The sequence below is a fragment of the Arachis ipaensis genome, chromosome B6 (genome assembly GCF_059453495.1).
Source record: "Arachis ipaensis isolate K30076 ecotype BB chromosome B6, ASM5945349v1, whole genome shotgun sequence".
NCBI lineage: Eukaryota > Viridiplantae > Streptophyta > Magnoliopsida > Fabales > Fabaceae > Arachis > Arachis ipaensis.
Genome location: NC_142441.1, coordinates 112,198,762 through 112,270,850, shown reverse-complemented (window position 1 = coordinate 112,270,850; position 72,089 = coordinate 112,198,762). Strand labels below are relative to the sequence as shown.

The following is a 72,089-nucleotide window of genomic DNA, read 5'->3' as shown; positions in this document are numbered from 1 at the left end:
CAGGGAAATCAGAGGTGGAATAACAACAACAACAGGCAGCAAAACCAGTACCAGCCTTACAGAGCACCTCACCTGAGGCAATCCCAAGGACCACAGAATACCCAATAGCAAACCTCTCAAATTACTTATCCTGCTTCTTCTGATAATGATAACTTACTACAATCTATTGATCGGAGACAGTAGACCATAGAAAATAACATTAATGCCACTCTGAATGGTCTGAACGCTACTTTGCAAGCTCTTGTCTCCCAGATTGGATCAATGAATAACTCCAATAACCAACCTTTGAGCTCCATTGGAATTCCCTCTCAACCATTACCCAATCCCAAGGGCGATATTAATGCCATCACCCTAAGGTCTAGAACCACATTGCAGGAGAGGAACCAGGAAGAGCCAAGCCCACCAGAACACGCCTCAGCTGAAGAGGTAGTGGAAATAGAAGATGTTGAAGAGGAAGAAGACATACAGGACATAACTGAAAAAGAAGAAGTTCAACCAGAGGAGGAAGCATCAAAAGGCGCAGACACTGCAGAAGACACCACTCCTATTCCATTTTCACAACTTGCAAGGAAGCCCAGGAAGCAGCTGAAACCTGATCCAAAAATGGTAGAGATATTCAAAAAGGTTGAGGTAACTGTTCCTCTATTTGATGTTATTCAACAGGTACCTAAGCATGCAAAGTTTCTAAAAGATTTATGTATACATAAGGACAAAATTAATGAATTAGAAACTATTCCTTTAGGAAGTTCCATATCTGCTTTAATGGGTGGTTTACCTGAAAAGTGTAGTGACCTAGGTCCTTGTATGGTTAATTGTACTATTGATGGTGTAGTATTTTCTGATTGCATGTGTGATTTAGGAGCATGTGTGAGTATAATGCCTTTGTCTATATATGATATTTTGAGGCTTCCCCCCTTAAAAAGGTCGGCAGCTCGTTTTGTGTTAGCAGATAAAAGTATTATTACAGTGGCTGGAGTTGCTGAAGATGTATTAGTGGGCATTAAGGGACTCACGTTCCCCACTGATTTTTATATCCTGGAAATGCCCCAAAATGACTCAGAGAAGCCATCATCAATCCTATTCAGAAGGCCATTCCTAAAGACCTCAGTTTAAATTAGATGCTTTTTTAGGAACATACTCTTTTGAAATAGATGGCAAAGTAGTAATCTTCAATCTGAATGGAGTTATGAAGCATCCTCCAGAGGATCACTCTATCCTCCAGTGTGACATTATAGATGAGACTGTGGCTGAAGTTCACCAGGAGGAATTTGAAGAGAAGTACATAGGACAAGGTCCAAGTGTGGGGATATTCTCAGATGACAATGACAGTGCTTAGCCATTGTTACCAGCTCCAGACAACCCAGAGCCTGACCATGATCAGAAGTTAGAGCTAAAACCCCTTCCTCCACACCTCAAATATGCTTATCTTGAAGACAAGCAGAAGTTTCCAGTTATCATTGCAAGGGAGCTCACTTCTCAACAAGAAGAGTAGTTACTTGGTGTGCTGAGGAGGCACAAAAAGGCAATTGGTTGGAGTTTGGCAGACATAGTAGGCATCAACCCTCAAGTCTGTGAGCATAGAATATTTTTAAAAGAGGGAGCAAGACCTGTCCGTCAACCCCAGAGAAGACTGAACCCCACTATCCTCGAGGTTGTCAAAAAGGAAGTGACCAGACTACTGGAGGCAGACATCATCTACCCTATCTCAGACAGTGAATAGGTGAGCCCAGTACAAGTAGTGCCAAAGAAGTCCAGAGTCACTACAGTGAAGAATGAGCATGGAGAGCTCATGGCAACCAGAGTTCAGAACGCCTGGAGGGTCTGCATTGACTACAGACGCCTCAACCAAGCAACCTGTAAGGATCACTATCCTCTTCCATTCATTGATCAAATGCTGGATCGCCTGTCAGCTAAATCGCATTATTGTTTTTTATATGGTTACACAGGTTATTTCCAGATTCATATAGCCCCTGAGGATCAGGAAAAGACCACTTTTACGTGTCCTTTTGGGACTTATGCTTACAAGAGAATGCCCTTTGGCTTGTGCAATGCACCAGCTACTTTCCAAAGGTGTATGATGAGTCTTTTCTCTGATCTTATTGAGGACTGTATGGATGTTTTTATGGATGATTTTAGTGTATACGGCGATTCCTTTAGCCTTTGCTTAGATAGATTATCTAGAGTATTAGATAGATGTGTCAGTACAAACCTTGTATTAAATTTTGAGAAATGTCACTTTATGGTAAAATAAGGTATTGTACTAGGACATGTTGTGTCTAATACTGGCATTTCTGTAGATCCAGCAAAGGTGGATGTCATTTCTAGTTTACCTTACCCCTCTTCTGTGAGGGAAGTCCGTTCGTTTCTTAGCCATGCAGGTTTTTACAGGAGATTCATTAAGGACTTCAGTAAGGTAGCACTTCCCTTATCCAGACTACTGCAGAAAGATATTGAGTTCGAGTTCAGTGAAAATTGCAAACAAGCGTTTGATAAGCTGAAGACTGCCCTGACTCAAGCTCCAATTGTGAGAGGACCAGACTGGAGCCAACCATTTGAAATAATGTGTGATGCTTCCAACCATGCCGTAGGAGCAGCACTGGCTCAGCGTGAAGGTAAGGATCCTTTTGTTATTGCTTATGCGTCTAAAACTTTAGATGCCGCTCAATCCAATTACACTACTACTGAGAAAGAGCTTCTTGCTATTGTTTTTGCTCTGGATGAATTCCGAGCCTATTTACTTAGTACTAAAGTAGTAGTGTATTCAGACCACGCAGCTCTAAAGTATTTATTAGCTAAGAAGGAGTCCAAACCAAGGCTTATACGTTGGATACTGCTATTACAAGAATTTGATTTGGAAATTAAGGACAGGAGTGGTAACCAGAATTTAGTGGCAGACCACTTGAGTCGCCTTGAGCATATCACAGATGACTCCACTCCTATAGCTGATAATTTCCCATTTGATAACCTGCAAGCAGTATCTGAGATAGTCCCTTGGTATGCACCTGTAGCTAATTATCTAGTTAGTCGCACCTTCCCTCCGAACTTTTCTAAGCATCAAAGAGACAAGCTGAAAAGCGAGTCTAAATATTATATATGGGATAACCCATATTTATGGAGATGTGGCGCTGACCAGGTAATTAGACGGTGTGTGCCTCAATCAGAATTCCAGTCCATCTTAGAGGCCTGTCACTCATCTGAGAGTGGAGGACATTTTGGCCCTCAAAGAACTGCTAGAAAAATCTTAGACTGTGGATTCTGGTGGCCTACTCTTTTTAGAGACACTGCTGAATTTTGTAGATCTTGTTTCCCATGCCAGAAATTTGGTAATATATCCAGGAGGGATGAGATGCCTCAACAAATTATGCTTTTCTATGAAATATTTTATGTTTGGGGCATTGACTTCATGGGTCCATTTCCAAATTCTAATGGTTATTTTTATATATTGTTAGCTGTAGATTACGTTTCCAAGTGGGTGGAAGCAATTTCTACCCGCACTGATGATACTAACACTGTTGTTTCCATTGTAAGAAACCACATTATTTGTCGCTTTGGATCACCACGAGCAATCGTGAGCGATCAAGGCACCCATTTTTGTAACAGGAGACTAACCGGATTAATGAAGAAGTATGGGATAATTCATAAGGTTGCAACAGCATACCACCCTCAGACTAATGGGAAAGCCGCGGTGTCAAACAGAGAAATAAAGCGTATCTTGCAGAAGATAGTCAAACCTCATAGAAGAGACTAGAGCACCAGGCTACAAGATGCACTCTGGGCATACAGAACAGCATACAAAACACCCATTGGGATGAGTCCTTTCCGCTTAGTTTATGGAAAAGCTTGTCATCTCCCTGTTGAAGTAGAGCACAAAGCCTTTTGGGCAGTAAAGGAGTGCAACATGGGAATTGAAGAAGCTGGAGTTGAAAGGAAATTGCAACTGCAAGAATTGGAAAGCCTTCGCCTGGAAGCTTATGAGAACTCAAGACTATACAAGGAGAAGATGAAGGCTGTACATGATAAGCACATCAGGAGGAAAGAGTTCCAACCTGGGGATTTGGTCCTCCTTTACAAATCTCGACTGCGGCTCATGCCGGGCAAGTTGAGATCAAGATGGGAAGGTCCATACAGAGTAGAGAAGGCCAAACCATACGGAGTTTATCACCTAAGCCTTCCTTCAAGCTCTGAACTTATCAAAGTTAATGGACATCGTTTAAAGCTGTACCATGGCGAGCAGCTGAAGAAAAACAAGGAGCTCGAGATCTTCCTCTTGGAAGATCCCCACATAGCCGAAGACTGAGCTAGTGGAGCGTCCAACTTACGGACGTTAAAGCAAAGTGCTAAGTGGGAGACAACCCACCATGGTATGATCGTTCTTTTCCTTATTTTTAATTTTCTTATTCAATAACTCTTCTCCTTATTAGTACATTTCATGCATCTGCATTTGCATATTTTTAATAAAAAAAATAAAATAAAAAAATAAAAAAAAACGTTACGCGACGCGACCGCATCATTGACGCGTCCGCGTCGCAAGGAGATGGGAGAAAATAATAAACGAACAGAGAGTCATGCAGAAGCGTGGCTGGAGGTGTGCCCATGGCACAAATCGTCCCACGCGACCGCATCGCTAACGCGTCCGCGTCGAATGGGAATATTGGGCTCCCACGCGACCGCGTGCCCCACGCGGCCGCGTGACCTGGATTTCGACATAACAAGGGTGCACGACCGAAAGTTGTGCCAGAGTGGTGCAAGATTGGTGCTGAGCGCATAATCCTTCCCACGCGGCCGCGTGAGCACGCGACCACGTCATATCCTTCTAAAAGCCCACTCACGCGATCGCATGCCCCACGCGATCGCGTCACCCAAAATTTGGCACTAATATGATTTTGAACAGAGAGTTGTGCGAGCGCGAGGCTGCCCTCGCGCCATTAGCCTAAAACGGGTCACGCGACCGCGTGACCGACGCGACCGCATCAATCAGTTTAAGCACAAGTCGCGCGACCGCTTGCCTCACGCGACCACGTTGCTTGCGCCGCACAGTTTTCCTGATTTGCCAATTATCTTATCTTTTTCTCCCCAAATCCTATTTTCTCTTTTCCCTCCTTATTTCTTTTTCTTCCCTTCCCCCCTTCTTCCTTCTTTCTCACTTTTTACACACTCTCTCTCTCACCCCCATTAACAAGGTTTTTCCTTTTCTCCTTCCCTCCTTACTTTTCTCTTATTCTTCTTATTTTTATATGTTATCTTCTTTTCTTTTCGTTTTACCTTCACTATTCATATTTTCTTTTTCCTTTCTTTTTCCTTTTTATTTGGTGTTATAAATTTATGTGAGTCATTATATGCTTGTGGATTGTTATAAATTTGTTTGACAATTATATATTACTTTTTCAAGGGATGCTTGCATGTTCAAATTCATGCTTTCAATAACTTAACTATCATGCATGCTATGTGTTTGTGAAAAGGCCCATATGGCATTAAGCATTTTTTTCTACTTTATTCTACTTTTCAATGCTTGCTTTTCACAAAACCCTTTTTATATTTTATTAATTTAATATAATTGTTATTACAAACAAATTGTTAGTTTAAAAAACTTGGTAATCTCACTTGGACATTGAATGCTTGATCTATGCTACTCATGCCTTTGCCTGCATGCCAATAAAATCCTTGCATTTAATTGTCCCCACATGCACTTGCTATATTTTCATTGATGAACTTCTCACATGTAGTCATGACCATGTGTTAACGTCGTTCTTTTTTATTGTGCATTGATTACCACTTTTTCCGCCCTCTTCCTTGCTCTATCTCTTTGAATTTAATTTACTTTCTCTTTCCTTTTTCAGGATGGCCACCAAGAAAGGAAAGGAGAAAGCCACTCCCAAACAACCAACAAGAAGAGGAACAAAAAGAGCATTAGCGGCAGAACCCTCTTCAACTGCGGTTAAGCCCTCAACAAAGAAAATTAAGAGGATTATAAAAGTTGATGATAAAGAAAGAGCCTTCCCAGCAAAGGACACTGCGCGATTCCCCAATCGCTACTGTGAGCAGATGTTCTCCATCCTGGCAGACAGGAGTTACAACAACGAATACCTTCTTCTCCTCCCAAACCACATTGCTACATTTGTTGAGCCGCAGATTGCACGAAGACAATGGGATTTTCTACAGAGATAGCCAAGGCAGGTCAATCTTTCTTGGGTAGTCGAATTCTACTCCAACTTCCACCTACCAACCCTGCAGTCTGTCTAGGTCCGCCAGAAGCAAGTCCCCATTACAGAAGAGGCCATTCAAAAAGCTCTAGGTCTTCCCCCTATTCCATAAGGATTAGATGCCTTTCAAGAAGCCGCACTCAAGCGCCAGATGTACCACTTTGACTGGGACGCCGTTCTCAGAGTTATCGCACTACCTGACAGCCGTTGGATCTACGGATACCATTGCATCCGCCGTAAGGGAATATCGGCTTCAGCACTTACCATGGAGGCTCGCATATGGGGACAGATCATGTCCCATTACGTCTTTCTGAGCACTCATGAATCATCCTTCACTGCGGACATGGCCGTTCTTCTATGGTGCATCCTTACAGACCAACCTCTAAATCTACCTAGACATATCCGGAATGCCATGGGACACGTACAAATTGCGGACAACTTACCTTTTCCCACCCTGGTCTCAGATCTTGTCTCAGCAGCTGGAGTCTCTTACAGAGCTGGGGACACCAAAGCTATACTTCCACGGGATGATCAATATGTCCCTAATGGGAAATATATCAGACCTCCAGCCGCCACTATCAGCCAGCCTACTGAACCAGTTGAAGATATTCCTTCTTCAACACCACAAGCACCTACTACAGACCAACTGCTCCAGCAAATACTTGCAAGGTTGGATCGGCAGGAACAGAAAGCTAAGATGAGAGAGTGCCGTAACAAACGCCGATTCACATACCTCAAAGAGTTGATTTTGGGAAAATTCAAGGACTCAGACACCTTGGACTCCACTTTCTTTACCAGCACAGGGAGCCATGATGGCCCCAACGATGGAGATACTGCTACCAACCCACCTTTGTTCCTGATAGATGGCACCGAGGACGGTGCAAAGCCTTAAGTGTGGGGAGGTCAGTCAGTACCTGACTTCCGGAGGTAATTTCTCTTCCCTAAACACCAATAAATTAGGATATTTAGTTAGATTTTTATTATGTAGAATAGGATAAATTGCATAGTAATAGGTTAGTTGCATGCATGTTCTGCTTGATTGAAAAGGCAATAAGTTTCTTCTAAGACCCTATCTTTGGAACAAAATTTCACTAATTTTAATCAAAACTTCTATGTTAAATTTGCTTGAAGTTGTATTTGGAACATAATTTTTGAGCTAAAGAACACACAACCTGTGAGATTTGAGCCTTTATGAATGTTTACATTATTTAACCATAATTGTTTTATTCATGTGTGTTTACTTCTCTATAATTGTAATCTATATTTTGTTTCATCCTATATGTCCAATGCTTATTATATTTATATGTTTGCATATGATTGAGGCCATTATTTGTTTAGCCCACTTATCCAAATTAAGCCTACCCCTTTCAATTTCCTTTGTTAGCCACTTTGAGCCTTTAAATCCCATTTGTTTTATATTTTACCACATTACTGGCCTTAAGCAGAAAAACAATTATATATCCCAAATTGAATCTTTGGTTAGCTTAAGATAGAATTGTGTGAGTCAATCAAGTATGGGAAATTGTGGGAACAAAATATAATAAGGGAATGTGTCATGATAATATAATGGGAATTTGGGTACCTACTCATGTGAAACTATAAGAATTAAAAATCTATGTGCATTGATAAGCTATGTTATTTTTATGTTTTTATGTTTATGAAAAAAAATCCAAACATATTCAATAATTAAATAAGGGGACAAAATTACCCCAATGCTAAGTTAAGAATTCAAATATCAATACATGTATGAAAAATTAAAAATAAAAAAGTTGAAACATGAGTATAGAATGTGAAAGAAATTTCTGGGTAGCTAGGTATGCATTCTAAAGTTATATAGAATATACATAGAGGTTAGGTGAAAGCTTGGGTTAAATAAAGATTCAATTTATAAGCTTACTTAGCCATATATACATCCTTACCCTTACCTTGGCACCCATTACAACCTTGAAAAGACCTCATGATATTTCCATTGGTATATTAAATGTTGTTGATTGGTTAGGAGAAGAACAAAAATTAGAAAGCATGATTAGAGAAGAATAGAGTAATTACCCTATACACTAGAGAAACTAGAGTGTATATACATTTTCAGTGAGGGTTCAATGCTTAAAATTCTATGTTCCTGCTTTCATGAGCTATCTTCTTGCATTTTTAGCTGTTCTTACTGTATAAGAATTGAATTAGTGGAATTTGGTTTAGAATTTTTTTGAAGAGCTTATTTACTTTTGATCAAGTGGACAAGAATCATATAGTTGCATTTACGTATATAGGTTGCATTGCATTGCATGAGTTTCACATGTTCCTACTCATTTATTTTATCTCCTTCAATTAAGCATGAGGACATGCTAATGTTTAAGTGTGGGGAGGTTGATAAACCACTATTTTATGGTTTATATTGTATTTAATTGTGTGGTTTTATCATGATCTTTACCCATTTATTCATATAATCAGCATGCATTTATATTTCCTTCCTAAAATTATTACACGATTGAAAACTTGCTTCCTAGAGACTTTTAATTATGTATTTTAATTCTCCTTTATTCCATTCGATGTCGTGATCCGTGTGTTAAGTGTTTCAGGCTTTATAGGGCACGAATGAGTTGGAGATTGGAAAGGAAGCTTGCAAAAATGGAAGGAACACAAGAAATTAAGGAGATGACCAGCGAGAGGTGACGCAGCCGCATGGCTCATGCGACCGCGCGAAAGAGAGGGAATCGCAGCGACGCGGCCGCATGGCTCACGCGACCGCACGGATTTGAATAGCATAAGTGACGCAGAGGCGTGGACGACGCGTCCACGTGGAGAAGCGAAACGCCGAATGACGCGTCCGCATAAATGACGCGATCGCGTGATGTGCGCGATCTGCATAATCTGCAGAATCGCTGGGGACAATTTCGGGCCCTATTTTGACCCAATTTTCGGCCCAGAAAAGCATACTAGAGCCAGAGAACATGCAGAAACCAACAACAACATTCATTTCACATAGTTTTAGTTTTCCAGATCTAGTTTTCCTCTCCTCTAGGTTTTCTCTCTACACATTCATAGTTCTTAGGATTTTTAATTGCTTTTTGCATTGGGATTTTGAGAAGAGTTATCACCTCATCAAGACTTCATCATTCTAGTTCGTTTTCTTCACTTGGCTTTACTGTTCCATGTCCTTTAATTTACTTAATTTTACTATTGGATTATTTTAGAATTTATCAATACAAGAGTTATTTTTATTTTTAATTAATTCCTTTGAGTTTTATTTATCATGTCTTCTTTTAATTCCATTTCCTATGTTATGAATTCCACATTCACAATGAGCGAGTAGTTCCCTAACTTGATGAGGAGTTGATTGAAAGGAACCCTTGAGTTGGAGTGCTCAAGGGAGAAATTGTAATTGGGTTTATTATTGGTTTGCTCTTAATCACTAACGCCAGTCCTTCCAAGTAAGCGGATTGGGACTTGTGAATAGAAACAGCATTCCAACTTGTTTGACTTTCCCTTACCTAGTAAGGGATAACTAAACAGAACAACCCCAATTATCAATTAATCTTGAAAGTACTGCAACAAGAATAGGGCTTCCAACTAATCTACTCCCAGTCAAGGCTTTTCTTTAAATTACATTAATTCTCTGATTTAATTTCCTGTCATTCAACTCAAATCTTTTTGAAAACCATATAATTAATATAATAGCATACTTTCCTGCAACTCGTTGGGAGACGACCTGGGATTCATACTCCCAGTATTTTAACTTTAATTTCTATGACATCCTTTTAAATTGATAAGCAGATTTCTGGTTGGTTGAGAACTATACTTGCAACGCATATCTTATAACAATTCTTAACTCGCCAATTTCCGCCACGTCAGGCTCCGACTTCCCGTGCAAAGAATAGGCTGCCCAGAAGGGCCTCGTACTCTACTTGATTGTTTGACACCGGAAACTCGAACTTGATCGACTGTTCATATGTGACTCCAGCGGGGCTCTCCATGATGATCTCGGTCCCTCCGAATGTCTGGTTGGAGGCCCCATCTACGTGGAGCCTCCACCGTATGCTCGTTGTCTCGGTTGGGTCCCCTGTTACTTCTACTAAGAAGTTGGCCATGGCCTGCGCCTTAATCGCATGCCTGAGTTCATATTGCAAGTCGTACTGGGACAGCTCGATGGCCCAAGTCATCATTCTTCCCACTAAGTCGGGTTTCTGTAGTATCTGGTGGATTCCCTGGTCTGTCCTCACGACTACCTGATGACCTTGGAAGTACTGTCGTAATCTACGGGAAGAGGTCAGGAGTGCGAGTGCCAACTTCTCCAATTTGCTGTATTTCAATTCTGCTCCTTGCAGTGCTTTGCTCACGAAGTAAATTGGTTGCTGAACCTTCCCTTCTTCCCACACCAAAACTGCCACCATCGCTTCATCCATTATGGCTAAATACAGGTAGAGCGGTTCTCCGACCTTGGGCTTTCCGAGAACAGGTGGTGTTGCGAGGATCTCTTTAAAATGCTTGAATGCTTCTTCACACGCCGGGGTCCATTCAAACGCTATCCCCTTTTTCATCAGGTTGAAGAACGGTAGCTGACGTTAGGATTTTTGCCAATAAAGAATTTCATAAAAACAGTTGTATTGTAGATATAGTCTCTAAACCGATAGAAATCCCTTCATACAAACGTTTTGGTTGTCACAAGTAACAAACCCCTTTTAAATTGATAACCGAGTATTTAAACCTCGGGTCGTCTTCTCAAGGAATTGCAGGGAGGTATGTTCTTATTATTGGTTATGAGTCTTGTAAATTAGGGGTTTTAGAAAGTAAGGAAGCAGTATGTTGCATAAGAAGAATAAGATAAATAAATAACTATAAAATAAACTCTTGGCAAAGTATAAGAATTGGAAGTCCTATCCTTATCAATTGTGATGAGAATTGGATTTTAATCCCACTTGGTCAGCCTTTACTAAACAAAGGAAAGTTGAGTGGGCTGGTTGGCTTGATTCTCAAGTCCTAGTCAACTCCTATGGAGAGACTAGCTTTAGAGCAATCCTAGTTCAATCAGAATCTGCCAATTTCAACCACTGTTTTATTTGACAGCTCAAGCGTCACCAATTACCTTAACCAAAGCCAAGAATATAGAAAGCTAAATTAAAATCATAAATATCTGGAATACCTCAAATAAAATACATTCAAAGTAGTAAAATCTAACATGGAAAAGTTCATAAGCCAATTGGAAAAATAAATAAAAATAAAGAACCTGGGATTGAGAGTTACTCCTAAAACTAAGAGAAGTCCTAAATCCTAATCCTAAGAGAGAGGAGAGAACTTCTCTCTCTAAAAACTACATCTACTCCTAAAATTGTGAATGTGAAAGCCTCCCCCTGAATGGATGCATTCCCTCTACTTTATAGCCTCTAATCTGTATTTTCTGGGCCGAGAACTGGGTCGAAAACAGCCCAGAATTCGCTGGAGAAGAATTCAAATGCGCTGATTCCCGTCACTGCGACACGGCCGCATGGATCACGCGGTCGCATTGCCTAGCATCAGAGGAACTATATCAAATCGAAGCCCCAGATGTTAGCTTTCCAACACAACTGGAACCGCGTCGTTTGGACCTCTGTAGCTAAAGTTATAGCTGTTTGAGTGCGAACAGGTCAGGCTGGACAGCTTAGCAACTTCTTCATCTTCTTGTATTCCTTCTACTTTTGCATGCTTCCTTTCCATCCTCCAAGTCATTCCTGCCCTATAATATCTGAAAACACTTAACACACATATCAAGGCATCTAATGGTGATAAGAGAGGATTAATAATAAGCAAATATAAGATCAAAGAAGCATGTTTTCAATCAAAGCACATAATCAGGAAGGCAAATGTAAAACCATGCAAATAGTATGAATAAGTGGGTAAAGAGTTGATAAAATCCACTCAATTGAGCACAAGATAAACCATGAAATAGTGGTTTATCAACTTCCCCACACTTAAACATTAGCATGTCCTCATGCTAAGCTCAAGAGAAACTATAAAGATGAAGAGGAATGGTAGGATATATGAAATGCAACCTATAAATGCAACTACATGCTAAGATGTTTCTACCTACTTGGTTAAAAATAAACAAATCTTTTAAGAACAAATATGAATTGGATTTCACTAATTCAAATCATGAAAATGAAGTGCAAATAGACTTGTAGAAGAAAATAGCTCATGAAAGCCGGGAACAAGGAATTAAGCATCGAACCCTCACTGGTAGTGTATACACTCTAATCACTCAAGTGTTTAAGATTCGATTCTCTCAATTTTCTACTATCCTTGCTTTCTAAGGCTTGCTCTTCATCTAACAATCAACACAAATTTAATGCACATATACACATATCAAGAGGTCTTTTAAGGGTTGTAATGGGGTTAGGGTCAAGGTAGGATTGTATTTGGCCAAGTGGACTAAAATCTAAATCCTTAATTAACTTAAACTTTCCACCTAACTTAAACAATCCATGTAATTACAGTACAAAATCTAACTATCCATCAACCATGTTTTCCACATATTCATGCATTCTAATTCTAAGTACAGTACATATGCATTGCTTTCACCACTTACTTTGGGGCATTTTGTCCCCTTTCTCTTATTTGCACTTTTTCTTTTCTTTTTCTCTTTATATATATATATATATATATATATATATATATATATATATTTTTTCTTTTTCTTTTGTTTTTCTCAATGCATATGATCAATTTATTGAATGCATGTACATGTCCTAAACATTTCTTTCACATTTTTAGAAAATTCTAACATACTCAATTCTCAAACCAAATATTTCCAAACCCAATTTCCCACACTTAAATCATAAGCACTCTCACTAGTCTAAGCTAACTAAGGATTCAAATTAAGGACATTATTGTTTTCCACTTAGAGTTAATGATGTGCTAAAGTAAAGAACAAAGGGGTAAAATAGGTTCAAATTGGTTTGCAAGGGATAATGAAAAGGTTAAGGCCATATGGGTATGTAAGCTAAGTGAAACAAAGGCCTCAATCATATAAGTGCATGTATACATCAAACCATGGAAATATAGAATTAAGCAAGACAAAGATCACAATTTTAGAGAGAAAAATACACACTAAAACAAAATTTTTGGTTGATAAAATGCAACCAATTCAAATAGGCTCAAAATCTCACAGGTTTTGTGTGTTCGAGCTCTAAACCATGTTCCAGTATAATATCTCTTCAAACAAGTGTAACATTAAATTTTATTCAAATTAGTGAAATTCTCTAAAAATTTTCTTGAAAAAGAAAATATTACTTCAACCAAGTGGTAAAATATGCAAAAAATCAAACAAATATGCAATTAAACATGCAAATGCAACAATAAAAAAACAAATAAAATAAAAAATTTGGTGTTGAGTCAAGAAATAACTACCCATGGAGATCGGTATCGACCTTCCCACACTTAAAGATTGCACCGTCCTCGGTGCATGCTGAGATGTGCAGGTGGACAGGTTGTTTCAACTGTTTGCTTTTCTCTAAAGATTTTGCAGATGGACTTGTTTGTCTCCCTTTTAGAAGTTTCTCCTTTTTGCCGTCTTTGGTGGCCAGCCTGAAAGAAGAGGAAAAGAAGAACAGTAACCTAGAAATAAAGATAAGAAACAATTTAAAACATGGGTTGGTTAATGCCAAAGAATGAGGGTCTCAATTACATGGTAGCTACAACATGCAAGTGAAAAAACAATAGAAGCACATGGCATACCAGTGGTGCAAAAATGTTGCAACAATGAGGGAGAGCGTGGGTAAGGAGAGATAATATAAATTCATATCAATGTAAAAGTAATACAGGTATAAAAGATTGGCATTGATATAAATAATATTACCTATTCAAAATAAAATAAGTCACTAAGCATCAAGAAAATACCAGAAAAGATGTAACAGTTGAATAAGAATATTTGAACACCAATAATAATTTTAGAAAAATAAAAATATGCAATGAATGAAAGTATGCAAATAAATTAAATAAAATAAAATGGAAGCGAGAGAAAATAAGAAGGGAAGAAAAAAGAAGTAAGAAAAGATAAGAAGAATAAGGATTCGGAGAAGAAAAGATAAGAAAAATTGGCACTAATCTGGATAGGTTGTGCGACGCTGGTGCGCGGTCGCGTGGGTGACGCGGTCGCATGGTGCGCAAATAACGTTAGGCGATGCGGACGCGGGGACACGTGATCGCGTGACTTGATTTGTGCTGGTGGCGTGAGTGCAGCCTCACGGTCACACAACTCTCTGTTCAAAACTTAGTATTGCCAAAATCCTGGGTGACGCGATCGCGTGGGGGACGCGATCGCGTGAGTGGCCATCATGGGGATATGACGCGGACGCGTGGGGCACGCGTTCGTGTGGTGAGGCTTGGGCTTCCAGCACGATTCCAGCCCAACTCCAGCTCAACTTTCGGCCATGCACCCGGTTGACGTCGATTTTTAGGTCACGCGGCCGCGTGGGTGACGCGGTCGCGTGGGAGGCCATTATTCCCATATGACGCGGTCGCGTCAGCGACGCGGTCGCGTGGGGTGATTTGTGCCATTGGCACGCCTCCAGCGCTGCTCCTGCGAAACTCTCTGTTCATATTAATATTGTCTCCCATCTCCTTGCGACGCGGACGCGTCGCTGATGCAGTCGCGTCGCGTGGCTTTTTTTTATCTGAAAAGAAAATGCAGAAGGCAGTGTTAATATGAATGCGATGCAAAACTACAGGTTCAATAAAATAAAATAAAACTCAAAAACAAATAAAACTAAATAAAAATGAAAAAGAAACGATCATACCACGGTGGGTTGTCTCCCACCTAGCACTTTTAGTTATTGTCCTTAAGTTGGACATTTGGGGAATCCTTTGTTATGGTGGCTTATGCTTGTATTCATCCATGAATCTCCACCAATGTTTGTGATTCCAATGGCCTCCGGGGTCCCAAACTAGGCGCAGAAAGCCTTCAAGTAAGTTAAAGAAAATGACAAGGCCCCAAGAGTGCTGATTTCTAGATTGAATTCCGGGGTCCCAGACCTTGCCTTTGCACCCATCTTTTGGTTGAGCAATATTGTTCCCTCTGGGTGGCAAGCAGTCTGAATTCTCACGTAAGCGGCCAAACAACTTCCTAGACCCATTCAGTTGAGCTTTACACCAACCTTTACATTTAAACTTTGAGCACACAACCATGTTGAACCTTGCTTGATAATTCTTATCACTGGCCATCTTCCTCTTACTCTTAATGCCACAAAGAGCTCTAAGTTGACCATCTGTCTCCAGTAGCCCATATTCAAGTGGGGTTAGAAAGCTAAGGGATATGAATTTTACCCACTTGAATATTGTGAAGGATGATGGCAACTTAGGGGGAGGTGTTTTTAATGAAATTGCAAGCTCCACTCCCTTGTGCTCTTTTCTGATAATTACCACCTCTTTGCAAGCTTCTTCAATTTCAACCTCTTCCTCTTGGTAGCTCTCTTTCAATTCAATCTCCTCTTCATTGCTTTCCAAGGGCATAGGAGGTTGTGCTTTTTCTTCTTGAATCTCCATCTCTTGATCAACCTCTTCTAAGTCTTCAACTATGATATGCTTTGGAGGTTGTACACCCTCCTCAACATCAATTTCAACCGTCTTGGAAGGAGGCTCTATGTCTTGACTTTCCCATGGAGGTTCTGCATCTCCTAAGTCTTCAACCACTTCTTCTTCTTCTTGAACAATGACAGCTTCTTCTACTTGTTCTAGTACGAATTCATTCTCTGTCTTGTCCACTGGGGTTTCTGGTATCTCCTTCATGCTACGCTCTTCACTAGACTGTCCACATGGAGCTGTGGCTAATACTTGTATATTTGAGCACCTAGAAACCCATTGAATTACTGCTTGCTCCAGTTGTTGAATGGTTGCCTGAAATCGATCCACTGTTTCCTTGAAACGATCCTTTGTCTCTTGATGCACTCGGCTTTCATAAGTAGGATCATAGTGCTCTTGGATTGATGGATATGGAGATGATGAATATTGAAGTGGTGGTTCTTGGGAGTAATTGGGTTGGAATTGGGGTGGTTCTATATATGGTTCATATGGCTCATAAGGTGGTTGGTATGGTGGTTGAGGGTTAGGGTCATATGGAGGTGAATGGCCGAAAAGGGCTTGTGAGTTTGGTGGTCCAAAGTTATTTTGAGGAAAGGGTTCATAGGCATATGGTGGTGGTTGTTGATAGTCCATTGGAGGTGGTAGTTGCCATGAGGATTGATCAAGTCCTTGTGGCTCCTCCCATCTTTGACTGTTCCAACCTTGATGCCTGTTCTCATTGTAATTTCTTCTTCCTGCAACATAATTGTAACCAGACTCAAAGCCAAAGGGGTGAGAGTTCATAGTAGTGAGAGAAAATAAAAATAAAAACTAATAAAAAGAAAATATTTTGAAAAAGAGATGATTTTAAAAAAAAATTAAATTTTGAAAAATAGGATAAGATAAGATAAAAATTTTAAAATAAAAAAATGAAATTTTTTTATATATATATTTACAATAACCAATAATAAGGCACACGTTTACAATTCCCCGGCAACGGTGCCATTTTGACGTTAGGATTTTTGCTAATAAAGAATTTCATAAAAACAGTTGCGTTGTAGATATAGTCTCTAAACCGACAGAAATCCCTTCGTACAAACATTTTGGTTGTCACAAGTAACAAACTCCTTTTAAATTAATAACCGAGTATTTAAACATCGGGTCGTCTTCTCAAGGAATTGCAGGGAGGTATGTTCTTATTATTGGTTATGAGTCTTGTAAATTAGGGGTTTTAGAAAGTAAGGAAGCAATATGTTGCATAAGAAGAATAAGAAAAATAAATAACTATAAAATAAACTCTTGGCAAAGTATAAGAACTGGAAGTCCTATCCTTATCAATTGTGATGAGAATTGGATTTTAATCCCACTAGGTCAACCTTTACTAAACAAAGGAAAGTTAAGTGGGCTGATTGGCTTGATTCTCAAGTCCTAGTCAACTCCTATGGAGAGACTAGCTTTAGAGCAATCCTAGTTCAATCAGAATCTGCCAATTTCAACCACTGTTTTATTTGACAGCTCAAGCGTCACCAATTACCTTAACCAAAGCCAAGAATATAGAAAGCTAAATTAAAATCATAAATATCTGGAATACCTCAAATAAAATACATTCAAAGTAGTAAAATCTAACATGGAAAAGTTCATAAGCCAATTGGAAAAATAAATAAAAATAAAGAACCTGGGATTGAGAGTGACTCCTAAAACTAAGAGAAGTCCTAAATCATAATCCTAAGAGAGAGGAGAGAACTTCTCTCTCTAAAAACTACATCTACTCCTAAAATTGTGAATGTGAAAGCCTCCCCCTGAATGGATGCATTCCCTCTACTTTATAGCCTCTAATCTGTATTTTCTGGGCCGAGAACTGGGTCGAAAACAGCCCAGAATTCGCTGGAGAAGAATTCAAATGCGCTGATTCCCGTCACTGCGACACGGCCGCATGGATCACGCGGTCGCATCGCCTAGCATCAGAGGAACTATATCAAATCGAAGCCCCAGACGTTAGCTTTCCAACACAACTGGAACCGCGTCGTTTGGACCTCTGTAGCTAAAGTTATAGCTGTTTGAGTGCGAACAGGTCAGGCTGGACAGCTTAGCAACTTCTTCATCTTCTTGTATTCCTTCTACTTTTGCATGCTTCCTTTCCATCCTCCAAGTCATTCCTGCCCTATAATATCTGAAAACACTTAACACACATATCAAGGCATCTAATGGTGATAAGAAAGGATTAATAATAAGCAAATATAAGATCAAAGAAGCATGTTTTCAATCAAAGCACATAATCAGGAAGGCAAATGTAAAACCATGCAAATAGTATGAATAAGTGGGTAAAGAGTTGATAAAATCCACTCAATTGAGCACAAGATAAACCATGAAATAGTGGTTTATCAACTTCCCCACACTTAAACATTAGCATGTCCTCATGCTAAGCTCAAGAGAAACTATAAAGATGAAGAGGAATGGTAGGATATATGAAATGCAACCTATAAATGCAACTACATGCTAAGATGTTTCTACCTACTTGGTTAAAAATAAACAAATCTTTTAAGAACAAATATGAATTGGATTTCACTAATTCAAATCATGAAAATGAAGTGCAAATAGACTTGTAGAAGAAAATAGCTCATGAAAGCCGGGAACAAGGAATTAAGCATCGAACCCTCACTGGTAGTGTATACACTCTAATCACTCAAGTGTTTAAGATTCGATTCTCTCAATTTTCTACTATCCTTGCTTTCTAAGGCTTGCTCTTCATCTAACAATCAACACAAATTTAATGCACAGATACACATATCAAGAGGTCTTTTAAGGGTTGTAATGGGGTTAGGGTCAAGGTAGGATTGTATTTGGCCAAGTGGACTAAAATCTAAATCCTTAATTAACTTAAACTTTCCACCTAACTTAAACAATCCATGTAATTACAGTACAAAATCTAACTATCCATCAACCATGTTTTCCACATATTCATGCATTCTAATTCTAAGTACAGTACATATGCATTGCTTTCACCACTTACTTTGGGGCATTTTGTCCCCTTTCTCTTATTTGCACTTTTTCTTTTCTTTTTCTCTTTATATATATATATATATATATATATATATATATATATATATATATATATATATATTTTTTTTTTCTTTTTCTTTTGTTTTTCTCAATGCATATGATCAATTTATTGAATGCATGTACATGTCCTAAACATTTCTTTCACATTTTTAGAAAATTCTAACATACTCAATTCTCAAACCAAATATTTCCAAACCCAATTTCCCACACTTAAATCATAAGCACTCTCACTAGTCTAAGCTAACTAAGGATTCAAATTAAGGACATTATTGTTTTCCACTTAGAGTTAATGATGTGCTAAAGTAAAGAACAAAGGGGTAAAATAGGTTCAAATTGGTTTGCAAGGGATAATGAAAAGGTTAAGGCCATATGGGTATGTAAGCTAAGTGAAACAAAGGCCTCAATCATATAAGTGCATGTATACATCAAACCATGGAAATATAGAATTAAGCAAGACAAAGATCACAATTTTAGAGAGAAAAATACACACTAAAACAAAATTTTTGGTTGATAAAATGCAACCAATTCAAATAGGCTCAAAATCTCACAGGTTTTGTGTGTTCGAGCTCTAAACCATGTTCCAGTATAATATCTCTTCAAACAAGTGTAACATTAAATTTTATTCAAATTAGTGAAATTCTCTAAAAATTTTCTTGAAAAAGAAAATATTACTTCAACCAAGTGGTAAAATATGCAAAAAATCAAACAAATATGCAATTAAACATGCAAATGCAACAATAAAAAAACAAATAAAATAAAAAATTTGGTGTTGAGTCAAGAAATAACTACCCATAGAGATCGGTATCGACCTTCCCACACTTAAAGATTGCACCGTCCTCGGTGCATGCTGAGATGTGCAGGTGGACGGGTTGTTTCAACTGTTTGCTTTTCTCTAAAGATTTTGCAGATGGACTTGTTTGTCTCCCTTTTAGAAGTTTCTCCTTTTTTCCGTCTTTGGTGGCCAGCCTGAAAGAAGAGGAAAAGAAGAACAGTAACCTAGAAATAAATATAAGAAACAATTTAAAACATGGGTTGGTTAATGCCAAAGAATGAGGGTCTCAATTACATGGTAGCTACAACATGCAAGTGAAAAAACAATAGAAGCACATGGCATACCAGTGGTGCAAAAATGTTGCAACAATGAGGGAGAGCGTGGGTAAGGAGAGATAATATAAATTCATATCAATGTAAAAGTAATACAGGTATAAAAGATTGGCATTGATATAAATAATATTACCTATTCAAAATAAAATGTCACTAAGCATCAAGAAAATACCAGAAAAGATGTAACAGTTGAATAAGAATATTTGAACACCAATAATAATTTTAGAAAAATAAAAATATGCAATGAATGAAAGTATGCAAATAAATTAAATAAAATAAAATGGAAGCGAGAGAAAATAAGAAGGGAAGAAAAAAGAAGTAAGAAAAGATAAGAAGAATAAGGATTCGGAGAAGAAAAGATAAGAAAAATTGGCACTAATCTGGATAGGTTGTGCGACGCTGGTGACGCGGTCGCGTGGGTGACGCGGTCGCATGGTGCGCAAATAACGTTAGGCGATGCGGATGCGTGGGACACGTGATCGCGTGACTTGATTTGTGTTGGTGGCGTGAGTGCAGCCTCGCGGTCGCACAACTCTCTGTTCAAAACTTAGTATTGCCAAAACCCTGGGTGACGCAATCGCGTGGGGGACGCGATCGCGTGAGTGGCCATCATAGGGATATGACGCGGACGCGTGGGGCACGCGTTCGTGTGGTGAGGCTTGGGCTTCCAGCACGATTCCAGCCCAACTCCAGCTCAACTTTCGGCCATGCACCCGGTTGACGTCGATTTTCAGGTCACGCGGCCGCGTGGGTGACGCGGTCGCATGGGAGGCCATTATTCCCATATGACGCGGTAAAAATCATAAAGTAGTAAAATCTAACATGAAAAATTTCATAAGCCAATTGGAAAAATAAATAAAAATAAAGAACCTGGGATTGAAAGTCACTCATAAAACTAAGAGAAGTCCTAAATCCTAATCCTAAGAGAGAGGAGAGAACCTCTCTCTCTAAAACCTACATCTACTCCTAAAATTGTGAATGTGAAAGCCTCCCCCTGAATGGATGCATTCCCTCTACTTTATAGCCTCTAATCTGTATTTTCTGGGCCGAGAACTGGGTCGAAAACAGCCCAGAATTCGCTGGAGAAGAATTCAAATGCACTGATTCCCGTCACTGCAACGCGGCCGCATGGATCACGCGATCGCGGTCGCCTAGCATCAGGGGAACTATATCAAATCGAAGCCCCGGACGTTAGCTTTCCAACGTAACTGGAACCGCGTCGTTTGGACCTCTTTAGCTAAAGTTATAGCTGTTTGAGTGCGAAGAGGTCAGGCTGGACAGCTTAGCAACTTCTTCATCTTCTTGTATTCCTTCTACTTTTGCATGCTTCCTTTCCATCATCCAAGTCATTCCTGCGCTATAATATCTGAAAACACTTAACACACATATCAAGGCATCTAATGGTGATAAGAGAGGATTAATAATAAGCAAATATAAGATCAAAGAAGCATGTTTTCAATCAAAGCACATAATCAGGAAGGAAAATGTAAAACTATGCAAATAGTATGAATAAGTGGGTAAAGAGTTGATAAAATTCACTCAATTGAGCACAAGATAAACCATGAAATAGTGGTTTATCAGTAGTGCCCTAGCAGCCGACGCTCCGAGGAACCGTGATAGCGCGATGAGCCTCCCTGTCAACCTTTGGACGTCTTTAATGCATCCCGGGCTCTTCATTTGGAGTATTGCTTCACATCTTTCCGGATTGGCCTCTACCCCTCTTTGGGTTATCATGAACCCCAAGAACTTTCTTGCTTCCATTGCGAAAGCACATTTAAGTGGGTTGAGCCTCATGCCATGTTGTCGGAGGGAGGCGAATACGTTTTCCAGATCTCCTACGAGGTCATCAGGTCGGGTGGTCTTTACTAAGATATCATCGACGTATACTTCCACCGTTTTGCCTATGAGGTCACTGAATATCTTATTCATCAACCTTTGGTAGGTGGCCCCAGTATTCTTCAGCCCGAACGGCATTATCTTGTAACAATATGTTCCCCCGGCATTATGAACGCTATCTTCTCCTCATCTGGCCGGTGGTGTGACATGAGTTGGGGGTCTATCCCCGGCATGTCGGCTGGCGTCCAAGCAAATAGGTCGCCATTAGCCCTGATCATTTCCATTAAGGGTTCCTTCAGATCGTGTGGGAGGTTTCTGTTCACGAAGGTGAACTTCTCCTCTGTGTCGCCGACTCTGAACTCTAAGTTCCCTTTCGGTTCGGGTCTGAGTTTGTCATCGACTCTAGCGTCTAGGTCGGCAAGGAATACTCCCGATGCTTCCTTGGACTTCTTCCTTAATGAGGGACTGGCATTGTCACAAGCAACTGCCATTTTCAAGTCTCCCTTAATGGATCTAACGGATCCGTCGTCTGCGATGAACTTCATTACCAACATCTTTGTGCTGATCACTGCCCCGAGATCATTGATAGTCTTTCTTCCTAGGATGACGTTGTAGGCTGTGGAGTCTCGCAGAACCATGAACTCGGCCATTACCGATCTCCTTCCCTGTCCTAGTCCAACGAATACTGGCAGGGAGATTATCCCGTCGAGCTTGATGAAGTGGTTGCCCAAGCCTACTACACCGTGCTGGTGAGTCCTTAGGTCGGTATCCTGGATGCCCAAGGCATCGAACACATTACAGAACATGATATTCGAGTCAGCCCCGGTGTCTACGAGGATCCGCTTGATGAGGCCAGTTCCCACTCTGGCCGTGATGACCATAGGAGGGTTTTTCGCAACCTCGTTGAACCATTGGTCCTCCGGACCGAACGAGATGGGGGGGACCCTCTTGGAGCTTCGCACGAAAGAGGAGGAGACTGCCAGGACTTTGGCGTCCTTCTTGTGTGCTGACCTCGACCTTGGAGTCACGTCTCTTGCTGTTACCACGTTTACTATGGTAAGGCCGTGCTCGTTGTCCTCTAGCTCCTGACGTCGCTTCATTGCGCGGGTCTTGTCCTTTCCCTCGCGGTTGTGATCTCGTCTCCTCGGCTCCCTGATGAGGTGGGAGAATTCGGCCAGTTTTTCATCCCGGATTGTTTGTTCTAACGCATCCTTCAAGTCGAAACAGTCCTGTATTTTGTGTCCATAGCCCTTATGATAATCACAATAGAGGCTCTTGTTCCCCCCAGTTCTGTCCTTGAGAGGTCGGGGCTTCGATAGAATTCCTTTCTCTGCTATCTGCTGATAAACTTCTACGATGGGAACAGTGAGAGGGGTATAGTTGGTGAATTTTCCAACTCGGGGAAACGGCCTGGATGTCTTGCTCGGCGCGCCATCTCTGGCGTGCTCCTTCGGCCTTTCCCCACTACCGTGCTGCCGGGGTTGGTTGTAGGCGGGCTGCCGTTTATTAGCTGCCACGATTTGACTGACTTCTTCATCGTTGATATATTCCCTGGCCACGCTTTGGATCTCTTGCAACATCCATACCGGCTTCGTGGTGAGGTGCTTCCTGAAATCCTCGTTCAGGAGTGATGAGCGGATAATTTATACGCTTTTTGGCATTGTTTTTAGTATCTTTTTAGTATATTTTAATTAGTTTTTAAATAAAAATCATATTTCTGGACTTTATTATGAGCTTGTGTATTTTTCTGTGATTTCAAGAATTTTCTGGCTGAAATTGAGGGACCTGAGCAAAAATCTTATTCAGAGGCTGAAAAAAGACTGCAGATGTTGTTGGATTCTGACCTCCCTACACTCGAAGTGGATTTTCTGGAGCTACAAAAGCTCAATTGGCGCGCTCTCAATTGCGTTGGAAAGTAGACATCCTGGGCTTTCCAGAAATATATAATATTCCATACTTTGCTCAAGATTTGATGGCCCAAACTGGCATTCCAAGTCAGCATTGAAATTCTGAAGTCAAAACGCCAGAACTGGCATAAAAGCTGGAGTTAAACGCCCAAACTGGCACAAAAACTGGCGTTCAACTCCAAGAAAAGTCTCTACATGTGAAAGCTTCAATGCTCATCCCAAGCACACACCAAGTGGGCTCGGAAGAAGATTTCTGCATTAATTACTTATTTCTGTAACCCTAGGCTACCAGTTCTCTATAAATAGGACCTTTTGCTATTGTATTTGAATCGATCTTTGAATCATACTTTTGATAGACCTTTTCACGTTTGGGGGCTGGCCTCACGGCCATGCCTAGACCTTGTTCTTATGTATTTTCAACGGTGGAGTTTCTACACACCATAGATTAAGGTGTGGAGCTCTGCTGTTCTTCATGAATTAATGCAAAGTACTATTGTTTTTCTATTCAATTCACGCCTACTTCTTCTCTAAGATATTCATTCGCACCCAAGAACATGATGAATGTGATGATTATGTGACACTCATCACCATTCTCACCTATGAACGCGTGCCTGACAACCACTTTTGTTCTATATGCAAACAAGCTTGAATGTGTATCTCTTGGGTTTCTAATCTAAGATTAGAACCTTCGTGGTATAGGCTAGAATTATTGGCGGTCATTCCTGAGATTCGGAACGTCTAAACCTTGTCTGTGGTATTCTGAGTAGGATCTAGGAAGGGATGACTGTGACGAGCTTCAAACTCGCGAGTGTTGGGCGTGTGACAGATGCAAAAGGATCAATGGATCCTATTCCAACATGATCGAGAACCGACAGATGATTAGCTGTGCGGTGACAACGTGCGTAGAACATTTTCACTGAGAGGACGGGAAGTAGCCATTGACAACGGTGATGCCCAACATAAAGCTTGCCATGGAAGGGAGTATGAATGATTGGAAGAATGCAATAGAAAAGCAGAGGTTCAGGAGGAACAAAGCATCTTCATACGCTTATCTGAAATTCCTACCAATGAATTACATAAGTATCTCTATCTCTATCTTTATTTTATGTTTTATTCATCTTTTAATTATCAATCCTCCATAACCATTTGAATCTTCCTGACTGAGATTTACAAGATGACCATAGCTTGCTTCAAGCCGACAGTCTCCGTGGGATCGCCCTTACTCACGTAAGGTATTACTTGGACGACCCAGTGCACTTGCTAGTTAGTTGTGCGGAATTGTGACAAAGTGTGATTCACGTTTGAAAGCTCCAAGTCTTTGGCGCCATTGTTGATGATCACAATTTCGTGCACCAAGTTTTTGGCGCCGTTGCCGGGGATTATTCGAGTTTGGACAACTGACGATTCATCTTGTTGCTTAGATTAGGTAATTTTATTTTATGTTTAAGCTTTTTACTTCTTATTTTCGAAAAAGAATTTAAAAAATAAAAAAAAATTCTATTTTGTTCTTCATAGTTTTTAAGAATGAATTCTAGAGTTTCATGATGATTTGTTGAAGTCTGGCTGGCTATGAAGCCATGTCTAATCTTTTGGACCGAGGTTTCAAATTATCATCACAAGAGCTTGATGATTTTTATCAATCTTGCTGTTGAAAGTAATGATCTGCTAAAGCTTGGCTGGCCATTTGCCATGTCTAGTGTTTTGGACCGGAGCTTCCACTGAAAGCTTGGCTGGCTAGTATGCCATGTCTAATTCCTGGACCGGAGTCTTAGACTAACATTGCAATGATTCCCGAAATTCTTATTAAAAATTTTGAACCCCTTTATTTTCTTCTCCACTCAATTTTCGAGAAAAATCACAAAAAAATTTTATAAAATCATAAAAATCAAAAATATTTTATGTTTCTTGTTTGAGTCTAGTGTCAATTTTTAAGTTTGGTGTCAATTGCATTCTTCTTGCATTTTTCGAAAATATGCAATATGTTCTTCATTGATCTTCAAGTTGTTCTTGATGATTTCATAGCTCTGATCTTTAATTTCTCTTATTTTGTGTCTTTTGTTGTTTCTTACATGCATTTTTAAATTGTTATAGTCCTTAGTATATAAACTTCTAAGTTTGGTGTCTTGCATGCATTGGTTGTTTAATCTTAGTTTTCCATGAATAATTGCATTTTGATTGTTTCTCATCACTAAAAATTCAAAAAAATATACTTTTAATTGTGTCTTTTCAAGTCAATAACACAGAGAATTGAAGATTCAGAACATTCAACAGAGGAATTACACAGAAAAAGTTGGGCGATCAAAACGCCCAGTGAAAAAGGAAAACTGGCGTTTAAACGCCAGCCAGGGTATCTGGCTGGGCGTTAAACGCCCAAAAAGGTAGCATTTTGGGCGTTAAACACCAGAATGGATGCCATTCTGGGCATTTAACACCAGAAGGACACTAGAGGGAAGATTTTATTTTTAATTCAAATCTTTTTCAAATATTCATAATTTTTCAAAATCAAATTTTTTTCAAATCATATCTTTTCAAAATCAATTTCTTTCCATTTTTTTAATTATTATTATTTTCAAAAATTCTTGTTACAACTAGTGATTTAATTCAAAATTTTCAAGTTGTTACTTGCCTATTAAGAAAGGATCAAATTTTAAATTCTAGAATCATATCTTTTAAATTTCTTGTTAGTCAAGTAATCAACTTTAATTTTAAAACTTTCTTCTTTTAAATTTGATTCTCAATCATATCTTCTCAATCATATCTTTTCAATCACATCTTTTTCAAAATTAAGTTTCAATCATATCTTTTTTATTTCTAATTTCAAAATCTTTTTCAAAAATCACTTGATTTCTTTTCCAATCTTAGTTTTCGAAAATCAATTACCAAATTTTCAAAATTTCTTTTAATTATTTCAAAATCTTTTACTTTAATTTCGAAAATTCTTCCCCTCTTCTCACACCCTTCTATTTAAGGACTAACACTCCTCCTCAATATGCAATTCGAACTCTATCTCCCTTGATAAGTTTGAATTCTCTCTTCTCTACCTCCTCCTTCTATTCTTCTTTTCCTCTGACACCTCAAGGAATCTCTATACTGAGACATAGAGGATTCCATATTTTCTTCTCCTCTCTTTTCATATGAGCAGGAGCAAGGACAAAGGCATTCTTGTTGAAGCTGATCCTGTACCTGAAAGGACCTTGAAGAGAAAGCTAAGAGAAGCTAAAGTACAACTCTCTATAGAGGACCTAACAGAACTTTTCAAACAAGAAGAAGACATGGCAGCCGAAAACAACAACAATACCAACAATGCAAGGAAGGTGCTTGGTGACTTTACTGCACCTACTCCCGACTTCTATGGGAGAAGCATCTCAATCCCTGCTATTGGAGCAAACAACTTTGAGCTTAAGCCTCAATTAGTTTCTCTGATGCAACAGAATTGCAAGTTTAATGGACTTCCGTTGGAAGATCCTCATCAATTCTTAGCTGAATTCTTGCAAATCTGTGACACTGTCAAGACCAATAGGGTTGATCCCGAGGTCTACAAGCTTATGCTTTTTCCCTTTGCTGTAAGAGACAGAGCTAGAACATGGTTGGATTCACAACCTAAAGAAAGCCTGAACTCTTGGAAAAACCTAGTCAATGCCTTCTTGGCAAAGTTCTTTCCACCTCAAAAATTGAGCAAGCTTAGAGTGGAAGTCCAAACCTTCAGACAGAAGGAAGGTGAATCCCTCTATGAAGCCTGGGAAAGATACAAGCAATTGATCAGAAGGTGTCCTTCTGACATGCTTTCAGAATGGAGCATCATAGGTATTTTCTATGATCGTCTATCTGAACTGTCCAAGATGTCATTGGACAGCTCTGCTGGAGGATCTCTTCATCTGAAGAAGACGCCTGCAGAAGCTCAGGAACTTATTAAAATGGTTGCAAATAACCAATTCATGTACACTTCTGAAAGGAATCCTGTGAATAATGGGACAAATCAGAAGAAAGGAGTTCTTGAGATTGATACTCTAAATGCCATATTGGCTCAAAACAAAATATTGACTCAACAAGTCAATATGATTTCTCAAAGTCTGTCTGGAATGCAAGCAGCAACAGGCAGTACCAAAGAAGCTTCATCTGAAGAAGAAGCTTATGATCCTGAGAACCCAGTAATGGAAGAGGTGAATTACATGGGAGAACCCTATGGAAACACCTAATGGAAACACCTATAATCCTTCATGGAGAAATCATCCAAACCTCTCATGGAAGGATCAACAGAGGCCTCAACAAGACTTCAACAACAATAATGGTGGAAGAAATAGGTTTAGCAATAACAAGCCCTTTCCATCATCTTCTCAGCAACAAACAGAGAATTCTAAGCAGAGCCACTCTGACTTAGCAACTGTAGTCTCTGATCTAATTAAAACCACTCAAAGTTTCATGACTGAAACAAGATCCTCCATTAGAAATTTGGAGGCACAAGTGGGTCAGCTGAGTAAGAAAGTTACTGAACTCCCTCCTAGTACTCTCCCAAGAAATACAGAAGAGAATCCAAAAGGAGAGTGCAAGGCCATCACCATAACCCACACGGCCGAACCTGGAGAGGAGAAAGAGGCAGTGATCTCCACTGAGGAAGACCTCAATGGACGTCCACTGGCCTCCATGGAGTTCCCTAATGAGAAACCATGGGAATCTGAGGCTCACATTGAGACCATAGAGATTCCATTGAATCTACTTCTACTATTCATGAGCTCTGATGAGTATTCTTCCTCTGAAGAGGATGAAGATGTTACTGAAGAACAAGTTGCTAAGTACCTTGGAGCAATCATGAAGCTAAATGCCAAGCTATTTGGTAATGAGACTTGGGAGGATGAACCCCCATTTCTCATCAAAGAACTGGATGACTTGACTAGGCAAAGATTACCTCTAAAGAGACAAGATCCTGGAAAGTTTTCAATACCTTGTACCATAGGCACCATGACCTTTGAAAAGGCTCTGTGTGACCTAGGGTCAAGCATAAACCTCATGCCTCTCTCTGTAATGGAGAAACTAAGAATTTTTGAGGTTCAAACTGCAAGAATCTCACTAGAGATGGCAGACAATTCAAGAAAACAGGCTTATGGACTTGTAGAGGATGTCTTGGTAAAGGTTGAAGGACACTACATCCCTGCTGATTTCATAATTCTAGAGATTGGGAAGTGTATGGATGAATCCATCATCCTAGGCAGACCCTTCCTAGCCACAGCAAAAGCTGTGATTGATGTTGACAGAGGAGAATTGGTCCTTTAAGTGAATGAGGACTCCCTTATGTTTAAAGCTCAAGGATCTCCCTCTGTAATCATGGAGAAGAAGCATGAAAAGCTTCTCTCAATGCAGAGTCAAACAGAGCCCCACATTCAAACTCTAAGTTTGGTGTTGGGAGGCCATGCTCTGAGTATCTGTGAGGCTCCATAAGAGCCCACTATCAAGCTATTAACATTAAAGAAGCGCTTGTTGGGAGGCAACCTAATTTTTACTTCTCTATGTTAAATTTCTATTTTCTATTGTTATTTTATGTTTTCTGTAGGTTGATGATCATGTGAAGTCACAAAAATAACTGAAAAAGCAAAAACAGAATAAAAAATAGTATTAAAAATAAAACACCCTGGAGGAGAAGGCTACTGGCGTTTAACGCCAGAAATGGGCACCAGACTGGCGTTTAACGCCAGAAAAGGGCAAGAAGCTGGCGTTAAACGCCAGAAATGGGCAGCAACCTGGCGTTTAACGCCAGGATTGGTAGAGAAGGGCATTTTGTACGCCACTTGGTGCAGGGATGAAAAATTCTTGACACCTCAGGATCTGTGGACCCCACAGGATCCCCACTAACCTCAACTCACTCTCTCTCTTCTTCACACCTTTTCATAATACTCTTCCCCAAATACCCTTCACCAATCAACTCAATACCTCTTCCCCAAAAACCCCCTCACCTATCAAATCCTACCCTCTTCTCCATAAACCCTTCACCAATCCACATCCATCCATCATAAAACCCTACCTACCTCACCTTTCAAATTCAAACCACTTTCCCTCCCAAACCCACCCTATATGGCCGAACCCTAACCCTCTCTCCACCCCTATATAAATCCATCTTCACTCCTTCATTTTCACACAACATACACACTACTTCTCCCCCTTGGCCGAAACACTAAGCCCCCTCCATCTCCTCTATTTCTTCTTCTTCTACTCTCTTCTTTCTTCTTTTGCTCGAGGACGAGCAAACCTTCTAAGTTTGGTGTGGTAAAAGCGTTGCTTTTTGTTTTTTCATAACCATTTATGGCACCTAAGGTCGGAGAAACCTCTAGAAAGAGGAAAGGGAAGGCAAAAGCTTCCACCTCCGAGTCATGGGAGATGGAGAGATTCATCTCAAGGGCACACCAAGACCACTCCTATGAAGTTGTGGCCAAGAAGAAGGTGATCCCCGAGGTCCCTTTCAAACTCAAAAAGGGTGAATATCCGGAGATCCGACATGAGATTCGAAGAAGAGGTTGGGAAGTTCTCACCAACTCCATTCAACAAGTCGGAATCTTAATGGTTCAAGAGTTCTATGCCAATGCATGGATCACCAAAAACCATGATCAAAGTGTGAACCCGGACCCAAAGAATTGGCTTACAATGGTTCGGGGGAAATGCTTAGATTTTAGTCTAGAGAATGTAAGGTTGGCCTTCAACTTGCCGATGATGCAAGGAGATGCACACCCCTACACTAGAAGGGTCAACTTTGATCAAATGTTGGACCAAGTTAGCATTCCATCCTCCTCCATGAAATTAGAGAAGACCAAAGAGTCATGAGAGAGGAGCAACAAAGGCAAGGAAGAGACATTGAGGAGCTCAAGCACTCCATTAGATCTTCAAGAGGAAGAACAAGCTGCCATCACTAAGGTGGACCCGTTCTTTAATCTCCTTGTTCTTTATTTTCTATTTTTTCGAATTTTTATGCTTTATGTTTATTTATGTTTGTGTCTTTATTACATGATCACTAGTGTCTAAGTGTCTATGCCTTAAAGCAATGAAAATGAATCCATCATCTTTCTTAAATGAAAAATGCTCTTAATTGAAAAAGAAAAAGAAGTACATGAATTTTGAATTTTAAAGCAGTTTAATTATTTTGATGTGGTGGCAACAATTCTTGTCTTCTGAATGAATGCTTGAACAGTGCATATTTTTGAAATTGTTGTTTATGAATGTTAAAATTGTTGGCTCTTGAAAGAATGATGGAAAAAGGAGAAATGTTATTTGATGATCTGAAAAATCATAAAATTGATTCTTGAAGCAAGAAAAAGCAGTGAAAAGCTTGCAGAAAAAATATATATGCGAAAAAAAAAGAAAAAGAAAGAAAAGCAAGCAGAAAAAGCCAGTAACCCTTTAAACCAAAAGGCAAGGGAAAAATAAAAAGGATCCAAGGCTTTGAGCATCAGTGGATAGGAGGGCCCACATGAATAAAATTCTGGCCTAAGCGGCTAAACCAAGCTGTCCCTAACCATGTGCTTGTGGCGTGAAGGTGTCAAGTAAAAACTTGAGATTGAGCGGTTAAAGTCGTGGTCCAAAGCAAAAAGAGTGTGCTTAAGAGCTCTGGACACCTCTAATTGGGGACTCTAGCAAAGCTAAGTCACAATCTGAAAAGGTTCACCCAGTTATGTGTCTGTGGCATTTATGTATCCGGTGGTAATACTGGAAAACAAAATGTTTAGGGTCACGGCCAAGACTCATAAAGTAGCTGTGTTCAAGAATCAACATACTTAACTAGGAGAATCAATAACACTATCTGAATTCTGAGTTCCTATAGATGCCAATCATTCTGAACTTCAAAAGGATAAAGTGAGATGTCAAAACTGTTCAGAAGCAAAAAGCTAAAAGCCCCGCTCATCTAATTAAGACTGATCTTCATAGATGTTTTTGGAATTCATTGTACATTCTACTCTTTTTATCCTATTTGATTTTCAGTTGCTTGGGGACAAGCAACAATTTAAGTTTGGTGTTGTGATGAGCGGATAATTTATACGCTTTTTGGCATTGTTTTAGTATCTTTTTAGTATATTTTAATTAGTTTTTATTATATTTTTATTAGTTTTTAAATAAAAATCACATTTCTGGACTTTACTATGAGTTTGTGTATTTTTCTGTGATTTCAGGTATTTTCTGGCTGAAATTGAGGGACCTGAGCAAAAATCTGATTCAGAGGCTGAAAAAGGACTACAGATGCTGTTGGATTCTGACCTCCCTGCACTCGAAGTGGATTTTCTGGAGCTACAGAAGCCCAATTGGTGCGCTCGCAATTGCGTTGGAAAGTAGACATCCTGGGCTTTCCAGCAATATATAATAGTCCATACTTTGCCCAATATTTGATGGCCAAAACTGGTGTTCCAAGTCAGAATAGAAATTCTGGCGTCAAAACGCCAGAACTGGCATAAAAGCTGGAGTTAAACGCCCAAACTGCCACAAAAGCTGGCGTTTAACTCCAAGAAAAGTCTCTACATGTGAAAGCTTCAATGCTCAGCCCAAGCACACACCAAGTGGGCCCGGAAGAAGATTTCTGCATTAATTACTTATTTTTGTAACCCTAGGCTACCAGTTCTCTATAAATAGGATCTTTTGCTATTGTATTTGTATCGATCTTTGAATCATACTTTTGATAGACCTTTTCACGTTTGGGGGCTGGCCTCTTGACCATGCCTAGACCTTGTTCTTATGTATTTTCAACGGTGGAGTTTCTACACACCATAGATTAAGGTGTGGAGCTCTGCTGTTCTTCATGAATTAATGTAAAGTACTACTGTTTTTCTATTCAATTCACGCCTACTTCTTCTCTAAGATATTCATTCGCACCCAAGAACATGATGAATGTGATGATTATGTGACACTCATCACCATTCTCACCTATGAACGCGTGCCTGACAACCACTTCCGTTCTACATGCAAACAAGCTTGAATGTGTATCTCTTGGGTTTCTGATCTAAGATTAGAACCTTCGTGGTATAGGCTAGAATTATTGGCAGTCATTCCTGAGATCCGGAACATCTAAACCTTGTCTGTGGTATTCTGAGTAGGATATAGGAAGGGATGACTGTGACGAGCTTCAAACTCGCGAGAACCGACAGACGCAAAAGGATCAATGGATCCTATTCCAACATGATCGAGAACCGACAGATGATTAGTCGTGCGGTGACAGCGTGCGTAGAACATTTTCACTGAGAGGACGGGAAGTAGCCATTGACAACGGTGATGCCCAACATAAAGCTTGCCATGGAAGGGAGTATGAATGATTGGAAGAAGGCAATAGGAAAGCAGAGGTTCAGGAGGAACAAAGCATCTTCATACGCTTATCTGAAATTCCTACCAATGAATTACATAAGTATCTCTATCTCTATCTTTATTTTATGTTTTATTCATCTTTTAATTATCAATCCTCCATAACCATTTGAATCTTCCTGACTGAGATTTACAAGATGACCATAGCTTGCTTCAAGCCGACAATCTCCGTGGGATCGACCCTTACTCACGTAAGGTATTACTTGGACGACCCAGTGCACTTGCTGATTAGTTGTTCGGAATTATGACAAAGTGTGATTCACGTTTGAGAGCTCCAAGTCTTTGGCGCCATTGTTGATGATCACAATTTCGTGCACCAAGGAGTCCATTCGTCAGACACAGGCTGGCCACCGAATCAGTTAGCCCGTCGATCCCCAAACATTCATCGTTGAACCGGTCCAAGTATTTTTTGGTCGGCTCACCGGGCCGTTGTGTTATCCCGAGTAAGTTTATCGGGTGTTTTGCCTTCACGATTCTGGTAGTGAATTGGGCCAAGAAAGCGCGGCTAATGTCCGAAAACCTGGCAACAGAGCCCTGCGGAAGGCTGTTAAACCACCGTATTGCAGGTCCTACCAGGGTGACCGGGAACGCGTGACACCTTACTCCGTCGCCTACTCCCTCCAAGTTCATTCTGGCCTCGAAGGCTGTAAGATGCTCCTGGGGGTCTTGGATTCCGTCGTACCTCATGTCTTTCGGCTTATCAAAGTGCTTTAGTAGCCGGACCTCGAGGATAGAACGATGAAACGGGGTTGCGCCCATTATCACAGGTCGCCGCGTTCTCCTCGGCCTTTCTCCGCCGTCTCCCCGATCCCGCTCTGTGGCGCGTCTTCCTTCAGGCCGAGTGTATATCACGGGGTTGCGACGTCTTCTTGGACGTTCTTCCTCCAAACGCTTTCAGATCCAGATCGTGGGCTCGGCGTTCGCCGGGAGTGACTTCTCTGAGGAGTTCTTCCCCGTGACATGGGAGAACGGGAATAGCTTGGTTCGAGAGTTCGTTGACGGCGTTCCTGATCTGCCAGTTGGCGTTCCAGGTTCTGCATCCTGTGACGCAATTTCTGCATTATTCTGACGCTATTACTGCCTGTTCCCCCAAAGGGGCGCCTCTCTTGAGATCGTGAAGCCGGCTCGGTTCGTCGTAAGGGGGTCCTCGTGCGCTCCCGGGGGGAAGCAACGGAGGCTTTCCCTCTGGCCTCGGCTCCTCGGCCTGGTTCTCCAAGACCCAGTACGACATCCATATGGGCGAGTCTCCACAGACGGCGCCAATGTACGGTAGTTCGGGTACCGGACGACTCGGAGAGGTCCTTGGGTTGATAATGTGGGGTATCGCCTAGGTCTAGATCGTTGAGGTGAAACTGGAGCAACCAATGTCCCGAGCTCTTCGAGTGAAGAGGAGGGTGTCACCTGCAAAGACACTCCGACGCTCTAATCAGTCAAGTGTGCAGGCGAAAAGTGGGTAAGGTGATATATGTAATGTACCTTGGGGGAAGGGGTAGGACCCTCTCCTTATATACCCTGTCAGAAAGGTGGGCCCTCATAGGAGAAGGCCTCCTTCCAGAAAGTTTCCTTCCCCCAGCTGTTATGCAGCTGACAAGGAGAGTGTGTGGCCGGATCGGTAAGTTTTTGGGCTGGGTCGGTTCACACACCTAGCTTGGCTGGGCCATAACAAAAAGAAAAAGAAAGGAATTGGCCAACGCCATAAAAAAACCAAAAAAAAGAAACATGATGGCTCGAATGTGTACATGTTTTTATATATATATATATATATATATATATATATAACTTAAGCATGACATACGTTTACTTTTAATTAATAATCAAAGACACCTAAACTCCCATGTGTAACTTTTCTCCCAAAATCATGATGATTAGTACCTCAGCCTTGCTTGCTTCATTTTGGCTTAGGCAAGAAAGAAAGAACCGAGAGAAAGAAGAGAGAAACCGTGACCCACACTAAAAATTCTGCCTTTGATTTTTTGTTATCCGTAACTCTAATTAAAAATCTAATCTGATAAAAGTGTTTGTATTCTCCTCTTCTACACGTTAGCGTTATTTTTACTCGATGGAAGCTGACAGTGATGTAGCTCTTTTTCCTCTTGAGTTTAGCCAATTGAAATTGTAGGAGCCACAGACGATTTCTGAAGCCTTTAACATCTCGTTTACTGATTACTTTTCCAATTTCATAAGCATTCTCTCATTCACAAAAAAAAAAAAAAACTCTCCTTCACTATTCTTCACTACTTCAAGATTCACAATCCTTTGCCAAAGTTTGATCGATCTAATTAAAAAGTTCAACCAGAAGTTACTTGCCTTAATTCGTTAATCCTCGTGAGAATGATATCCACTCACTGTAATATTACTTGGAGTGATTTAGTGCATTTACCAATATATGAGCGTATCAAATTTTTGGCTCATCAAAAATAATGATGTTGATGGTGTTGATGATGGTAGAGAAGATAATAATGATAACAATATGATTGCACAACTGAAATAGTAGAGGTAGAAGTTATAATAACGATAATGAGAAAGATGAAGAAGATAGTGATAATGATAGTAATAGTGATAGTTGGTCCTATTGTTAAAAAGAATTTGGTAGAAATTTAAAACCCCACAAATTATTAATAAAATCCTCACAACTAATTTCTATTACTATTTAACGGATTTTATAATAGGTTTAATTACTCCGTTGGTGTTTAAAATTTTACCAAATTTTTAATTAGGTCTCTATATTTTTTTTCCTTTCAATTGAGTCCCTACATTGCTTTAATTTTTTAATTAAGTCCTTTTTAGTGTAAAAAATATTAGAATTAACTGAATATTTCTTTACAAATTAAAAGTATTTATAATTAAAAACTTAATTAAATCTTTGACTGCATATATTTTGATAAAAATATTATGTTAATTTTAACATTTTTAACATGAAAAAGATGTAATTTAAAGCAGGATCTAATCGAAAAAAAAAAATATAAGAATCTAATTAAAAATTTAATGAAACTATAGAGATCAACAGAACAATTAAACCTTTATAATATAAGGTTATTATTGTCCCAAAATAAATTATTTCGGGCTAAAATGTCCCCTTTTTTTTTAAATAGAGGTTACCTTGTCCTTCAAAAAAATAAATAGAGACCGACTTGAGTCTCTACTCATATTAAAATACACATTAACTCTTTTTTGTTGGTTTTAATGTCTTTTTTATTGGTATTATATTGTGATATTTTCTAAAAATCATTTCAAGAATATAGCCAAAAATAAAGTTAGATACACCGACCTATGATTATATTAAATATATTTAAACATATCTAAAGTATTTTATTTTATTAAGACACAGAAAAATACAAAATACATACATATCACACAAATGCTATATCTGTAATATACAAATAGATACAACTCAACAAAATTGTCCGACTTTATATGTTTCACGTAACTGCTACCATGAAAGCTTGGCTTTAAATATTATATTTGTTTTGTTCATTTCACTTTAGTCCTTGGCAATGGCACCCTATTATATTTTATTTAAAAAAGCCCCAAAAATTGTCGCGTCTTAACTCTTCCTTAAAAAAAAATTATAACGTCAACAATAGCAGAGTACAATATCTTCAAAAATCTGAAGATGCACATTTCTATTATACCAAATTGATCATCTATTTATATCTATTTATATTATATAAAAATTAATACTAACTTATTATGAAATAAGTTTATGCAATATTATTTTTTGTAATAATGTCATGTCAACAATTTTATAAAGGTAACACTAATTAACTAAAAAGTAATTATTAAATACAACTAATAACTACGTAATAAACTGTTATAATAATAGTAACAATTTTCAATTACAAATATTAAGAGTGTATACTTTTTCTTTCTTAAAACATCATTTATAGTCTTCATTTAGAATAAACAAGTCAATATTTTGGAAAGGGAAGAAAACAAGAGGAAAAAAATAATACGTCAGTAGAGTAAATCTGTAAATAAAACCAAAGGCTAAAGATGAAAACAAATATAGATGTAATTTTTGACAACTACAATAACCAAAAAATGTCTTCTTAATTAATAAATTTATATCCCTAAAAAAATAAAGTATATTTCGTTTAAATATTTAAATTTTCTTGAATAATTATATTAAACTATATTATTACTTAATATAATCAAATATTACTTTGTACAATATTTTTTTGCAAACCTATCTTTAAATTCAATATTAATTTATATTAACTAATCAATCTCTAAACATTATAAATTTATAACATTATCCTATACAAAACATAACACTTAAATTTATCCTATCTAGTATAATTAATTTATCTTGCTACACAACGTCTTTGTGAAGGAAAAAGGACAAAAGCTACAAATTTTTATAAAGATGTTTCCAATAATGAATGATAAATGAAGTTAATAATAACGTATCAAAATTTGAAAATAATCAATTTTCAAATTATAAAAAGTATTGGTGCATATAAAATTTTATATTCTAGTAATTAACAAATACTAGTGTCACAAATCTAATTTATCAAAATGTAAACCATTAATAGGAACCCATGCTTCCTATTTTGGGTACACATCCTTTTAAGACATGATAAACCATTGCATTTACGTGAACCTGAGCCCCATTTACAGATAAGATTCTCTCTATACTGCCCTATTTTTAAGACTACGAATGGTTTAGAATAGCAGTGCATGGTCAAAATAATTTAACCATACACACTATTTCGTTGATTCAAGACTCGCTAGTAGGCGGCCTGCGTCCGCGACCTCGTACGCCTCGACCACGCAGAACTCTTCCACGTGCTCTCCCACCAGTAGAAACTACTCCAGCCTGTCTCAATTGGGCCCTCTCTCGGGCTCGCTCTAACAAATTTATGGTGGTTGATGAACTGTTCAGAGGGGATGTCTGCTTTACATCGTCTGTTTCAGCAGGGGCTTGCCTTGTAACAAGTCTTGAGGAGCTAGTTTCTACAGCAATGGTAGCCGGTGCAACCTCACTTGCACTGGGAGTAGGTTCAGCCACCTGATCAGTCTCAACGGCAGTAGATGTCTCAACTGTTGATTCGTTAACATCGGACGCCTTGTCAAGAGTATCACCAGCCTCCTCTGTCAATTCACCCTCGTCATTTTTATCATCACCTGAAAGTACAGGAGAACTGATCTCTCCTGCCTCAAGCGCTTCATCATCAGCCCTAGTAGGGGAAGGTTCAGGCGTTCTAACAGGCTCAGGTTGACCTTCCCGAGAATCTTGGTTTTCCTCATTACCACCCTCAAGTTCTCCAGTTTCTGGCAATAATTCTCCCTCCTCTCTCTCACCAGCAACTGCAAACGATGACGGCTGGTTTTCTGCCTCAATCTGATCCCTTTGCATATCATCTGACCCCATTTTCAATTCAGCTGCTTGATCCTGATTCTCCTCTAAATCAATGGGCTTGTCATCATGTAATTCCTCTTGATTAGTACCATCCAAGTTCTGTGGATCGATAGCTTCCTCATCCTTTCCTACAGGTATTTCACCGTCTTCATTTTCAGCTTCAACGACTCCAGCATTTTGACCTTGTGGCAACTCACCCCTTTCAAGTTCCTCAGAAGCCAGATTAGTTCCAGTAAGTTCTGGAGTTGTAGCAGGTTGATCTTCACCGCTATCTCCAGGGGATTCTGATCCCTTCGACTTCTTCAACATGAGCGTCTCGGAACTCTTCTCCCCAACTGCAACTGATTCTTCCCGCAACTCAGAAGTAGAGGTAGGAGCGACACGTTTACGAGCTAACGGCTGAGATGGAGCAAAACCAGTTTGAGGTTCTCCCTCAGAAGGCCCAGGCTTACCTGATCCTTCAGCATCAGACATTTCTGTGTCACCTTGTGGCTCATCAGGTTTTACCAGACGAGGCCTGACCAATTTCCTACCAGTTTTACGGGGTTCTGCAGTTGGCCGGGAAAATGTAGGTCTTTTATCAGTATCTGTGGTGGCTTTAGGTGGTAACCCGCTTACACCAACAGCTGGCAAGGATACGACACTAGAGGTTGGTGCATGCACCACAGAAGCTGCCAAGTGTTAGCGCACTATTATTAGTATAAACAGAGGTATAAAAATTAATTATGCAGAAAGCCTGGTTTGAAATCTAGAAAATTTTCATTCATTGTTTTACTGCCTTTGCCAGACTCACGCCATAACTCACGTTTCTAAAGTAATCTTAATGTACACTGCAGAAAGAGAGGTTAATAAACCTGTAGCAGCAGCAGAAGTATCCATAACTGTCGTTGCATCTCCAAGGTTCCCATGGTCTCCAAGCTCAGAAAATACTGAATGAGCTTCCTTCTGAAAGCTTTCAACAGCAGATACATATGGAGCAGCTAAGTCATCAACATTGGTTCCAGAAAGAAGTTGAACTGCATTTGCTCCCTTAGAAAATTTATAACAAAAGCAAAAGGGGAAAAAAATCAATATCAGATCTGAGATTTCTTTTTGAGCTTTTATTAAAAACATTCGTAGGTTATAGCAAGTAACATCAGGTCAGAACATCACAAGGCAATCCCAGCTTGGACAAGCCACTATTTTACATCATTACCTCAGGAAGACTGCCAACATCCTTAACCTTTTCAACTTCCTCAGATAATCGTTTTAGAGCCTCTTTGTGCCTCTCAAGTTCATTAATGAACTTTGCTTTCTCCTGAAAGTAAATCAATTAATAAAAGAGAAGTAAGAAGGTAAAGAGGGAGTATTAAAATCAAATTTTAATAGGGCAATATTAGTTTTTGTAATTTTTCTAAACAAAAAAATTTGGGAAACATACAATGAGAGAGTCAACGTCAATCCATTATTGGGGTGAACCACAATGCATATTTAATCAAGAGACGCAAAAAAAAACAATTTAGGAAACAGGAAAAACACCTGCTCAACATTGTTGTAAGAATCCTTTATTGCTTTTTCGGTCTTAATTCGTCTGCCTTTCTCCATTCGATTTTCTTCCTTCTCCTTCTTTAATTCATCTCGCTGTCTCTCCACTGTTTTTTCAAGAATCTAGAAATAGAAATAACAAAATTAATACATGCTGGATAAAATTTCTTCAAAAATAAAGGGTTGAACCACTTTCAGGCAAACCTGTATTCTGGTGTCCTTCTCTTCTTTCATTGCATGATCACCAGTTGTATCAGTAGTCAACCTTTTCCCTGAAAATTCAAATAATAAATATACTTCAGCCACAAGTAAGCATAGAACTTGAAAGAGAGGGGGGGGGGGGGGGGGGGGCGCTAAGAACCTTGTTTGATTTCATCTACTTGCTTTGAAAGTTGTTGAACCTCCTTTGACAATGACTCGTTCTTGATCTGTAATTATGGACAAGGAAACATAGGATGAAACAAAATAATTGAAGACAACAAAATATCACCAAAAACAGAAATGGAGAATATATTAATAGGATAAAGGATAAGGATCCAGTAAATGAGAAATCTTTTAAAGTTACAAGAAAGGCTATCCACTCTTCAAAACAATAAATTAAATCATATAACCAGAACAAGGATAATATTCACTTTCACCATCCAAAAATTCTCATATTAGAGGATCCAATCGATTATTCTTTTTATGATAAATATACAACTATTTTTTCAAACAAAAATTTGTATACACCTTCCATGAACCCAGCATTTTCTTTTGCCTGTCCACTTCATGTTTTAGGCTAACCTGAGAAATTAATAATAACAAAATTTCGTAAGAAACAGGAGAACCTTCCAGAGCTTTTATAAGAGAGAATATGATGTAGACCTCAGATTGTGAAATATCATTAATTCTCTTTTCTCTCTCCGCTAGTTCCACTCTGCAATTTGATAGGTCTTGCTCCAAACGTGCAACTGAATCCTGCTTTACAGAAAGAGTTTTCCCCATTTCGTCTAGTTTAGAATCCTTTTCTTTGAGTCTTTCCTGATAAGATAAAATAAAATCAGTAAACACAATAATAAATACCAAGATGCTATATTGCTTAATATAGAGTAAAACAAAATATTATATCTAACAAGTGAATCTGTATACGTAAAAGTTAGTACTCCTCACAGATGAAAGATGCTACCTTTCTGTTTCTGTCGAGGAACTTTTACTACTTTCTATAATTATGCTAAGTAACATTGTGTTTGGTAAGTATCATGAGAAGAAAAAATGTATGGCTCTGTCCATATCCCAGTTTTTTGGAGGACAAAAAATCAGGCTACTTTGGGCCTATTTATATTCACATTCTTCTCCAAATAGGTTTGTATCTCCTGGTGTGTCTGTATATTTGCCTTCAGACAATTACCAAATAAACCCTAAGGATGTATTTAGTTTGTGTTTCATTTTCTATTTTCAATTTCGGCATTTTCTATATTCAGTATCTTTTTAAGAATAAAACAGACAAATACTATACAGGTCTAACTATTTACACTTTTTCCTTCTCCAAAACTTGAAAACAGAAAGCATTTTCTCAATCCAAACAGATAGCATTTTCTCTATCCAAAATAGTCTCCCTCTAGGTCGAGAACAAATAGTGTTAAAGATGGAACGATTGGTTAGAGCACATTCTAACGTGTAGAGTCCAATCTAACTACCTGTGTCAGCACAGCACTTAGGGATTACAAAGTAAATGACTAACTTATACCTAATATAATTCACCTATATATATTGCAATCTAAGCTATTGTGATTCGAATTTAGATTCGTCATTTTGAAGACTACTCAACCCAAATCCTCTCGGTTTTACTTTTACGGTAATCAGAGCTATCTAACAGCAAATGCAGAATGGATCCCTCTACAAGACCAGCGAGAGCAAGTGCCACCCTCCATCTGATCAACTCCTCTTCCACCTATGATTCTACCAACTCTACAATTCCCACTAGCCCAACTATCTCAACCATACACATTTTGAATTCTACGTACTTAATGTCCCCACTAATCCATTTTGCATTCTCATCTTTCATAATATTTAACTTGTTGACATTTTACTGCTGAACATCGGATGCCATGCAAGCACCATATTGTTGATCTTATGGATGTGGTAAAATTTGCTCATAAGCATTCTGGGTAAAATTCAATGCTTCAGTTAACATCTCCAAAAAATATTAAGTGCATGGGAAATTTTTTTAAGAGGCAAAGAAATTTGATAACCTAGCTAATCAACTGTTAATAAAAGTACCACTTTTAACTATATTCATATTTTCCTTATTTAAAATAACGGAGAGCAACTCTACCTATGTTTACATAGCCGGTCCCAAGCCCAAAAAAGAAGAGAGAAGGATTGTGTTTGGCATTCAACAGCCAATGTCGAATCCTTATGCATGGACAAGACGCAATGAAGTCATCGGATTCATGAAGCGTACCCCATCTAGTAGGATAAGGCTTTGTTCAGAGAATAACGGACAGCATTGAGACTTGCTTTTGATAGTATCTAAGCCTTTCCTCCAGAACATAATTACATATGTACCACAAATAAAACTTACAGGCATATGACTAAGCTATGCAATACTTCAACTATGGTGGCATCAACATGAAACAGAATACATGAGAAGGGTAACACAATTTACACGCTGATGATCCAAGACAGACAGGTACAAAGGAACATCTAAAGTTTTGAAGAGATACGACAGGATGAATGTAATATAATATGAAACACATCTCTAATGTGCAACAAAATCAACAGTTAAAACAGAAAGAAAATGTTACATAACAACAGTAAAGTAATATAAATGGATAATATGAACTACCTGCAAATCTCGAACAAGTTTCTTGCTTCGATCATAGTCCTCCATATTAATGTTTTTACTCCTTTCAAGCAACTGAAGTGAAGAAAAGTTTTAAAAAGAGATAATGATAAAAAACAACACAGTAACATTAAATGTTACTGGCAATGTTCAGGATGCAATACCTCAGAAACCTTATGACAGAGATCATCTTTCTCCCTTTTTAGTCCTTCAATTTCGTTCTTACAAAGAGCCAACTCCATTTCTCTTTCTTTCAGAAGGTTCTCTAGATTTTCAACCTCAGCTCTTGCTTTATGTGCTAGTTCACGCAATTTCTAATACAGATACAACATTGGGTTTATTGTTATTAAAAGATAAAAAACACATGCATAAGTAATAATTTTTTTTATCCAATTAGAATTTTATTCTTAAATTCTTCTAAAGATACCTTCTACTCTCTCCCTATAATTAATTGTAACTTCTATATCACATAAAAGGAAATTAAAAAATTATGAATAAAATTCAATTTTTTTACACTTGATTAGAATTTCATCCTATTAATAGTTGGGTTTATCACCAGAGAAAGAATAATCCTTTAGCAACCACTATTTTTTTTTTTATTTTACTTTTTACAATCAGTGGGAATATAATCCTTATATTGTTTTAAGAATACCTTCTACTCATTGTCACTATCTCCTTATAATTAATTGTGGTTTTATGACCAAAAGTACTTCATGTATTCATGTACCTGGCACTCCTCAAAATTATGCTTATTTTCTTCCCTAAGCTGCATGTTGCTCTCACGAAGTAAGTTCATCTCCCTAACCTGCAGATAATTGTTGAAAGAGGGGAAAAAGAAAGAGAGAAGGGGAGTGAGAAGGAAAAGAAAAAGGCACATTATTTGATTGATTATATAGTTCATTGAACACTACTATCAAAACAGGTCAGCTTAATATGACATCACAAGCAATGTAGCAGATCATGAAAGAAGGATTCTGAACCTGAAGTTGCAATGATTTGAACTCTTCTTCAGTGGACAAGCAAGATTTTGACTTTGCACGCTCAGCCTCTACTGATGCATGTGCAGATTCAACTGCCTTTAAAGCACCCTCAAGCTACATGAAACCAAGAAACCGAAGAAAAACATGTCATTAAATACACATAGCAGATCAGAAAAAACTCCAGACAAAAATGAATTTCTTTAGCTTAAACCTTCAAATGAACAAACAAGACTGAAATATATTGCTCAAGATACGGATTGTTTGAATGAGAATAAATACAAATTCTTATATTATACATATATACAAATTGTTATATTACTCATGCAATAGAATCAAGGTCTTGTTTTACAAATAGAGGTCAGTCTTGATGCAACAACTGGGAGGTCACAAAGCTGAATCATAACAATAGCTTTTAATCTCTCCTGATGCCGCCATACAAAGAGTATGAGTAAAGAAATCAGGTAACAACTCAAAGTATTAATATTAGAGCAACGTACTGTAAAATGTTAAGTACATATTCAAATCATTCACCTTTCAGTTTTTTAGACTACCGTATGATTTGAAGAAAGCTATAACTAACAGTAGCATGATGCTGACACACCATGCCATGACAAACAAGAGAAAGATGGATCCAATGTTTTACCTGCAACTGTAGCCGCAGCTTTTCCTGTTTCAAAGCTGACACTTCTGTTTCTGACTGTGAAAGTAGAGAAATTAAAATGAATATACAAATATACAAGCGAAACAAATTTGCTGCACATGACAAGGATTTACAATTTCTTTTGAATTCCGGAGATAAGTCATCACAGCTTGAAGACCAGCATCACCAATTGTATCTGCACTACTACTTCCAGATGATATACCAGCAGCATTGCGTTCCTTCTCTGCCCTCCGAATATGCAAAGCTTCAAGATGGCTATGAAGTATTTTATTCTGAAGGAGGTTGATGACATCAATCACACAAGTTGAAAGAAACCAATGCAATAAAATATAAAGAACAAAAACAGTTCACACTATGTGGGCTTGCCACAAGGAAGAAACAGTGTTACTGCCTGCTATCAAATACAGTTTATGGGCATGCTGTTTAAATTGCATTACAATGTGACTCATTTTTTCTTTTATATTTTGAGTTGAAGATAGAGAAAAAATCCAGAGTTAGGAGGAAGAGGCCATTTGTATGACCAAAAAAAGAAAAAAATCAAAGAGAAGACAAACTCTCACACAATTACTGGCAGTGGCACAGACTGCACATTGACAGTAATTAACTAGACTTGCTAACTGTAACTGATCTCAGGTTGCAAACTGCAACCAACACTCACCAAAGATACCAAATAAATTAACAGTCCTATAAATAATGAATTCCTCATATACACATCAATGGACCACAATTTTTTAATGTGTTGGTAGACAACAGTTTAATACTAAACAATAAGAGCAAGTTAGGACACAATAATTCAACAAGAACACTGAAGGATAACTGAATAAGGCATAAGTCAAACTAAACGGGTGAAAAGAAAACCTGCTCATTTATTTCATCATATTTCTTCTCAGCATCATTTCTTGCCTTCTCAAGCAATGTCTTCTCCTCTTCCCACTTAGCCTTCAGTTGACTCTGCAAAACACAAATATGCAAACAGGGTGAATTATCGGTACATCAATCCAGAAAATCAAACAAACCAAAATTTCAGTAAATAGGAAAGAATATATAAAGTAGACAAAGCATAAAACAAACTGACAAATGCAACAGTAAACCACATGGCTTATAGGGAAATCCCAGTGCAGGAAGAAATGAAAAATCCAACTGAACTAGCACTATGAAAGAATCACTAGACACACTGTGCAAGTTTCACATGTCAGTCAAGAACATGTGCATTTGAAGTTCCAATTCATGGTATTGCCAAACTGCCATTGCCAACCTCATTCAGAAGATACAAAAAGGGAACAAGTTGGACTGGATTGCCATTTTCATCCAAAAGACATAGGAACACTCAGCTTTCTCTGAAACTCTGAACTGAAGGTCAAGTTTGAAATAACAATTATGAACCTGGTGAACTGACAGATACCAGCTGTAAACTTCCTTACTCTCACTCCCCAGTCCAGTTATTCACCCTATACTGCTCCATTTTACCTCAGTATGTGATGTTCTTATTTATGTGATTCAAAAAACCTTCTATATAATGTAGTATTTTTCTATTGAACTCTAGCAGCAATGACAAGAAAAATGTATATTTTAAAGATGTCCACCATCTTAAACCAAAATACCACTCACTCAACTTTCTAATGGAGAAAAATCATCACTGTTTCATTCAAAATAGAACCGGAAAGAAGAGACACACAGCACCAATAGATACAGTAACTTGATCAAGTGACATTTCACTACAATTGCAACACAGCATAAGTAAAAGCAAAAAATATAATAAGTAAATCAAAATAACACGACGTGGAATTTCTATAATAAACAATATAAGAAACAGGAAAACACACTAACTGCATTCATGATGAAGTACGCAGAGAAATAGAAGATAAGATTAAAGTTCGAAACTTTACATTTTCAAATTTCTGAGCATCAGCTAGTTTTCGTAATTCAGATGCCTCACCCTGCAGCATGGCTAATGCTTCAGATGTTCTTTTCAACTCTTGAATTGTTTCGGATTGGAGAATAACCTATGATAATATATGTCACAAAGGGATTAAGTGATGAGAAAGGAAACAAAGTTTTCCGAGAATATGAGTATGCAAAAATAAATTAAAATAAAATAAATTCATCGGACAATTTAAGGCCAGAAATCATTGGAGAGCCAGGGTCAGCACTATTTGAATGGTGACTGGTTTCACCACAGGTGAAATGGTCTCCGAGTAATCAGACCCAACATTTTGGAGAAAAACCTTGGCATCAAGGCATGCCTTGAACTTGTTGACACTGACTTCTGGGTCCTATTTTACCCAGAACACCCACTTGCAGCCATTGGCAAGTGTGGTCTGGGGGAAGAGGCACTAAGGACCAAGTAGAGTTAGGACCTGAAATTCTTCTGTCACTGCAACAAGCCACTGAGGTGAGTCAAAGGCATCACCTACAAACCTAGGTTCGAGGGAAACTACAAGTTTAGGACCAGATACTGGTGGTTGTGTTTGAGGTTGAGAGGAGAAGCTTAAGGTGGGGCAAGGTTGAGGCTTTGCAGTTCACGCTAGGAGTGTATGTGTGGCTAGGGTTGGTGTGAGGACCGTTTGTGTAAGGGACGTGTGTTAGGGGTAGGTAGGAGGCCTCAAGCCATGGACCGAGTGACTAGTCTGTGCTAGAATTTGTGTGTTTGGAGGTATGTAAGGGTCAGATACGGAAGGAGATGGAGAAGAAGGGCAGGTGTGCAAGGGGAAGGATGTTCGATTGAGGATGCAGAAAAGAAGGATCCATCAGCAATGGCCGAGTCACCAGCAGAGGTGACGGAGGAGGATCCATGCCATGGTAATTTGAAGCTCTTGATACCATAATAGAGTTGGAGAATCTGTGAGAGTAGAGAGAACTAGAGAGAAACAGGATTTGATAATTCTGAATAATGAATCATAATATCACTGAAACGGTGCTTATATACATAGAGAGGAGTGAACTTCATCTAGCAAGAGAAAAGGGGCAGTAGAGTCATTACACACTAACAGATCAGTAACCACTTCTAGCTTCTAGACACTTCCCTCACTCTATTAGTGTTGTTGTTAAGAAATTTAGTATTGACAGTCACCAAAATTAGGTTAAACTTCCAATGCACGACTCAAGCAGCAGTCAAAGCAAACATAAGTAAACCTGTCTTTCATAATTGTCTTGAGCAGTACGCCACTTCTTATGCTCCTCATCCAGCTGTTCTTTAAAGCCAGACATTTGAACTTCCATTGCTGATATTTGAGAACTACAGGCAGAAAAAACACCTAATACATAAAAAAATAAAAATAAAAATAAAAAAAGCAGAATACTAAACATTACAGTATACACAACTTACCATTTGGCTAAAATTTCTTCCTTCAAAGTTGTGATTTGAGCCAAAGCGGATGCAAGAGCCTTGTCTTTGCCTGCACTTGCTGAAGCCACTTCTTCACATTTCAGACTAGTTTCATTTTCAAGCTCTGCCACCTTCTCTCTAAGTGAATGAACTTCAGCTTCTAAAGCCTTCTTTTCATTCTCAGCCTACATATGATAATGAAGAATATAAACAATTTTTAAATACAATAAAACTTCAGGATGATGTAAGACAAACAGCTTTGAAGATCTAACTATAGCAACTTACCTCTACTTTGTAGTTCTCATGTGCAGTTTCTATGCGCTTGAGTGCATCTTCATTAACCTCAGCAATGCTCTTATACTTCAATGTAAAATATAAAATGTAAGTAGTTATTAGTGTGAAGCACAAAGTTAATCGTTTTAGGGATAAAGAAACAAAAACAAAATGAAAACCTGTAGCATGTGAGCTTTGTTAGCATCAACTTCCTCTTTCAATTTTTCAATCTCTGCTTTTGCTGTTTGTAGTTCACCATCAACCTGTGTCAGTTGTTTTACGGGGGCAATGTTATGAACAAATACAACACAATTGATAATGACTTCAATTGAAAGGATATATGAAGCGCTCCACATGACGCGGGATCTTACAGTCAGTAGACAAAATAATTTTTACTTCCTCTTATCCATAGATTAAATGGCATAAACACTACACCAGAACCCCCCCCCCCCACCCCCCCGCGCGGGAGATAAAAAAAATAGAAAACAACAAAAACGACCCCCCCCCCCCCGGGAGGTAAAAAAATAGAAAACAACAAAAACAGGGAAAAAAAGCACACACACTCAGTCTCATAGACAGAAGATAGTAAGTCAAGTGCTATTTTTGTTTTATAATGAAAATAAATTATCTTTTTAAAAATAAAAAGGATAAAATGTCAGGTCTGATTTTATTATGCTGCAAAGCTTTTATGTGCACATTGGTTATGTCTCCATATTGGAGTCACTCACTTCATATAATACAAACTAACTTAGCAGCAGAAGCCAAATTAAGTTATTTGTTTTCTACGCTCACCTCATCACTTGAGCTAGATGGAAGTCCACTTACACCAACCTTTTCAGAAACCTACAATCAGTTATCAGTAATAAAATAAATTATAGTAAACAGAAAAACTAGTATAGTGTATTTCCTTCGATGGAAAACCATAGACATGCAGTTGAACTTGCAAGTTTCTCTACATTCATGGCTCTTGTGTAACTACAAGCAAGATCATTGAAAAATAAAAGAAAAACTATAGAAGAAACTAAACCTTATCGTCAACGGAGCCCATTTTTCTTTGAAGGCCAGAGAGTTTTGCCTGTGTATATGGAACAAAGTAATCTTCATTGTCACAACAGTTTGCTAAGAGAATTTTTCCAGCATATAGAAGTGTAAATCTAAAACATGCACCTCAGCCACAGCAGCCCTAGATTCAGCAGATGCAACAGCACGCAATGCATTAGCTAACTCTTTGCTCAAATCCTCAACCTGCCGCATAGTGTTCTTTATGGTTTGATCACGGTCTTGCATGAGTCTCCGCATATTTTCCCGCTCTTCTTGTAAGTCTCTCTTGGCCTCTGCCCATTCCCTCTGAAAAGGTACAATTTAACCCAAAAAGCACTTTCTCAAGTTGAAAAATTATGGTTCACTAGGTGATAGGAAGTTTCATATGGAAACGAACAAATCAAACCTCTAATTTCTTTATATACTCTTCCTGTTTTACCCTCTCTGCAGCTCTTGCCTCCTATAGATTTCGAACCAATAAAACTTTCAAAAGAAAATCATAAAAGCAAAATGGAATTGGGTTGTACGATAAAAATAAAAGTAACAATAACAATAACAATAATAACAATAAGACACCTCTCGAACTTCCTCAGCACTTTGTATGGTACCCAGGCTAGCCTGCAACAGAAGCATAAGATAAGCATCATCTTGAATAAACATAATATAGCAAGCTAACATAAGCATCATCTTGAATATGCATAATATAGCATGCAATCTCTTGCTTGTTTAGTCAGTTAGAACTAGGAAAATCATGGAAGATCAAAAGGGTTCAATCTACAAAAATGCTTTCATCCCCTTATCCTTACCGTACCCCACAATCTCACCCAATACTCATTTAGGGGACTCACCAGGAGTCCATTAATTAGACCAGGCCCCTTGTAGTTCCTAGGTCATATTGAAAGAACACAAAGAAGAAATTATCAGTACCTGCAGGCGCTGCACCCTTTCGGATAAACTACGAACCTCATCAGATGCTCTCTTTTCAGCATTTGATAATACTTCGTTTTCACGCTTTAAAACAGAGAACTGACAAATAAGGGCAGGCAGTGAGTTAATAAATAGGTACTATATAAAAATGTTACAAAAAGTGAAATCTTCTCAGCACTGTAATTGAATAAAATCTTAACCTCCATAGTAACTCTTCTTGAAAGCTCCTCAGCAGCATTCAATGACCCGGAACTTTCACGTAATTTTCGTTGGTAATCAACAATAAGCTGAGAAAATTCCACATTTCTTGCTAAAATGCTATTTGCTTCAGCTTTCTAAAATATCAACCCAGAATCCATGAATTAGTACAAGACAACCATGAAGATACACAAAAGTCCATTACTTCTAAAATATCAACACATTACTTCCATCAATTACCTGGTGTTCGAACTCTTTCATAAAACTATCAAGTCTCTCTTTAGAAAACTTCGCCTGGAGTTCCATTTTATCACGTTCTGATCGTAATACAATAATATCACTCCTGAAGATACACAAAAGTCCAAATCATGAAACCAATCAAGCTACACAGAATTTATGCAGGTTTTAGTAAAAGATGACTGATAAAGAAATAAAATTATTTAAATTAGAAGGATTTTATTATCCACTGTTCCGTTAAAAGGGAGGATTATTATGAAGTATGAAAAGCAACAACAACCTCAATATCAGATCTAATAATATTCATACCAGAAACTGTACAAGACTAGTGGTGTACTGTGACAACCTCAGTGCCATAATGCTAGCTCATAACCCGGTTTTGCATAATAGAACAAAAAAGAATGGAGTTGAAACGGAAGGAAAATTACTGGTTGCTCACATTCCCACAACTGACCAGCCAGTAGATGTGCTGACCAAGGCTGTCTCTGAAGCTAAATTCCCGAGTTTGAGAGAAAAGATACATATAACAGTTTCAAAGTTATAGAGAGCCCAATTTCAGGGGACATAATAGAGCAGTTATAGGAATTGCAAACTAGGATAGATTCCTCCCTAACAGTCCCTAACTAACTTATGTTTGTAAGGACCCTTCTACCCCTTTCATCTAGCATGCTGAACACTCTCCTCATCTATGTATATAAGTGCTGGTTCAGTACTCTAATATGAGCAGGTTCTCATTTCTACAATTCTCTACTACTCTCTTTATCTCTCAACTTTCTCTTCTCTGAAACTCTATTAAAGAGTTTTATTGAACAAAATTTGTATCCCGTATGTTTAACCAGCATTGAGGTTAACCAAAGATCAGTAAAGAGTGATATATAACCAGCGATCATGAATATGTGTCATGTCAAAAGAAATTTTCATTATGTCAGACACAAGTTACAGTAGCTGCCATATCAGCAACATAAGGTAAAATACCCCCATGTAGCTTACTCTGCAAATCATCTCTTCCAACTATATATTCTCAGGAAACAGTATTAGCACTCATAATAAAAAATATTTCAGATTCTCTCAATCTTTAAATCTCTGATTTTGTTACTTAGATGCACTTTTGTAGAAATTATGGTAACAAAATATTAGAGACCAAATAGGTTCCGTGTAAATGTATTGAGCAAGAGAGAACCTAACTTTTTATAATTGGCATCGAGTTAACTAGCTCCCTACAGTACATAATTTGCATCATGTCATATTTTAATGTAATTACTTCTCACAACAGTATACAAAATCAATATGATGCATCATGAGAGAATATCTTAGAATAAATAAACAATTTACCTAGCCTTTGCCAAATCTTCCTCAAGGCATCTAACACGCTCTGCAGCTTTTTCCAAGGACCTTTTAGCCACTTCCTTTGATAATGAAAACAATATATATTACAAACCTTTGATATAAAAAGCTCAACAAAAAGACCTTAAGCTTAATGAAGTTAGTCGTTGAGGTGATAAAAAAGAAATCATCTATGGCCAAGTGAGACATTGATTTATATACTGTAAACAAGAATAACTAACGAAGCAGAAGACTAAACTCTCCTTGCAGAACTAACAAAAGCTAATATTAGTTAAATGGGCTTGCCCACATTTCAACTTTCAAGCTCAAAGGGTTTTTCCACGAGAGGAATCATATATAATGTTCTTAATGAACATGTGGCAGAGTGGGTCCAAAAAAGAAATATGGAATTGAAACATTGTTTCCGATAATCAAAACATCTACTTTACCTGTGAACTATCAATTAAAGCAGCAAGGTCATTTCTACCGACATCTTTGACAACTGAAAGATATGGAAAGAGCACTTAATTAACAATACTTTATAGCAGTTGTCGTCTAAAAATTAACGTACAAAATGCTTATAGCTTTGTTAGGATACAATGTTTAACACATATTGGCATTCTATGCAATAAAAAAATGATACTTTACTGCATATACAAACTCTTTCTGGTAAAATAAAATTTAAATAGTGTTTCACACATTTCTCTGTCAGACAAGCAAAATCAACATGCAGTGCAAAACTTTTCAACTGACATACAACTGAAGTTTTATTTATTTATTTTGATAAACACATGACAAAGAATACAACCAAGGAGGTTATATGTAATCTTCTAACCTAGGAAACAGCACAAAAACAGAATACAAACAGGCGCAATAATATAGAAAAATCTTTAACAAGATCCATACGACAAACTTTTATGTTATCACAGCAGTATTAACACAAAATTAATTACATAACTGGGGAAGGAAAAATGCAACTAACCCCTTGAACTTTGGCTCTTATGCCCACTACACTCTTACTTTCAAAATATTCACTTGACAGCCGTAAGATGTCTCTGTTACCTTTTCATACAAAATTACCCCTTCACTTTAAGTGTTTTATTGACAACACCACCCTTTATTATAAACGAAATTTGAAAAGGGGGAAAAGTTAACATAAGGCCTTTTCTGCACCACTTGACAACTTCAAAGCGGCGCATTGCAAATTCAAAAGTTTTGGGGGTAAAGTGCATGTGAGCTTAAAGTTCAGAGGTGTTTAATTACTTTTTTCACTTAAAATAAAAAAGTACTATTCTAGGAATACCGGAGAAACGGGTACATCAGTACATATACAATATCGATATGACAACTATTTTACATTCTTTGTGCTACCATTCTCAAAGCAATAGAAAGAGTACAAGATGAACATAGGAAGCATATAAAGAACTTACTACTAAGCTTGAATAAACATAGGAGAAAATATAAAGAAGAAAATTTTATTGGGGATAAGGGATGAACATAATAGAAAAAACAATAGTACAAGATGGATAATTGGATATCTAGAAGTAATAGCAGAATAAAACAGAACAAAAGAAGACCAAAAGTGCTATAATAATATGTGCTTATATTCTAACTAAAAGGTCTTGGGTTGAAGTCTTGGAAGTAGAAAATTATATTTTTATGAATTATATACAATGAAGGGAATTTCAAGAAAAAAAGTAGTGCATCAAAACTGTTCCATATCCCCATTACATATACATTATTCCCCAAAGTCATCCACCTAAATCCTTGCATTATGCCACAAAAGCTGTCTACAGCTTGTGGCTGAACAGCCTTTTAAAAAACTTCTTAATCGAGCATCAGTCCAAAAAGCCCCCTAAAACACATAAATATAATTACTTACAGTTAAAGACTCTTGGGTTAACATGATTTGCACCCCTCCAAAATATTTTCTTAATGGAAATGTGGAATAACAATAGAATTCAATTTCAAGCATGACCATAGAACATTACATTTCAAGTACCAGGAGAACATGTAAAAGCAGCAGTAAGGGGAAAGAAACTTAAAAACAGAAACCAATTAAGGTAATAACATTGAATGCATTAGCTATATTTCTCATGGGTTTAAAATATGAACTGAAAGTGAATTGAAAGCATATGGGCAAACACCAAAACAAAGAACCACTGACACCGAGCTTCTGTCTCAAGCCCCTAATATCTCTCAAAATTTGTTGCACAAAATTATATACACTTGAGAAAAATGCAACAAACATATATTTTCCTTTCAATTCTGCTACATATACACGCTATATAATAAACACCGTTTTGACACCAGTATTTTATTAACAACCAAACACATGTTCTCTTTGTCTTGTTAATTAAAAAATAATTTAAGTACACAATTAATTAGTAACAACTGTATTTTTATACAAGTGTCAAGAGTGTTTGGCGTATGGATAGTATTTTTCTTTTCCTTTTACCATAAGTATGCTAATAGATAGCACTTCTTTTTTATTGTTCTTTTATTTAAAAAACAAAATTAAAAGAATAAAAATAAAAACAAACAAACAAACCTGTATGAGCTTCTGAAGAATGGGTCTGGGATAAATGAATACTATGCTCTTCCTCATACAACCTCTTGTACATGGCAACCTACATCACGTAGCAACAATAAGAACTGATTGACAGAAATATCAGGGTAACAAAACAATGAAAAGAGTTAAAACTTTGATAACATGAATACAAAGTTTGGTGATATAAACTTCCAGTACTTGAATTCCACATGTATAATATGTTATATGTTCTTCACCCAAAGAGAAAACAGCACCACATGGCAGTTTTAACTAAATGAGGCCAGCAGCTACATGGTTCAGATAATTCTAGTCCTGTTATTAATTATAGTTCAGATTATTCTAGTCTTGGATTTTGGGCTCCTTTCTAAAACCCAAATCCCTATGTATCCTTTATTTCATCTAATCTACTATTAGGTTTTTGTTAAGTATCTAAGGAAAGTGGGAAACCACACCTTAAAAGCTAGCTAATAAGGGGGAAGAACCACTCTCCTTATATACAACATCAAGCATCCCATACTATTCGATGTGGACTTTGAGCACCCCATAATACCCAAGTCCCTAACAGTTTTCTACAACGTTCTCAACAGATGCCAAAACCTATGGCAGAAAAAAAGAGCACCCTACCCCATGAGATATATATATATATATGATGAAAACTCACTGATGTATGAAGTGATTCAATCATGCGCCCTTGCTCTTCAGCTCTCTGCAGAACAGCAGCAACCTTTGCAGCAGCTTCATCAGAATGTTTTTTCAGCTCTAGTTCCAACCTCTCCTACAATTTATAGTAGAAAGGGGTAACAAAAAAAGAACCATATGTTATCAAGAGTTTGCACTGTGCTGATAACGAAAAGTTAACTGACCTTAAACTCCACCTCCTGATTCTCAATCTGGCCAGAAAGACTACGAACAAGACTTCTAAGTTGAACATTCTGCTCAACTAGACCATTAATATCCTTGAAGGTTAACTGCATCCAAATTTGAATTGAACAAATGTAATGATGTATCAGACAAGTTTGAGAAATAGAGAACTGCTTATTGGAAAATCAAGCCAACAAAGCCGTACAAGGTGCTCTGAGATTATTTTTTCAGCTTCCGTCTCCATATTTGTCCTTGAAGCTATATTTGCAACATCTTCAACAATATCATACCCAATGGATCCACAACGAAGTTGTATATCTCGGCATTCCTTCAAAAGTAATGTCACCTGCAATGAATCAATCATTTTTTTTATTAATAACACATAATGGATAACCTAATACATTACAACACCGATTTAATTGCAATTAGAACAACCACAAAATCTTCTTCCACTTAAAAGGGCCTGCCCATTGCCCAATAAACCAGATGAAATTTTTATTTTATTTTATTGGTATTCCTTTAGCTAACACACTTACTATCCTCCATCATGACTACTGGCATTGACAAAAGCTTCAATCAAAGCTTAAAAATAAATACACTGATAAAATAACAAAACACATTATCAACTATTAGGGAACAAAGAAAACCATCATCTTTACCTGTTTTTGAAGGTCATCAATTTCTTTCTGTGCAAGGTTATAATCCCGTTCATGCCTTCTAAGGTCAGCCTGAAAAAAACAAAGATGAAAAAGAAAAGTTCAGAGCTAAATTTTACATCTAACGGTAAAAGATTAATCAATAGATAAAATAGTATTTTATGTATAAACCTTCAGTTCCTGAATACTTTTCTCCAAGTTAGCATTTTCAGTCAAGGAGTTCTGCAATTTTTGGTTCATTGAGGAGTATGCTTCAACCATCTTTTCATGTTCCGCTGCATGGAGGATGTATAATAAATATAGTGTAAAAGCCTAGCCTATCTTCGTTGTTTTTGACTGAGTCTAGACAGTTATTAACAACAATGTAACAATGACCATGCATGCATGGTGTGAGAACTGGAATCAAATAGATAGAAAAGGCCAATTAATAGTGAATAACCCAGATTTGGGCAGAACCAGAGCAACCTATCTTTCCTCATGTTATTTAAGAGAAAATAGAAGAAAACAGTAAAGGGTATTTCAGACCGAGAGGTTTGCATCTTTCCTACACTTCCAATTTTTTTCCAGTCCCACCCTATAGAGTTCTAACCTCCTCACCACAATGACAACACAATAGAGTTGTTTACGTGCATTTTCCTCATTGGATACCAGTATGGTGACTATCCTTCCCCAGCAATTAACCGTCTCAATGAACCATTAGTCATCACTTCCTTGTAAATTTATGTGTAATAATGAATATATATTTAATTTGTTTCATGTCTTTCTTTACTGAGACATGCACCTTTCAGTGCCTCTCAGCAAAACTTTTTTCCTTTAATATCCTCTATTCACAGATTATTTAGCAAGCTCCTAAACAATCAATGAATTTATATACCTCTTTCGTGTATAATAGCTTCAGCCTTCTCCTCTAACTCATACAGAATCTGTAAACAAAAAGTCAGCTTCAACATACTGTACAGGAGGGATATCATATATTCAAAGATCATACAATTCAAAATAGTGTATATTTGTCAATCAAGAACAAACAAATGAAATAAATTGAAATTGAATGAGAGCATAATTTACAAACTCCACAGCACCAGCAGATAGTTGTACTAAGCCAAATCATGTAAGCATGACATAACAACAAAACTACTAGTCAATTATAATATGTGCCAAAAGGCCCAACAAAGTGACAAACTAAAACAACAAAATATCCTTCTTTCTGATACTCGAAAAACACAAGGATCTTCAGAGAAGTCAATTGCAGCATACAATGTATAGACAAATGTCAGCCATACCCGATGCAAGATTGCCTCTGACTCCTTTCTACCCAATTGCTCATGTCTCAGTGCATCAACAGCTTCTTGATATTTTGCATACATTTTGGCCAACTTTAGCAAATAAAACAATACAGTAAGATCATTTATATACACATATCTAAAGAAACGACAACACCAGTACAAGAAGTAATGGTTTGAGAACTCACACTCCATCCATCTCTCAGGAGTGAAGCAGCTAATGCTGTCCCAGAGACACCAACAGGAATTTTCGTGACAAGCAAATTATTTTCATCTGCCATATTATCATCTTCAATTGATGCCGTCCACCTGTGATCCAAAAGAAAAGGTTGAAGAAACTATGTCAGTGCATATTGTCATTGAAGAATCACACAACACAACACATTGAATATACATTTAGATAGACAATGGCCTACACATTATCTCTTAATCATGGCCATGAAAATATATTGATAATTTATTTCTTACAAGATAAAAATGTACTAAATTATACAACAGGACTAATTTATACAAAAAACGTCTCCCTACTACAACTACACTGCCACAAACCCACCATGAAACAAATCAGAGTCTCTTGAGACAATTAGTAGAAATAAGTTTGTTCATTTAAATTTCTATTCATCACTAAACCAGAAGAAAACTTCCCCTAATAGTGAATTGCAAAATTAAGTTATATAATCTGATGTTTGATCAACCATAATACTCCAACACCACAAAGCAAAAAATAAATCCCAGCATAAGTAAATTATTAACTAAACTAGCAAAGAACATGACAGAATAGCATGTTTCCGCCATTTGGCATCAGAAATTTGTGGGACATAAGATGTCAACTGCATCACAAAGTAACTTCAATCTGGCAGTACTGATATCTTGAAGAATGAAGTGGCAGGATTATGCATAAATCAGCTCATTTTTACTCATAATGATCCATCGGCATCAGAAATTTGTGGGACATACGATATCATACATCATCTGAAATGTAAATAATTGCTAAAATATACAATGATGCATCTGTGGGGCTTGACAATTTCAACAACTTATGCCAAGAAAATTCAGGAAATTAGGAAAAATATGGAAACTTGAGTTCAAAGGAGCAAAAAGTTGTGATCAGCATACGGTTCAGCAGCAAAAATGCTGAGTGAATGATCACTTGGCTCAGTTGTTTTCTTTCTTGCCTCAATTTCAGCTTCAAGCCTCTCAAGCTTTCCTTTCAAATCAGCAGCCTCCTAAAATGAACCGAACAGAGCACCTTAGCACATAACATAGTTTGACAAGAAATCTACTACGCACAAATGAAACGAGAACAAAGACAAAATGTCATCCAGCATTCACCATATACAAGTATAACTATAATAATAAAAAATACTTTCCAGTTTACGGAACCATATTACAACAATTATTATTTCTTCAAAAATAAAAACAGATTACACATATGAGAAGAAAGCAAATAAGATTCTTAATATCAAGTGACTAAAAAAGAATAATACCTTTTCTGCCTGATTTCTAGAAGTTACTTCCTTCTCCAATCTCTCTTTATAATCATCTTCAACTTGCTTTAGTTGGGACTGTTGAACAGAAACAAGCAACATTAAATAAATAAATACACAATTTTCAAATCTAAGCAATTCCAATCCACAGTAACATCATAATTACAATCAAACTTCACCTCTATTGCTTGGATCACTCCCTCTAAATCTGCTGCTTTTCTTGACCACTCCTCAGAACTCTCTTTATATAGATCATTAAGCTTGTTAACCTAAAAATTAAATAAAAAAATCAATATACAAAAATAATTTACAAAGTAAATGAGAAATCAAGTTTATTTTATAATTTTATTTTCTAAAGAGGGGACCAGAGTTTATGTATTGCCTAATCAATCTTACTTCCACAAAACATACATCTATGCCCACAAACATTATCTAGGTCTGGGATGGACTTATTTTTACACTTCAATTTGACTCTCAGGTGTTCTGCTCATTGCTACTTAAAAAAGGTTACTATCTCAATTATGCAAAGGCTCTGGCCAGCATCGTGGCACCTTTGCTGCTTTCCTAAGAACTTTCCTACATGAATTTCCTTTTGTACATTTCCAGTCAGCATCATAACTGCACTTCACCTATCTTCTATTTCATAAAATTGACTTCACTGCCAAATCATAAACTCAAATATTTGGCAATTTAGAAAAACAACTCCAAAATAAAAATAGTCCATACATTTGAAGCTGCACATATTAATGCTGGATAGTGAAGCAGGGCATAAAAAGACTATCTTCAGCAGCTTAGATATCAAAAGGTTAGTGCCGTAGCTTGTATCTTATCATTCATCAGGCCACTGTCATACGAGGTCAGTTGTATCCTAAAATATAGTAAAGTTTAGACAATAGAGGATTATTTGTACACCTCTAATCCTCTATACATATGTATTCCCTGTTGGGAAGACATTCATTTGAATTAATGAAACATTGGAAATTCAACCTGTTCTCTCAAAATCTCTCTCTAGTTGTCTCCCTCTTTTCTGAAACTAATGTATGCTGTTATCTACTATCTATCCCCTAACCTCCGCCCCCCGCCCCTCCGGGCGGGAAAAACTTGCGATAGTTGGTACGGAAAATTAATCCAGTAGTCACATCACATGACTTTATTATGTTCCACCCCCTCCTTTATTTCATCATATTCAAGATTGCAAGAAACTGTCTTAATTCAGAATCGAGATTTCTCATTTCCTTTTGTTCAATTCCTCATCTAGTCCAAAAACATAAAAAGCAGAGGAGTCTACATAATTAATCTGTATACAATGGCTGAACCTATTAGATTTTAATAAAGCCAAAGAATTCCAGAATTAACTCACAGTGGAAAGTTCAGCTGATAATCGCTCTTCGTTTGCTGCTGCAGCATCTTTAGCTGAAATTAAATCCTAGAAAGGAAAAGGAAAAAGGATCAATCAGTAAAGGGACATAAAAGCAACCGCAATTCAAGATGACCCATGGAATATTTGCAACCTCTTGCAAGGATTTAAGTTGTGTTTCTAGTTCCCTCACTCTATCCTTATTCCACTGCAGAGATTTTGAGCATTCACTAAATTGCCTCTCAACCTGAAAGCAATGACAATAAATCAAATATTATCAAAGGAAACACATAAGAAAACAAATTTAATAAGATTATTTTTTTAAAAAAAAAATTAAACTAGATTATTACATCTGCAAGCTTGGAAGACATGTCAGCGTCCAATTCTGTGTGTTTCTTTCGAAGCTCAAAGTAACTATTAACTTTATCTGTCAACTCATCATTAAGCCAAGCATTCTGTCTCTCAAGAATCTCCTTCTCCTGCTCACACACGTACACACAACATACTCAGATGCAACCAGAGAATTCCCACAAGAACAATAAATATATTTAGACACAAATTTGATTTCACAGAACAGCAACTCCTTTAAGGAATTGAATCCAATTTCAATAAACATAAAACAGCTTTGTAAAACAAAGGAAAGTAAAAATAAAAGAGAATAATGGGAAAACACCTGTTCAAAGCGAGTACAAGCAGCCTTAGACCTTCCCAGCTCTGCTTCAAGTTCACTTATTCGGGCCTCCTTCTGAGCAGCATTCTCACTCATATGAACCTTCAACAATAAACAGCATCATCAAAATTACTCTTCACCCTAACTAACAAACCAAACCACACAAAACAAAACCAACACCACCTGAAAATTCAGATTCAAAAAAGTTGAAAAAGAAAAAGCTCACAATCTTATCAAGGTAGCTCTTGATGGTAGCATTTTTCTCACTAAGCTCCAAATCCTTCTGATCATTGAGCTCAATCAGCTGCCTCTTTGATTTGTGAACCTCGCTAACCTCCGTCCTCAACCTCTCTATCTCCCTATCCTTCTCAACCTACAAAAACCAAACAGAAGAGGGGGAGAAAAGAATTAAACCAGGACAATAAGACGGGGAAAAACGCAATTGAAATTTCGAAACATTTCAAAGCGGCAATGTTGAACAATTCAGTACCAATTGGAGCTGGACTTGGTGGTTCTGCGATCGTACGTCTACGAGGTCACGGTTTCGCCGTTCGATGTCGGACTCGAGTTCAGAGACACGGTACTGGAGGGAGGAGAAGTCGGAGGCGAGGGTTAGGAACTTCTGCTCGACGAGGGAGCAGTTCTGCTCGGCGTTGATATCGGCGGCGTGTGACCGGGCACGGAGCGTGTCGAGCTCCTGGAGAAGGCTGCGGATGTAGGCGTCAGCCTTCGCCGCAACAGTGGCGCTGTCGCCGGAGCACCGCGCGAACTCCTCGTCTGAGAGGAACAAAGGCATCGTTTTTGTGCCCTAATTACGGAAGAAAGAGAACAGGCTTTTTGTCGACAGAGGAAGAGAGTAATGGAAATCAATTCAGAGAGAAGTGGGAATTTTGAAGAGAATGGAAACGACCAGAATTTTGATGAACGTGAAAGATTTAAACGGCTGCAAAATACCCGACCCGGTCCAGCATAAATATTCACCCCCAAAATCTAGAGGTAGATGGTAAAATTAATCCCTAAAATATCATTGGTTTTTTAAATTAATCTCTAAAAATTTTTTTAATTTAATTTATTTTTTAAATATTTTAAATTAATTGCATTAATTCTTTTGTTATTTTCTTTGTTGATGGTACTAAAATTTGTTAATGTGGCACATTAAATGATACTACAATACACATAACAGATTATAAATCTTAATTAATTATTAATATAATAAATTTATGAAATTAGATCAAATCAAAACTTAATTTAGAGAAAAACTTGAGATCTTGAAATTCCTTAAATTAGGATTGATATTATAGTGTCATTTAACGTGTCATATCAATAAATTTTGATGTCATTAGCAACGAAAGTGACGAAAAGACTAAAATAAATAACTTAAAATCTTTGAAAGACGAATTTGATTAAAAAAATATTCCGAGAATTAATTTGACCATTTACTCTAAATTCTATCATTGGCTCAAATTTTACTACTCCATTTTATTAAAGAGTAAACTATTATTACCCAAGGATTACATTGCTCACGAAGAATTCTTGAAAGATACTAACGACAAATAAACTCTCGAAATATTTAAAAACACGACAAAAAGAATTAGATAATAAATAGGGTATTTCACACAAACAAATCATTTGAGGATCAAAATTACACTAATATCTTAAAGTGAATTAGCTTACATGCGTGTTCTAAAATAAATCTGTGTAAATCGAAATAATTAAACTCAATTTACACATTTTTAATGTAATAGAATCGCTATAATGAAAACATATGATAAATCGAGTCAACTTGATTCGATATATACACGTTGATTCGATTTGATATCTGCCATATTAACTTTAAAATACAAATGTCAATAAGGAAATACCACATTTTGATTCAAATAAAATATCAAAAAAATTAAAACAAATAAGAATAGAAATTCAATTTTTGTATTTTAGTTCAAATTCTAGAAAACCTACATTTTTAAAATTTATGAATTTAAAACGGAACAATAAACGATTTTTAAAAATTCATTGAAAATCATCATTTGACTCATTAACATCTAAATATCATTATCGGGACTTTTGATGTTGAAAAATTAATATAAAGTATAGCCTTCAAAGGTGGCATAGGAGTTAAAACTTGAATTTTTTCAGAATTAGAAATAATCGATAATTATACATTATAAAACGACCAAGTATAATTATATAATATGTAACTTGAGAAATAATTAAAATACTATATCAATTGAATTATCATTTAATTTGTGAAATTAAGTATAGAACTTAGATTTGAAAAAAGTATTGCTTTAATGATGTTACTTCCAACTCAAACTTAGATCTTTTAGAGCATAATGTCATCAAAGCATAAATTTTATACTTAATTGAATTTAATTCAATGATAATTTAATTGATATAGTATTTTAATTATTACTAAAATTACATATTAGATAAATATAGTTGGTCATTTTATATTGTATAACTACATGTTATTTCTGACTCTAAAAAAATTCAAATTTTAACTCTTATGCCATTTTTGAAGGCTATACTTTATATTAATTTTTTTCAACATCAAAAGTTCCGGTAATAATTTTTTTAGATGCTAATGAGTCAAAGGATATTTTTAATGAATTTTTAAAAATTGTTTATTGTTCTATTTTAAATTCATAAGTTTATAAAAATATAGATTTTCTAGAATTTGAACTAAAATACAAGAGTTGAATTTATATTCTTATTCATTTTGATTTTTTTGATGTTTTATTTGAATTCAAATTGGGATATTTTCTTATTGATATTTATGTTTTAAATTATTAACTTTGAAACACAAATGTTAATAATCTGTACAAGTAGTTATGCTGCAGAAGTAGTAAATCAAATCAACTAGATTCGTTTACATCATAGTTCTGAAAATCAAACCGAACTGGCTGGTTCAACCAGATTAACCGAGAATCGATCACCAAACCAGTCCGATTAGGTCTAAAAACTGCATGGTAAAAAATCGGTCACAAACCCGGTCGAACCGACAGTTAATTGGTGAATCAGCAGAACCGGCCGATTTTTTGAAGGGTTTCCAATTCGAAAAAAAAAACCTCCAAAACGGCGCCGTTTTGCCTTTAAAAAAAAAAAGAAAAGAGGAAAAATGGCAAAACCCTAAATCAATCCCTTTCATCCCCATAACCCATCGTGACACACTCCTCTCCTTTCCTCTCTTCTCTGAAACTGAATCAGAGAAGCCATTGCAGCCCCCAATCGCGCAAACACCGCAGCCACGGTTTTGACCACCGCAACCCCCACAGCCTCCACCATGTCATTGTCATCGCTGAGCTCACCTTCTCTGTGTTTGCTGGTGTCGCGTCCTCTGTCGTCGCCGTCGCTCGCCTTCTTCCTTGCCGCTAGTAAACACTGTGACTTGGATTTTGAAAATACTTGGATGTTGATAATCCTCTGTTTGCACTTTGCAACCATCTCCTCGGCCTCTACTTGCTGGTTTAAAGTTTAGTAATTGATTTTAATAATACTTGTTATTTGTTAGTAATTGATTTGTTGATTAGCTAGACTTTCTGAGGTTATTACTTGCTGGTTTAGTAATTGTTTGTTGAGGTTATTGATTTATTTATTATGTCTATTCATGATTTTTTTTGCTGAGGTTATTTATTGCTGGTTTAGTAATTGTTTGCTGAGGTTATTGATTTTTGCTGGTTTAATTAGTAATTGTTTGCCGAGGTTATTGATTTATTTGTTATTTCTATTCATGATATTTTTGTTGAGGTTATTATTTGCTAGTTTTGGTAATTGTTTGCTTTTTTTGCTATGTTATTATTTGCTGGTTTTGGTAATTGTTTGCTAAGATTATTGGTTTTTGCTGGTTTAGTAATTGTTTGCTGAAGTTATTGATTTATTTGTTATTTCTATTCATGATTTTTTTTGCTGAGGTTATTGTTTGCTAGTTTTAGTAATTGTTTGCTGAGGTTATCGATTTTTGCTGGTTTAGTAATTGTTTGCTGAGGTTATTGATTTATTTGTTATTTATGTTCATGATTTTTTTGTTGTATGTTACAGATGGAACAATCACAAAGTGATCCTCAGTCATAAGACAATGTTGTTTAAGAATCCCAAACTGATTTTTCTACAAATAAATCTGATCCAACTTGACAATATTTTACAATGAAGTATGACAAAAATAACAAGGCTCAATATACGTGTATTTTCTGCTTGAATACTTACAATGGATGGGGGATATCTATGAACTTTGATGTTTGAAGTTGTTTGTGAACTTTTAATATTAAATTATGGATAATTTATTATGTGAAATTGTGAATTTTATTGAGTTAGAAATTATTGAATTTATATATTTTAAATTATATATAGGATTTTTAATAATTTTATTTAATATTTAATTAAACCGATTGAATTTCGGTCAAATTAGTGAACCATTAAACCAATGATCTTACCGGTTTATTGACCAGTCCAGTTCTCGTAACCTTGATATATATATATATACATATATATATATATATATATATATATATATATTTGTATAATTCAAAGAAAAAAAAAAGAAATGGTTGGTATGTTGCTGTTTTTTTTTTAAACGATTTAAGATCCCTTAAGTAATGTCTAATATATATATAGTTAATCTAATCAACTATATTCGATTTACATGTATTTGGTGTCATATAAATCAAATCCAATTGATTCGATTTACATATAGTTAGTGTGAAAAACGGATATGCATGTAAGCTTGTTTGCTTTAGGACATTGATGTAATATTACTCTCCATTTAATTTGTTTGTGTAATTATCCTAATAAATATATATTTTAAAAAAGAATTTTAAAGACCATATTTTGATACAAATTTTGTAATTATGATTAAAAAATAAGATTTCTCCATCCTTAAAATTTAGAAATTTTATATAAGAAATTAATTAAATAATAAATTAAATAGCAGCAAATATGGTTAGAAAATCTAACAATTGGAATTTGATAATTTAAATATGATATTTGGAATCAGTGAATTTTTCTGAGTCGGAAAACATAGTTTTCTGCGTAAAAACGCGCACTGAAATTTTAACCGGCAGTACCGGCTGAGATCTGTCTGGTACTGCAGCTAGAAAAAATTGATTATAAGTAAATAAGACTAATAAATTAGGATTTATAATTAGGACAAGTAGAAATATTTAAAATGCGATTTAAAACTCTAATCTTAAAGGATTTGGCCTAAAATTGGGCCAACGGACTAAAATAAGTGAACCAGGCCTAAGTGGGTCCAAGACCCAACATATATAAACATTATTTATGAGCATTTTAACTCATTTAACCTAGGAAATGAGAGAGGGGTGCAGCTATGGAGAAGGGAAGAAGAAGAGAGAAAATCCTAACTCCATCAAACTTCAAATCACCATAACTTTTGATCCGGAACTCCGATTGACGAGCCGTTTGTGACCACACGTCGCTCTTCTCATTCTCTTCGATTCTATTTAGTTATTGTGGTGAGTATTCTATTTATATCTGTCCATTTTTTGAACTTCCCCACTGTTACGTGTTTTTGGGTAGTTAGTGTTAAAATCTTGTGATTTTGGTTGTTTAGAAATACTCTAACATGGATTCTAAGTGGGTTCTGTAATAACTGCGAATAATTAACCATCTAATTAGGTAATTAATATTATCCAAATTAGGTTCTAAAAAGTTAGAGTGAGAATTTAAGGATGTAAATATGATTTTTAGACTCAGTAGGTTTTTCTGAGTTAGAAAATGTGTTTTCTACGAAAAACCGTAAAAAAACACGAACCGACAGTTGAACGATTGAACCGGTTCAAGTCGCTCGGTACTACGCAAGAAAAAGTAAAAACAGTAAAAAACTTAAGAAAAATAGTAAAAGTCAAAAACCGGGCGTTAACTTTAAAGGTTTGGCCCGAAGTGGGGCCAAACGGGCTAAAAACGCTAACGGGTTGAACCGGGCCCAAGTTGGTCCCAAGCCCAACATATAAATAGGTTCATAAGTGAACCCATTCAACAACAAACACTTAAAACACAACACCACCAGCTGATAAGAGAAGAAGGAGAAGAAGCTCCATTGTCACTATTCACATAGAGCTTCCCAAGCTCATATATTGAGCTATAGAGCTCCGATCGCCGCACCGTTTGTAGCCACGCGTTCCTCGTGGAGAGCTCTATAAAACCCACCCAAGAAATTGGTAACAAAAGCTCGAATTCCTCTCAATTCTTTTCTTTAAAATTTCGAGTTTTAGGACTTTTGATTAAGTGAGATTTTGTGATTTTTGGGTGTTTAGGTACACTCTAACCTTTGGTTAGCATTGGATTTAACATCCAAAACTATTGGGTAAGGTAAGATCTCTTGAAACCCTTGTGAGATTATGATTAAATTGAGCCCTAGGTTGATTAGTCATGATTTGTGTGTATATAGCTTGATCATTGTGAGTTTGAAAGCTACTCGAACTTGTTGGTGCTTGTTGAAGTGGAAGTGGAGGCTTGCTTGTGGTTGAAAGTATAGATTGTGCTTAATTTTGAGTTTTGGCATATTGGGAATCAGTCAAGGTATGATTTTGATTTCTTCTATGTAGTATATAACATTCATGGACACTTAGACTAGTGACCCATAGGATAAGTTTGGATTTATGTGGTTGTTGATGATGGTTGATTGGTAATGTATGTTGAATTGATATTGTTATATTGAGAAATAATGATGTTGAGGTATGATGCTTGATGACTTTGAATGATTGTATATTGTTGGATATTGATATAAAGCGTGAATGAGGTTAATGATGAGAATTGATAGTGGTAAAATGATTATTAGTGAACGTGTTGGTGGAGGATTGGCTTTAGTATCATATGTTTGAGGTTTGGTGGTTGAGAATAGTGTAATATGTTATAAAGGGTAATTCTGATGGAAAATGGAGTTTGGAAAGGTTTCATTTGGTTTTGGTGGGTTTGAGTTGTGAAAATGAGGAAATTGGTAAATTGTGAACTTTTGGTAAAAGTTGGTTTTTGGTGAACTTTGTCTGATTATAACTTATGTCTCAGTTTTCAAAATTGGTTGAAATTTGTTTGAAATTAAAGCTTATTGAAAACTCTTCAAATTGATATAAAGTTTGTAAAATATGGATTTTTGTAGAGGAAGTTATGATCATTTAAAGATTGGTGTCAAAATTTGAAATTCTGCAAAGTTGCAGAAATTTGTGATTTCTGGTACGTGCGCACGCACAACCCTGCGAAATTTTAAACCTGTGCACACGCACAGACCTGTGCGAACGCACAGGCAGGGAAAGGCTTTCTATTTACAGTGCTAGCACAACTTGTGCGTGCACATACCCAATGAGGATTTACAACCTGTGCGCACGCACACGTTGGGAAGGTCAGTCTGTTGAGGGCACTAGCACAGCTTGTGCAAGCGAACAGACTTGTGAACTTTTGTACTTGTGCGTACGCACACCTCTATGCGTATGCACACGTTTTAAAACTTCTCCTGGGCGTGCGCACGCACACCCCTGTGCAGACGCACACGCCCTGTTTCTCAAACTTAAATTTAATTTTCAACTATTTCACCTTCCCAACAAGATTGTAAGCTTCTGTGATACCATTTTAAGACTCTTTGGCCTAGTTTTGGGCATTTAAAACATGGGAAAGAACCTAAGGGATTTAGTTGATATTATTTTGAAAAGTTAGAAAACGGAGGCCTAGGTTTCTGGTGCACTGGGGATGGGTTGATGGCGTGTGAAGGTAGACTGGTATGTGAAATGAGAACTGACGGACTGTTGAGTTCGGAACTGAAATGTGAAATGAGAGTGGTTGAGATAAGTCGAGGACTCTGAATGAGATGATGGATCCATGTTATACTGAAAAGGTTTTCTGAAAACCACAGAAGTACTGATTTATACTGAGATTATGAGACACTATGCGCCTGGCAGGGACGGTGGTTAATCCCGCCTATTGAGGTAGCGGCGTCGGCGTAAGGATGGTGGTTAATCCTGCTTACGTTGAGATATGAGGTCTGTGGCAAGAGTATCCCGCTCGCATCCCTTCGGATCACTAGAGTGTGCAGGCACAAAACCCTAGACGGTGTTCCGAGCACAATATCTCGGGGGTTCCCAATTATGATTCCGAAGGGCGACATCTCCATGGAGATGTGTCGGGTTGGCAGTTGAACCGACAATATGATATCACAGCCAATAGGACAGGCATTCATCATGTGCATTTTCTATCTGTTTGTTTGCTTTGACGACTTGTATTTGTATGCCTAATTGAATAACATGCCTATTTGCTTACTTGAATTACTTGTCTTATATGCTTCTATTTGTGTTTTACTTGCATTGTAAATAATTGTGATTTCTACTGGGATTGAGGAGGTTCGGAAGGCGGTGGAGATGGGATCGCATGGAGGATAGGTTGGTGAAAGCTGTGGGACAGCGGTGTTTGGTTAGAATAGAAATCCCCTAAGATAGAGTACCCTGTTTATTTATGTTAAGATTTATATAATTATGCCTTATTGTTTTAGTATGCCTAAGATGAATCTTGTGATGGATATGAAGTCTAGGATTGCCTTTGGCGTCCCGGGGTCTTATATCCTTCATCACTGGGCACTGTTACCATACTGAGAACCTCCGGTTCTCATACCATATTTCTGTTGTATTTTTCAGATGCAGGTCACAACCCACCTCGGTGAGTTGTTTGGATGGTGACAGAAGCGGAGGATCCTGTTACTCCTGGAGTCTTTTCGATTTATTTTGTTATATATCTCTCACTTTTGTATTTTGCTTTGCCTAGAGGCTTGTATTTGAGAGAGAAGTAAGCTGATTTTACGGTCTGGTTCTGTATGTCTGTATATGGCTAGCCGACTTAAACTCCATGAGCCGTGGCTAGATTCTTATGATATTATACTATTACCTTTTGTTATATTACATCTATATCTTGTGCTTTAAGTTAGTAGATTTGTTAGTACGTTTTGCGCTTTTCAAATCCTATTTTTGAGCTATATCCTTCATCGGGCTTCTAGATAATATTAATTCTTTCTATATATTATATGTATGAGCTTAGAACTGTCGTAATCGCTAATTAACCTTTGTTTTATGACGCGAGGTAAAGCTTAGGCTAGTTAGGGTGTTACATTTAGTGGTATCAGAGCGGTTCGTCCTCGTGAGCCTGAGGAATAGACCGATTGTGCTTCATTACATACTCTGTGTGTCTTTTTCTTTGATGCTATTAGGTTATCTACTTGATATTGCATAGCATGCTTGTTTGTGAGTGCCTGTTTGGGATAATTGAAGCACTAGACTTTTGATATGAGACTGATCACCTTGATATTGACTGTTTGGTGTAGATAGGAATCCTAATGGCTACTCGCGGACAAGGTCAGTCACCTATGCGGAGAGATTATGAGGGTAACCCATCGACGGATAATCACGCTGAACTTTGGCGACGATGACTAACTTAGCTAACACGATTCAACCAAGCACTGCGAGGACTACTCGTGCTATGCGGCGAACCAGGCAATCATTTAGAAGCGAAAATGAAGAAGGTGTTGAGGACAACTTAGTTGGTGTTCCGAGAACTCTAGCTACTTTTCTGAAAGCTGACTTGCCGGTTTTCAATGGATCGATAAATCCTGCTGAAGTGGTGATAAACCCCATTTGTAGGGTTTATCTTGTGCCTAATTTAGGGGATTTTATGACATTTTACCCATATTTATTCAACAAAATAGCATGGTTTCATGATTGTCTCCTAATTTGTGCTTAAGTGTGAAAACATGCTTTTTAGGTCCTTAATTGTTTAATCTTGATTTACCTTTGATTCCATTAGATGCCTTGATATATTTGTTAAGTGATTTCAGGTTTAGGAGGCAAAGATTAGATCAAGGGAATGAAGGAAAAGCATGTAAAAATGGAGAACTCATGAAGAAATGAAGGAATCGCAAAAGCTGTCAAGCCGACCTCTTCGCACTTAATCGACCATAACCTGAGCTAAAGAGGTCCAAATGATGCGGTTCCAGTTGCGTTGGAAAGCTAACATCCGGGGCTTCTAAATGGTATAAGATTTTCCATAGTTGCATCGCGCATAGGGGCACGCACGCGCACGGTACGCGTACACATCGATGGGTGCACATGATTCACTTAATACAACTCGTGGCCAGTGATTTTAGAAGCCTTGTGGGCCCAATCTAACTCATTTCTGATGCTATTTAAGCCAAGGATTGAAGGGAAATTAACATACTTTTGATCATTAGTCATAGTTTAAGTTTTAGAAGTAGTTAGAGTTAGTTTATAGAGAGAGAAGCTCTCACTTCTCTCTAAAATTAGGATTAGGTTATAGATCTAGATCTACTTCTTCTTCTCTTCTAATTTTCCTTTTTCTTCCTTAATTGTTCTCTTGTAGTTGTAGAATTCTTCTTCTCTTGTAATTCCTTTGTATTTTTAGTTGTAGTTTATGAACTTTTTTTGTAGATCTACATTTCTTTTTCAATGCAATTGGTAAGTTCTTTATTGTTTCATAATTGTCTTCCTTTTCTATTGTTGATCTCTTGCTATTCTAGTTAGATCTCTCTTTAATTCTTGCAATTCATGTTGTTTATTTTTATTGCTTTCTATATGTTTGTTAAAATACTTCTTTTAGTTATGAGTTTACCTTTCTATTGTTTTACCTTTCTATTGTTAATCTCTTACTTTTGTAGTTGTAGATTCCTTTAATTCTTGTAATTTACCATGCTTTTCTTTTGTGCCTTCCAAGTATTTGATGAAATGTTTGGTTGTATTTTAGAGTAGCTTTTAGTGCTCTTGGCTTGGGAAGGTAACTTAGGAACTCTTGAGTTACTAATGTCCAAGTGATTGACGATTGGGAGCCATTAACTCTAGATCTCACTAATTGATTTAATGGAGAACTAGGACTTATGGACTTGGATTGATATAGCTCACTTGACTTTCCTCTACTATTAGTTAGGGGTTGACTTAGTGGGATTGATCCTTGCCAATTCTCATGTTGTGGTTAGTGATAAGGATAGAGATCCTTGACCACCAAACCTTGCCAAGACCTTTTCAGTTGTTAGTTATTTTCATTGCCATTTACATTTCATGTCTCTTACCACAAAAATCCCAAAATATCTCATAACCAATAACAAGACACTTTGTTACAATTCCTAGGGAGAACGACCCGAGGTTCCAATACTTCAGTTTATAAATTTAGGGGTTTGTACTTGTGATAACCCAAATTTTGTATGAAATGACTATTGTTGGTTTAGAAACTATACTTGCAACGAGAATTCAATTGTGAAATTCTAGACCACTTAAAAGTCCTCTCATTGTGTTATTGGTTATTGTATATATGTGAATATTGTGAATATGTTTGCCTTTTGCCTCTTTGTTAGTTCTTGCTAGTTTTAGGATTTAATTTCCTTTCTTCTTATTTGATTTTGTTTTCATTTTCTCTTGCTATCATGAATTCTCACTTTGGCTATGAGTTTGGTTCTAATTGTGTTGTAGGAAAGGTGGACTTTAATGACAACATGTACCAAGGATAGAACACTTCAAGATGGGAGGAGCCTCAAGGAATTGATCACTCCTATTGGCAACAACCTCCGGATACTTATAGGTACAATCACCATCCTAATGCATGT

At 37.3% G+C, this 72,089-nt stretch overlaps 1 protein-coding gene and 1 non-coding gene across 2 annotated transcripts; both read right to left on the bottom strand.

The window, feature by feature from the left end:
* Positions 1-27,309: 27,309 nt before the first annotated feature.
* Positions 27,310-27,417, bottom strand: LOC148562327 (small nucleolar RNA R71). The gene has a single exon (XR_015887964.1). It is a non-coding gene; the product is annotated as a small nucleolar RNA R71 (small nucleolar RNA).
* Positions 27,418-37,371: 9,954 nt separating this feature from the next.
* NUA (nuclear pore anchor) lies at positions 37,372-61,480 on the bottom strand. The gene is made up of 48 exons (XM_088492103.1): positions 60,984-61,480; positions 60,720-60,866; positions 60,497-60,595; positions 60,174-60,302; positions 59,978-60,070; positions 59,827-59,892; positions 58,646-58,735; positions 58,467-58,544; positions 58,096-58,205; positions 57,168-57,288; positions 56,980-57,072; positions 56,574-56,622; positions 55,871-55,974; positions 55,703-55,771; positions 55,249-55,389; positions 55,046-55,150; positions 54,844-54,957; positions 54,183-54,261; positions 52,081-52,133; positions 51,641-51,714; positions 50,312-50,414; positions 50,074-50,208; positions 49,874-49,972; positions 49,523-49,564; positions 49,353-49,406; positions 49,073-49,252; positions 48,933-48,980; positions 48,698-48,748; positions 48,085-48,168; positions 47,918-47,992; positions 47,633-47,817; positions 47,440-47,542; positions 46,194-46,310; positions 45,166-45,258; positions 44,421-44,579; positions 44,290-44,343; positions 43,647-43,760; positions 43,394-43,471; positions 42,831-42,980; positions 42,670-42,741; positions 40,707-40,862; positions 40,572-40,625; positions 40,204-40,270; positions 40,047-40,114; positions 39,837-39,965; positions 39,514-39,615; positions 39,173-39,347; positions 37,372-38,989 (listed from the first exon to the last, which is right to left on the bottom strand). The coding sequence occupies exons 1-48, from the start codon at positions 61,287-61,289 to the stop codon at positions 37,677-37,679; spliced, it is 6,180 nt and encodes a 2,059-aa protein (XP_088348229.1). The 5' UTR covers positions 61,290-61,480; the 3' UTR covers positions 37,372-37,676.
* Between the last annotated feature and the right edge of the window lie 10,609 nt (positions 61,481-72,089).

Excerpts from the sequence above, each read along its gene's own strand:
- NUA (XM_088492103.1), bottom strand. The coding sequence starts at position 61,289 with ATGCCTTTGTTCCTCTCAGACGAGGAGTTCGCGCGGTGCTCCGGCGAC. Across the intron at positions 56,623-56,979 it reads CAGAGGCAATCTTGCATCGG|ATTCTGTATGAGTTAGAGGA; the intron begins GTATGGCTGACA and ends TTTTGTTTACAG. Across the intron at positions 38,990-39,172 it reads TACTTCTGCTGCTGCTACAG|CTTCTGTGGTGCATGCACCA; the intron begins GTTTATTAACCT and ends AACACTTGGCAG.